We start from the raw sequence: 72,089 nt of genomic DNA, 5'->3' as shown, positions 1-72,089 counted from the left end.
AAGTCAAGAAGGTCAAGTGTGCCTCTTTCTGCCTATCAGGAAATGCTCGTATCTGGTGGGAGAGAGAGAGAGAGTTAAGATCAAGAGAGTAGTCAATCAGATGAACTGGACTGACTCTGAGACAGAGTTTCACGAAGAATTCTTCCGCCAACGGATCACCAAGAAGCATTATGAAGAGTTTATAGAATTCAGAAGGTGAACCATCCTTTGAGTTCACGGGAGTACCAAAGAGGAAGACCCCAGAAATTCCTCTCCTCCCTAACAGCTCACCACATGTTAGCTAAAGGATGTACTGGTTTTCTTGGGTACATTGTGAATACAGAAGAACAAGAAAGACCTAAGCAGGAGGATGTTCGGGTAGTCTGTGAGTATCTAGAGGTATTCCCAGAAGAGCTACTTGGACTACCTCCCAACCAGAAGACCTAAGCAGGAGGAGTTTGAGATTGAATTGGTTCCTGGTACCGGTCCAATTTCAAAAGCTCTGTATCGCATGTCTCCAGCAGAGCTGAAAGAGTTGCAAGAGCAACTTCAGGAGCTACTTGACAAAGGCTTCATCCACCCTAGTCACTCACCTTGGGGAGCTCCTGTGTTGTTTGTCAAGAAGAAGGACGGATCTATGCGGATGTGCATAGATTATAGAACTCTGAATCAAGTGACAATTAAGAACAAGTACCCCCTTCGCAGGATCGATGACTTATTTGATCAGTTGAGAGGGGCAACAGTGTTCTCAAAGATAGACTTGCGCTCTGGGTACCATCAGCTGAAAGTGAAAGAAAGGGATATACCCAGAATGACATTCAGGACCAGATACGGACACTATGAATTTATAGTCATGCCTTTTGGTGTGACTAATGCACTAGCAGTCTTCATGAACTTGATGAACAGAGTGTTCAGAGAATAACTTGACAAATTTGTCATCTTGTTCATCGACGACATTCTAGTCTATTCCAGAACCTCAGAGGAGCATGACACGCACTTGAGAATAGTATTGCAGACCCTTCAGCAAAAGTAGCTGTATGCTAAATTCTCAAAGTGCGAATTCTGGTTAAATCAGGTGGCGTTTCTAGGTCACATTATTTCTAGAGAAGGCATCCAAGTGGATCCAGCCAAAATAGAAGCAGTTAACAACTGGAGTAGACCCAAGAATGCTAGGGAAATCAGGAGCTTCCTTGGTTTAGCTGGGTACTACAGGAAATTTGTGGAGGACTTTTCCAGGATAGCCTCTCCACTAACAGCCCTCACCAGGAAGAACAAGAGGTTTGAATGGTCAAACAAATGTGAGCAGAGTTTCCAAGAGCTGAAGAAGAGATTGACCAGTGCTCCTATTCTGACAGTTCCAGAGAGTGACAAGAGTTTTGACATCTACAGTGATGCTTCCAAGATGGGCCTAGGAGCTGTACTCATGCAAGAAGGAAAAGTTATAGCTTATGCTTCCAGACAACTCAAAGATTATGAGAAGAACTATCCCACTCACGATCTTGAGCTGGCAGCTGTGGTCTTTGCACTGAAACTCAGGCGACACTACTTGTATGGAGTCCAGTGCAGAATCTTCACAGACCATCAGAGTTTAAAGTATTTCTTTACCCAGAAGGACTTAAACATGAGACAGCGTAGGTGGCTAGAGTTGGTCAAGGACTATGACTGTGAAATCCTCTACCACCCAGGCAAAGCTAACAAAGTGGCAGATGCACTAAGCAGAAAATCCAGTGCATCCCTAATGTCTTTGTCATCATTAGCCCTGCCACTGCAGAAGGAGTTGTCAGATTTCAGATTTGAAATTATTTATGGGCAAATCTCTGCATTGACCTTAGAGTCAACCCTGCTTGAGGATATACAGAGAAAGCAAAGTGAGGATCCATATATCCAAAAGATCAAGCAAGGGATACAAGAAGAAGGAAATTCAGAGTTTCGAGTGTCAGATAGTGGAATCCTCTACCAGGGGAACCGCCTTTGTGTCCCAAATGATGAAGAACTGAGAAAGAAAATCCGGGAGGAAGCTCATAGTACACCCTACTCTATGTATCCTGGTTCCACCAAGATGTAGCAAGACTTGAAATAGAGGTTCTGGTGGTCTGGACTCAAAAGAGACGTTGCTAAATATGTCAGTACCTGCCTGACATGCCAGAGAGTTAAAGCAGAACACCAGAGACCAGGAGGAATGCTACAACCTCTTCCAATACCAGAGTGGAAGTGGGAAGACATATCCATGGACTTCATAACAGGTCTTCCAAGGACTACAAATGGATATGACGCAATATGGGTAGTAGTGGACAGATTGACTAAGTCTGCTCATTTTCTAGCCATCAAGGTGTCCCACTCTATAGAGCAGCTGACACAAATGTACGTCAAGGAAGTGATCAGACTTCATGGAGTTCCTAAATCTATTATGTCTGATAGAGATGGGTGCTTCACCTCTTATTTTTGGGAGTGTGTTCAGAATGCACTAGGCACCAAACTCAAGTTCAGCACAGCCTTCCATCCTCAGACCGATGGACAGACAGAGCGAGCAAATCGGATTTTAGAAGATATGCTCAGAGCCTGTGCACTAGAATTCAAGGGAAGTTGGTGCAAGTATCTATGCTTAGTTGAATTTGCCTACAACAACAGCTATCAGGCCACCATCAAGATGGCACCATATGAGGCATTGTATGGTAGGAAGTGCAAATCACCTATTTGCTGGCAAGAAGCAGGTGAGAGAAAAGAAATGGAAGTAGAGCTAGGCATCCAGACAGAGATGATAAAAGAAATCACTTAGGCTATCCAGAAGATCAGACAGAGGATTGAGACTGCCCAGAGTAGACAGAAGAGTTATGCTGACACACACCGTAGGCCACTAGAATTCCAAGTAGGAGATTCAGTCTTTCTCAAGGTCGCTCCTATGAAGGGAGTGATGAGATTTGGCGAGAAGGGAAAATTAAGTCCTCGCTACGTAGGACCTTACCTGATCATAGAGAGGATTGGGAAAGTAGCTTACAAGCTGGACTTACCACAAGACATGTCAGCAATACATAATGTATTTCATGTCTCCATGCTAAAGAAGTGTCTCCACGACCCTAGCCAAGTGATTCAGCCTCAGACAGTGCAGATCCAAGAGGATCTTAGCTACGAGAGCATACCTACACAGATAGTGGACAAAGAAGTTAAGAGACTAAGAAATAAAGAAGTACCATTAGTGAAGGTCATCTGGCAGAACCAGAAGCACGAGGAAGTCACTTGGGAACGTGAGGACAGTATGAGACAGAAATACCCAGAACTATTCTAAGTTCGAGGATGATTTTTTTATAAGGTATGGGGGATTGTAACGACCTAATTTTCCCTATTTCAAGTTCTAAAAGTCCTTATTAATATTTAAGAATGCTATAGAAATATTCTAGAGATTTTTAGAAATTTTTAGAGTATTTCTATGCAATTTTTGGAGGTCGTTTGGTATTTTTACTAAATGAAAGAAGTTTCGACAAAAAAAAATGTCCAAGCCGAGGTTCGAACCAGCGACCTCCGGCAGAACCTAATCTTGATCGAATCCAGCTAGCCAACTATTTTGCAAACATTTTGTGAATGAATATGGAACGAAATGTAATTAAGCAGTAAGGAAATTGAGAATAAATTGGAATAAAAAGGCTCGGCTGAGGATTCAAACCCACGAGCCAAGCTTTAACCGAATGCAGCCAACCAAGTGTTCCACGGGAGCTTTGTTAATCAAGTAGGGAACAAAATATATATAAACTATAGTTGGAACCGAAAATAACCCTAAGTATAAAGATTTGATTTTATTCCCGAACCCTAACTTTCTTACCTCACCTTTCTCTCCCGACGACGCCTTCTCATCTCGGACGAAATCGCAGCAGCAAGCAAAGGTTTCTCCGGCGCCAGCGAAGGGCTTTTTCTGGCCGGTCTGCACCTGTGCGTGACCACCTCGACGAGGGGAGCTCGGAAACACAAAGAAACCACCGGGATCATCACCTTCTCCGAACCCTAGATCTCTTTCCGTCGGTTGTAAGTGCAAGAACAAGGGTAAGTACTACTCACCTGTGGTAGGAGTTGCTCCGAACTTAGGGTTTTCGTTTCTTGCTTTCAGATTTTGTTCTGCCGAGTGGAATTATATGCTAGAGCATTTCTTTCCATGCTCTGTTTATCTAGCCGAATTGCTAAGGTTAGGTTTGCTATGCCGAATTTATGGTGCTAGGGATATAGTTTCTCTTGTTTGGATCATGTTTGCAGAATTTAGGGATTAAGGGAAACTTCCGTGATTTTTTTTTCTTCCTGTTATTTCTGCCGTAGCATTATATAGCATGCTTAGAGAATTCTAGATGAGATTCGCTTACTTTTTTTTAATGTGGCGGTAGTATACTTTAGGAATTGATTGCTAGAAGTTTAAGAGCAATTTTCCAAGAATTTCTTCCTTTGCCTTATTTCTGTTGAAGCATGTTTAAGGAATCCAGATTTTTTTGTTTCAGTTTGTAGTTAGATTTCAGCAAGTTAGCTAATTTAGTTAGAGTTTAGCAAGTTAACAAATTTCAATTATAGTTTTCTTTACTATGAAATGGGCACGAACAACCCTCCTTGAGCTTACTGTTTAGACCTTCCTGTGCTAACTCAATAAGGTCGATCAGTCCTAATTTCCAGCATTTCAGTTCTGAGTTCCTTGTTTTCCTTTGTTAGCATGAACAGCCTTGTTATAAGGATTCGGAGTTAGCTTATTTTGCTACCTTATCTAGCATTCCAGGGTTTGGTTTCTTTGCATCTCAGTTGCTTAGTTTCCTTTGCATTTCAACATGCAATTCAGTTTCAGAATTTCACAGCTTTGCTTTAAGCAGGAAAGTTTCTTAAATAAGCATGAGTAGTTCTTTATCCAAGAACAGCCCCCTGGAGCCTGTTGCAGTCCGGATTTTAATGGCTTTGTTTCCATGCTTCATATTTTCTGTACAGCTAGTGTATCATTGTTTTCTTACAGCATTAGGATAGCTTGAAGTTTAAAGGGCAGCAAGTGTTTCATTGTTTCCTTGGTTCGGATTTTCATAGCATATTCCTTGCTACTCAAAGGGCAAGAACAGCCCTTTATTTAGTTAGAATGGGTTTAGCATTTTCCTTGCTACTCAAAAAGGCAAGAACAACCTTTATTTAAAGTATATAGTGTTAGTTTCTTGGTTTTCTTGATCATGAACAGCTATTAAGCTTATCTTGTAGTTTAATTAGCTTTGCTTTATTTTTATAGCATGTTCAGTTAGTTGCAATTCTCTACTTGTTAGATATATACTTACAGTGTTCTAGTAAGCTCTATTAGGGGATTATGAGAAGTTATGAGTAGAGAAAAGACCAAGGTCTAGTTAGAAAAGATAACAAGTAATTTAAAGTAAGAGGCTAGTACCCGACTTCCGAGGTTGTCGTTAAACAAATCCAGGTGACCAATTACAAGGTCTTGGCCCTGGTAAGACCGAGGTCTTTACCCTCATAGGACTGGAGGCTCGCTACCTCAGTCTCTATTAGAGAGCGCGCATTTGGTACTAAGCCTGGGCCCAAAGAAAGAGAAGAAGAAAGTTAAATATTAATTTCAAGTATAAGGCTATAAGTAAATGAAACAAGTATCACCTATGTTTAGAACTAGCAAAGTTTAGCTCTTATAATTCTAAGCATACAGTATTGGTTTTCATTTGCTTTCCTTATGAGTTTATTGAGCATGATTAGCTTTATTTCCAGCCTGCAGATTTATTCTTGTATATCATGAGTATGCAGATTATTTAGTGCTTTGCTATTAGATGAGCATGTGTAGCTTTTCTTTTTAGCATTTCAGTTTTAACATCCTTTGCATCTTATGCACTTTCAAGTTTTTGTGAGATAGTTTAGTACTTTCTAAGCGTTTCGCTTATAGATTTATTTTTCCTCCTATTGCAGATAAAGGAAAAGCTAAAGTATAATGAGGAAGGCGACAAGGAGGATGCGTGATGGATGGTGTGTGATGTTGAACTATGGAAGCCTCGGGACTTGGCTAAGAAGTTGTTTAGAGTTCTTTTTTAATGTTATTAGAGAAGTTGAGATGGTTAAAGAGTTGTTTCTTTTTCTATGTTGCTAATTGAGTCTATTCCGCATTGTTAGTTTGGTTGTTTCCCACTGTTGGAGCTTTATTCATTTGTTATTGCTAGAATAGTTATTTTTAAGTTGTTGTGTCTTATTACTGCGTGGTTGTGAAATATATATACCAGCCGCATGTGGCTAATGGTTTATTTTGTATGTATTGATGATTATTGTCACCGGTACAGGGGAGACTCTGCCGAAATTTTTTGGTAGGAACTTCGCTGTGGCCATGATAAATTTAAGTGTTGCTAATAATAGCATAAGTAACACTGGTAAGTAGAGTAATAGATAAGTAACGGTCGCTCTTAGAGAGTAGTAGTATAGATAAGAAGGGTGGTCGTTACAACAATAATAATAGTAATACAGAATATAATGATAAACCTAAACTTAGATTTACCGAGATCCGCTGGTTGGGTCGACCGTGCGCGGTCGATCGGAAACCATCCGATCAACCTTGCTTGGAGTTCACTCCTCCAAGACTTCTCCTTACCTAAGGTTACCACCCCCTAGAATTTTCTCCACTTGGCTTCACTCACCAAGACTCAGTATTCGGCTACCCAGGGATCAAGTCCTCCAGACCTATCCACCTGGCTTCCACGATATACTGAGATTTCTCTTACCTTGCCTACAATTAGGACTCAGTATTCGGCTACCCAGGGATCAAGTCCTCCAGACCTATCCACCTGGCTTTCACGATATACCAAGATTTCCCTCCTTGCCTAGCCTCCAACTAGGACTTCCCTTGCCTAGCCTACAACTAGGACTTCCCTAGATCAAACTCCATACTTAAACATACTTAAACATATTTGTTTGACATTAAAATCTTGGAGGTCGATTGCACCAACTATCTCCCCCTTGTTGATGTTTGACAAATATGTTTAAGTTAGGTCAATTCAAAAAGATTTAGATTTCTAACTTAAACCCTTCTTCTCCCCCTTTTATCATACAACAAAAAGAACTCTTCATGAATGGCTTTAATTGCTAAGGATCCCTAAATTTTGCACCAACAATGATGGAATACTTTTAATTATTTTCAAGATTTGTCTAAGGTATTCCCTCACCCGTTTTGAAAGATGTATAATAGAGTTTTCAAAAATGATTAACAGAGATTTTAAAAATACCTTAATCCATGAAAAAATTGAGTAGATTTGTAGTATCTTTTTCAAAATAATTTTAAAGAATGCATTAAGTAAATCTCTTCAAGAATATGTTTCAAAAAGTATTCCAAGACTTAAAGTATTTTTGCAAAACCATGATATAGAAGACTTTAATGCTTGCAAAATTTCTTAGAATTTGTTAAAAAATATTTCAAACAATATGTTTTATCAGCGTCCTTTTCAAAGAGTATTTCGAAAGTATGAAACATAAAACTTTAAAGGAATTTTCAAAGTATTTTTGAAACTATGATTTTTCAAAAAGTTTTCAAAAAGCTATGAGTTTGAAGAATATGATTTTGAGTTATATTTAAAGGATAAACTTTTTAAGAAATTTTTCAAAAATATTTTTAAATTAATGTCAAAACTAGAATTCTTTAAATAAGTTTGTAAAAGTAATTTTCAAAAAGTATTTAAGTAAGAGATTTTAAAGATAATTTCAAAAAGATTTGTAAAGAAGTATTAATAATTATTTTTCAAAAAGTGTTTTGAAACATTTTTCAAAATATATTTTCAAAAGCATGATTTTGAATAATATATTAAAAAGTGTGTCCTTCAATCAAGTCTCTCCCCCTTAACCAGACACTAATTTTAGATATCCTTGTTTCCCACAAGGAAGACTTTTCTATGTGTCTAAGGGTCATGATTGACTTAAGGTTATAAAGACTTAGTCAGTGAATAACAATAATTTATATAATACACCCAATCAATCATCAATCAAGATTTGAAAAATATTTCATTAGAAAATAGAATTATAAGTTTTCAAAAACATTTTTTTTTAAAAAAAATTTAATTTTCTTAGCATCTCACCCATTCCAAATTTTCAAATATGGTAATCCTATAATTGTGTGAGGTGACTTTATTGATTGTGAATTTCGTTATAATTAAGTTAAAATTTAGGTATAGTTGAACTTTGATTAATTTTAGGTTAAAATGGATTAGTAATTAAGTTGATGGTAACGTTTAGTTTAGGAATTGTAAAATTATTTATTAAAGATAATTAGCTAATTAATAAAGGATTACTTAAGTTGACTTGGTTAAGAATTTGGTTTTTATTATTATTATTTTTTTAATATTTTGGTTATAGGTTTATTTTTTCATTTAAAAGTTAGTTTAAATTTAGTTTAATTTAGTATGATTATTTATTTTTAATTAATTAAGGATTAAAAACTTGATTAAAGTTAATTATTTTTAATTTAATTTTTATAATTATTAATTAATTATAAAATTTTAATTTTGTTTAAGGTTAAAGTACTTTATTTGTTGATTAAAGTTAAGATTTATTAAGAATTAATTAAGTGTATTAAGTTAATTCAATTAAGTTAAACTAGTTAATGATTAGAGTTAATTAATTTAGTTTATTTAATTAAGTTATAAAATAATTTACGTTTTAAATAATATTAATTAAGTTTTTTTTAAAATAATTAAGTTTTAAAATAATTTTAATTAAGTTTTAAAATACTTTTAATTAAATTTTAAAATGATTTTAAGTAAATTTTAAAATAATTTTAATTAAGTTTTAAAATAATTTTAATTAAGTTTTAAAATAATTATAATTAAGTTTTAAAATAATTTTAATTAAATTTTAAAATAATTTTAATTAAGTTTTAAAATAATTTTAAAATAATTTTAATTAAGTTTTAAAATAATTTTAATTAAGTTTTAAAATAATTTTAAGTAAGTTTTTAGAATAATTTTAGTTAAGTTTTTAAAAGAATTTTAATTAAGTTTTTAAAAGAATTTTAATTAAGTTTTAAAATAATTTTAAGTTTAAAATAATTATTAATTAAGTGTAAAATAATTTTTAAAATAGGTTTTTTTAAAATAAGTTTTTAAAAGTTTTTAATTAAGTTTTTAAAAGAATTTTAATTAAGTTTTTAAAATAATTTTAATTAATTTTTAAAATAATTTTAATTAAAATAAGTTTTTTAAAAAAAAAAATTTAAATGATTTTAAGTAAATTTTAAAATAATTTTAATTAAGTTTTAAAATAATTTTAATTAAGTTTTAAAATAATTTTAATTAAGTTTTAAAATAATTTTAATTAAATTTTAAAATAATTTTAATTAAGTTTTAAAATAATTATAATTAAGTTTTAAAATAATTTTAATTAAATTTTAAAATAATTTTAATTAAGTTTTAAAATAATTTTAAAATAATTTTAATTAAGTTTTAAAATAATTTTAATTAAGTTTTTAGAATAATTTTAGTTAAGTTTTTAAAAGAATTTTAATTAAGTTTTTAAAAGAATTTTAATTAAGTTTTAAAATAATTTTAAGTTTAAAATAATTATTAATTAAGTGTAAAATAATATTTAAAATAGGTTTTTTTTTAAATAAGTTTTTAAAAGTTTTTAAAAGAATTTTAATTAAGTTTTTAAAAGAATTTTAATTAATTTTTAAAATAATTTTAATTAAAATAAGTTTTTTTTTAAAAAATATTTTTTTTTAAAATAAGTTTTTAAAAAGTTTGAATTTAATTAGGTTTGAATTAAGTTTGAATTTAATTAGGTTTGAATTAAATTAGGTTTGAAATAAGTTTGAATTAAAATTTTAATTGAATTATTCGAGAAAGGTTATTGAACTCATGTTAGATTCAAACTTAGCTTTGGGTTAATCAAGCAGGCGTCCTATGGATAAGCTTTCAGTTCAATGGTGAGGCATATGGCCTACTTTGTTGGTGCAACCTTAGGTCAAGGTTGACCTGGTTGACCTGACTCGAGTTGACCTGACTCGAGTTGTGTTTTGATGTTTGACGATGTTTGACGAGAAGAGATTTGTATTCATGATGTTTGACAAGAATAGGTGTTTGGGAGATTGTAGGTGCAACCTTAGGTCAAGGTTGACCTGGTTGACCTGATTCGGGAAAAGTCCAAGCAGGTAGCTTGGCACGCGGGAAAGTCCAAACAGGGAGTTTGGCACGGGGAAAAGTCCTGGTGAGTGAAGCCAGGCAGTCGGAGAAGTCCTGGTGAGTGAAGCCAGGCAGTCGGGAAATCCTGGTGAGTGAAGCCAGGTGAAAATCCTAGTGAGTGAAGCTAGGTGAAGGTGAAAGTCCTGGTGAGTGAAGCCAGACATTCGAGAAAGTCCTGGTGAGTGAAGCCAGGCAAGGGAAAGTCCTGGTAAGTGAAGCCAGGCAGATTGGAAATCCTGGTGAGTGAAGACAGGTGAAAACCCTAGTGAGTGAAGCTAGGTGAAAGTCCTGGTGAGTTAAGCCGGGCAAGGGAAAATGCAGATGGATCAAGGGTGATCGGACATCTGGTGTTGGGAAGTCCAAGTAGATCAAGGGAGTGATCGGATACTTGGCACGAAGAGGAAAGTCCAAATGGGTCAAAGGGATTGACCGGACACTTGGTGGGGAGTCTTAGCAGGTCAAGGGAGTGACCGGATGCTAAGCATGATGTACCAATAGGTCAAGGTTGACCGGATATTGGTTTGGAAGGTTTGGGACTTGGTTTGGGCAAAAACCAAGCTCTGGATCGGTCTGCAGACCGATCCAGTGATACGTTTGTGTATCTGATCGGTCTGGTGACCGATCAGATAACAAACAGAAGGCGATCATGGTTCTGTGGGCTTACTGATCGGTCTGGGGACCGATCAGCATGGAGCCTGATCGGTCCCCGGGACCGATCAGGGACGCTACCACCTGAGGTGGGATCGATCCGGGGACCGATCAGATTCCACACAGAGAGTTGGACAACTCTCTGTGAAGCTTTCTGATCGGTCCCCACGACCGATCAGGCAAGCCCCAGACCGATCAGGGTGAAGCCTGATCGGTCTGGATCTAGCCGTTGTGAGTGACAACGGCTAGGTTCTGCGTCTTCTGTCTTCGTTGCAGGTTCTTCGCAGGTATAAATCTAGGTGAAGGGCTGCTGCTGCGTGCTGCTTCTTTTCTTAGAACTTCTGTTCTGGTGCTCTAGAGCTTCTGCTCTTACCTGCTATCAGAGCTTTGCTGAGCTCCTCGCTGCTGAAGCTTCGCGTGAGCTTCTCGACTGGATTCTCGTCAGCTGCTGCTGGTGTGAGGTTGCTGCTTCTTCACTCCAGTCAACAAGAAAGGCAAGCAAGTGTTTCATATTGTCTTTTGCTTTCTTGTATCTGTTGTACTCCTTTCTTGTTGTTACAAGTATTGTGGCGAGGTTTCTCCACCCACAAGGAGTAGTTATTAGCCGGTTCTCCGGGGACTCATCCACCGACGGATTGGTAGGCTTCGTCCACCTTACGGACACGCCGAGGAGTAGGAGTATCATCTCCGAACCTCGTTACATCGACGCGTTGAGGTTTGATCTTCTTGTTTTCGTTTCTTATGTTTATTTCCGCTGCGCTAACACGTTTTGTAGAAAGAAACGACGATTTGGGGTCGGCTATTCACACCCCCCTCTCTAGCCTCCGTACGAAGGATCCTAACAAGTGGTATCAGAGCGAGGTTGCTCTTCGTCGGATTAACACCCGGGGGAGCACAAGCTAGAGAATGGATCGACTCAGAGAAGACATCACGTTTCCACCATTCTATGAGTGCTGCGACTTCGCGTATTAGAAGGTGAGAATGAGGTATTTTCTTATGACTAACCTTGAAAATTGGAGTTGTGTTCAATTAGGTTTCAAGTCTCCGATGGACAAGAAAGGAGAAACCCTAGAGAAGAAGGAGTGGACCAAGGAGCAAATCCACCAATCAACCATCAATGATGAGGTAACGAAAATCATTGAATTTTCTTTACCTAATGACATTTTGTGTAGAATAGGTGGTTACAACAACGCCAAGGAGTTGTGGAATAACTTGGCCAAGTTTCATGAGGAGAGCTCCACTTCAAGCCATGAAGAGGAGTCAAGTGAGCCAAGTAGCTCACATCATGAAGGGAGCGAATTAGAAGTTGAGAGTCACTCAACGTCTAAGGAAGAAGAGGAGGAGGCCTCTTCTTCAAGATCGGAGCAAGAAGAAGCATCTACCTCCGGAAGGGATGAGGAAGAGAGTCTTCATCCATCCTCAACCCTAGGTAACTCAAGCATCGTAATTTCAAATAAGTTACATATAATATGCTTTGAGTGTAGGGAATTTGGGCACTACAAGAGTAAGTGTCCAAGGAGGGTTAGGAAGACTCCACCGGCACCAAAGGTCAAGGGAGCCGGAGTCCCGACACGCAAAGGCAAGGGGCACGTGGTATGCTTCCAATGCAAGCGAAGGGGACATTATCGGAGTCAATGTCCAAGGGGGAGGCAACCTGACAAGGACAAGGGATGCACATCGATAGGGGGAGCTAAGACAAACCCTAAGGTACCTTTTAAGGCACACTATTGCAATTCAAATAAGAAACATGCTAGTAGTTTTATTGCTATTACAAATAATGATGAGCATGTTAACAATAGAAAACCATATGTGTGCTTAGGTGCTAAACATGTTAGCTTAGATAAGGATAATACTAGAAATGTCAACCCTAGGATTAACTCATCTAAGGCTAAGGAGAACCTAGATAGAAATCCCAAATCATCTAGACATATGCCTAGGAATACCTCAAAGAAAAATGAAAAATTAAAAATTGAGGTATTAGAGAAGGAGAATCAAGTCTTGAGGTCAAGACTTGATACTTTGGAAAAGGCTCTTAAGAACTTGTAGAAGTCATCTCTAGGGTTTAAGGGTCAAAAACCAATGTCCAAGGACAAGAAAGGTTTGGGTCACAAACCTAAGTCCCAAGTGGTCAAGCCCACTTATCACAATGTTCCATTCGATTATGGAACAAAATCTAGGGCTAGGAAGACCATCACCAAGGTCACAAGGGGAGTCACCCCTAGAGTTGATCTTGATGAGTCCCAAATGACCAAGGCTTTAAAGCCTAAGAGGGTCATTAGGAGGATTGCTAGGGAAGTCATCCCTAGTGAATATTTAGTGAACCCAATGAGCTCCAATAGGTATTGGGTTCCTAGGAGCGTGATTTCATCACACTAGATGAGTTAGGGTGTGCCAACCTTACTTGAATAGGTAGTTAACCTAATCATGGCAAAAGGTGGCACTTTAGGATTTTTCAAGGTATAATCAAGCCTTGAAAATGAAATTAAGAATTATTCCTAAGGTGATTAGGATGTGTCAATCTCATTTGAGGAGTTTTCTAGGATCAATCTAATTGGCACATGGTGATCTAAAAATCTTTAGTATATGATTTTAGGTCTATTACACTTAGGAATATAGAACCTATGGCAAAATGATCAAAATTATCAAAAATGGCAACTAAGGCTAGAATTAGGTATTTTCTATACCTTTATGTGCTATTTGCCATATATTGTTTGCCATATGCCATGTCATGACATCATATTTAGTTTATGATCATTTAAAATGTCATGATAATGCTTAGGTTATCTATATGTCATGCTTTATTTAAGTTTCATACTTTATGCCATGACATCATGATATTGGCACATGTTTTCATTTATGATATCTTTTTATGCCATGTCATCATTTCTTGCATTTATAATCAATGAAATTGATCTAAGGATAAACAACACAATTTGATATGGAGATCAAGTTGTTGTTTTAGAAAATGCATGAAAACTTAGCCTAAGATAACCTAAACCCATATCTCACATCAAAATTGACTTGGATGTGTTTTATACACCTTAGATGTGTGTGAGATATTAGGATCATGAGTTAGGATCAAGGTGCATAGTTCTTGTACCTAGATGAGCCTAATTCGAAATGGGGATCATAGGGAAGGCTTATGTACAAGTCATGTACATATAGCCCTAAGATTGTGGTCCTAAATTAAAAGGTTTAAAATAATTTTGAAATTGGTTTGAAAAACCTTGATGAAGCTTTTCTAGTGATAGCATTCATCATTGAGCAATTTGATACAAAGATGAGTTAACTTTGAACTATTTCAAAGACTTTTGAACTTTGTATCAAGATTTGAAAATGGAAGTTATTTTCATATAAAACTATTTTTCCTTGATAGTATATGGTATGAGGAATGTATCCTCAAAATTTCACAATTTTTTAAATTTTCTGGAATTTCTTGTGAGTTTCTGAATTTTGGGAGAGAAGAAATCAGAAACCGTCTGATCTGAACTTGGATCGGTCACTGGACCGATCCAGGGAAGGCTGGATCGGTCTGGGGACCGATCTAGAGGGGTCCTGATCGGTCCAGTGACCGATCAGGCGTGCTGAATTTGCTGAATTTCGACTGTGGTCTGAAATTTCAGCTATGGGAGTTGAGTTTCGGGTTTCTAAAGGTTTGAAACTCTCCAAGACATTGTTGGAGCAATGGTCAAGGGGGAGTTGACCTTTAGGGGGAGTCTTAACTAATTGTCAAGGGGGAGTTGACTTTTAGGGGGAGTTTTTACTCCTTAAGACTTTTGAGGATTAGTGATATGGGATTGTCACTAAGTTGAGTGTTGAGTTTAGTATCAAGGGGGAAATTAAGGGTTTCAATGAAAGGTATGGGACTTTCATTAGGAAGAAACTCTTGACCTTGATTCCCTCTTTTTGATGTGTGTCAAAAAGGGGGAGAGATGTCCCAAGGGGGAGATTGTAGGTTTTGGAAGAATGTTCAAGGAAGAACATTGGAAAACCTAAGTTAGGTTATCGGGTTAACCTAACTTGATTTTGGATTTGGTCAAACATCAAAAAGGGGGAGATTGTTGGTGCAACCTTAGGTCAAGGTTGACCTGGTTGACCTGACTCGAGTTGACCTGACTCGAGTTGTGTTTTGATGTTTGACGATGTTTGACGAGAAGAGAGTTGTATTCTTGATGTTTGACAAGAATAGGTGTTTGGGAGATTGTAGGTGCAACCTTAGGTCAAGGTTGACCTGATTCGGGAAAAGTCCAAGCAGGTAGCTTGGCACGCGGGAAAGTCTAAACAGGGAGTTTGGCACGGGGAAAAGTCCTGGTGAGTGAAGCCAGGCAGTCGGAGAAGTCCTGGTGAGTGAAGCCAGGCAGTCGGGAAATCCTGGTGAGTGAAGCCAGGTGAAAATCCTAGTGAGTGAAGCTAGGTGAAGGTGAAAGTCCTGGTGAGTGAAGCCAGGCATTCGAGAAAGTCCTGGTGAGTGAAGCCAGGCAAGGGAAAGTCCTGGTGAGTGAAGCCAGGCAGATTGGAAATCCTGGTGAGTGAAGCCAGGTGAAAACCCTAGTGAGTGAAGCTAGGTGAAAGTCCTGGTGAGTTAAGCCGGGCAAGGGAAAATCCAGATGGATCAAGGGTGATCGGACATCTAGTGTTGGGAAGTCCAAGTAGATCAAGGGAGTGATCGGATACTTGGCACGAAGAGGAAAGTCCAAATGGGTCAAAGGGATTGACCGGACACTTGGTGGGGAGTCTTAGCAGGTCAAGGGAGTGACCGGATGCTAAGCATGATGTACCAATAGGTCAAGGTTGACCGGATATTGGTTTGGAAGGTTTGGGACTTGGTTTGGGCAAAAACCAAGCTCTGGATCGGTCTGCAGACCGATCCAGTGATACGTTTGTGTATCTGATCGGTCTGGTGACCGATCAGATAACAAACAGAAGACGATCATGGTTCTGTGGGCTTACTGATCGGTCTGGGGACCGATCAGCATGGAGCCTGATCGGTCCCCGGGACCGATCAGGGACGCTACCACCTGAGGTGGGATCGGTCCGGGGACCGATCAGATTCCACACAGAGAGTTGGACAACTCTCTGTGAAGCCTTCTGATCGGTCTGGGGACCGATCAGCACAGGGCCTGATCGGTCCCCACGACCGATCAGGCAAGCCCCAGACCGATCAGGGTGAAGCCTGATCGGTCTGGATCTAGCCGTTGTGAGTGACAACGGCTAGGTTCTGCGTCTTCTGTCTTCGTTGCAGGTTCTTCGCAGGTATAAATCTAGGTGAAGGGCTGCTGCTGGGAGCTGCTTCTTTTCTTAGAACTTCTGTTCTGGTGCTCTAGAGCTTCTGCTCTTACCTGCGATCAGAGCTTTGCTGAGCTCCTCGCTGCTGAAGCTTCGCGTGAGCTTCTCGACTGGATTCTCGTCAGCTGCTGCTGGTGTGAGGTTGCTGCTTCTTCACTCCAGTCAACAAGAAAGGCAAGCAAGTGTTTCATATTGTCTTTTGCTTTCTTGTATCTGTTGTACTCCTTTCTTGTTATTACAAGTATTGTGGCGAGGTTTCTCCACCCACAAGGAGTAGTTATTAGCCGGTTCTCCGGGGACTCATCCACCGACGGATTGGTAGGCTTCGTCCACCTTACGGACACGCCGAGGAGTAGGAGTATCATCTCCGAACCTCGTTACATCGACGCGTTGAGGTTTGATCTTCTTGTTTTCGTTTCTGTGTTTATTTTCCGCTGCGCTAACACGTTTTGTAGAAAGAAACGACAATTTGGGGTCGGCTATTCACACCCCCCTCTCTAGCCTCCGTACGAAGGATCCTAACATACTTGTGTATCATTAGACCACTTGCTGAAGACTTTCCAAACTATTCCCGTCCAAAAAATTTAATACTAAATTTTGGTCTAACTAGCCCATGTTTGACTGGGGTAGCTTCGGTCAGATCCACTAAGTCTAGTGCACCAGGTAGAATTTCATATTCAGCCTAGACATGCCTTCGACAAAGTTTCCTTGACGTACTATCATCCTGATCCATTCCGATGCTATGTTGTAGGGTTTGGTAAACCTTTTTAACTAACCGTTCTAAATTAATAGAAGATGCATGATATGATATATAACAGATAAGTATGCATGATCATGACAATTCAAACAAGTCATGCATGATACAAATTGTTTTTTAATATTCTTGTTTTGTTATTGTTGTTTTATTATTATTTTTATTGTTGTTTTATTTAAATTGTTATTATTTAATATTACTATCGTTATTATTATTATTATTATTATTATTATTATTATTATTATTATTATTATTATTTAGTGTTGTTGTTTTATTATTTTTATTATTTAATATTTATTAGTTTCATAATTAAAAGGTACATGATTATAATTAAGTTTACGAAAGTTTTGTTTTAGATTTGATTTTGATTTATAACTTAAATCTAGATTCTGTGAGTTGATAAAATTATTAATAATATTTTCTAATTTATTGATTTTATTTTTCAAAATATTATTTTGTTTTTCTAGTTTTCTAAATTTTGATTTATAGTTTAATTTCTTATTTTTACTTTCTAAATTTTTAGTTAGATTCTGATTATTGTTAGTTAATCTTAGATTATTATTATTTTGATTAAAATTATCTTGAATACATTGATTAAATAAATATGAATCTTGATTAAGGTTTGGGTTAATTTGGTCAATTTTAGTTATATTTGAATTAATTAAGTTTTTATTATTTTTGTTAAGTAATGTAGGATTTTCATGTTTTTTCAAATTCAAACTATAATTCAGATAAGGATCTAAAGCATACAATTTTTCATGTAACAAAAATTTATTTACCATATTTTCTCCCCCTGAATCCTTAGGTCTTCTCTCCAGACATTGAGATTTGTAGTGTCCCATCTTATTGCACTTGAAACATTCGATGTGGTCCTTCCTTTTCCGGACTCTAGGCATCGGTTCCTCCTTTGCCTCTGATTGTGCGGATCGGTTCATAGGACATTTATTTTTGTAGTGTCCCTTTTCACTGCAACTAAAATATGTTATATGAACTTTAAATTTATAATTGGTAATTTTACCTTCTGAATCCTTATTAGGATTCTCCCCCTTGACCATTGTCATTTCATGTTCAGGCTCAAGCATTTGGTCGTACTCAGGTTCAATTTTGGACATTTGTTCTGACTCAAGTTCGGATCCATCAGCCTCCTCCTCAGCCACTAGTGCGATGAAATTGATTTGATCTTGTTCTTCTAGATCTGGCTCTGAGGATAGCTCTGCAGATTCAGACTCGGATTCAAACTCACTTTTGTCTTGATCTTCTAGCCTCGACAAAGTCTCGTGAAGCTTGATCAATTTGGTCCACATCTCGAATGTGTTCTTGTAACCTTCTAATTGACACAAGACTTCATTAGGCAAAATATTTATTAACATATTCATTACCTTTGTGTTAGATTCTGAGTTTCGAGAAGGTTGTCTTAGTGCAATCCAGTAGTCGAAATTGTTGCTTCCAACGAAGCATTCCATCATTTGCCTCCAGGAGTTGAAGTAAGTTTTATCGTACGGCGGAGGTTCATAGGTACTTCGCCCTTCTTGATATGTCATTGACATTCTTGCAAGGAAGAAAATTACAAACCAATTTCCAAGACTTTCGTCTTGGGATTAGTAGTGCTTGAATAATAATAAGAAAAGAATATTCTAAAAGAGAATAAATTAAAGAAAAGAAAAAGTTTTAAAAAAATACTTTTAAAAACGGTTAAGTTATTTCAAAGCTAACGAGGCTCTGATACCAATTGATAGATTGTTTGGAGCGATAGAGGGGGGGGTGAATATCGTGCGTTTAAAACTTTTTCTTTTAACCTTTTGAAACCAAAGTCGTGCAGCGGAAATAAGAAAGGAGACAAGGTCTTTTACTTCGTTCGGAGCCTAGCTCGACTCCTACTCGAAGGTCGGCGGTCCTTGACCGCACCGATGGGCAAAACACTATAATCCTTCTTTCCGAACTCCTCTGAAAGAAGTGAATCGTACAAGTACAGATATGTAAGATAGTAACACTTCTACTATCTTACAGAATTAAAGTGCAGTACAAAAAGTAAAGCTATACCGACAATAGTAGTAGTAATTCGTAGCTCGGTCAGCAATCGGATGAAGTTGCTTGCAAATTTGATGAGGACTTGTAGCGTCAGCAGCTTGTAGAAGAGCACAAGAGTCGATCAGAAAGTTACCTGCAGCCTCTGACTTCGAGCCTCAATTTATAGGCCTTGGGCGTTCAGTCGACCGATCCCACTATTCGGTCGACCGAACCCGCTCCCTCCTTCCTTCCTGGCCGAAGTCTGAAGCTGGCTCGGAAATCTGCATTAACTGATCTTTAATAGTTCGGTCGACCGAACCATCTTTTCGGTCGACCGAACAAGCCTTTTCCTTGTTTGTCGAAATCAGCCAGAGATCTTCTTTTAATGTTGTTTAATGTTGATTGGATTGGTCGATCGATCCCTAGTTCGGTCGATCGATCCCTGGTTCGGTCGACCAATCAGCCCTTTTTCCCTTTTCTGTTGATCGCTGCTGATGAGCTGTCCAGTGTTGAGTCTCCATGGTTCGGTCGACCGATCCTCTGGTTCGGTCGACCGATCCTCTGGTTCGGTTGACCGATCAAGCTTTGACCGGACTGAACTCTGTTTTGCCTAATATGAACTGATCTCTGGTCTGAGTCAAGCTAGTTCGGTCAATCGATCCTCCTATTCGGTCGACCGATCAGGCCAAACCTGCAAAACAGAGTTAAACAATATTCCTGCAAAACAAAGGTTAGAACAGTAATAATATATTATGCATGAGTAATATTAGACAGTATAACTTTCTTGATCTCAACTTGGAAACCTTCCCGGTTTCTTCAGTTGGATCAGCGACCTTAGGTTGTTCCCTTCGGGAACTCGACCTCACTGTCGCTCCTCCAGTTGCTTACCTCAACTTACCTGCCAAACATAGTCCTCCAGACCTGTTTGGACTTTTGCCTGCTCAATGTCTGATCGCCCGATCCACTAAGACTTTTCTTGCAATACTACATTAGCCAACAGTAATAATAGTAATACAGAATACAATGATAAACCTAAACTTAGATTTACCGAGATCCGCTGGTCCGGTCGACCGCGCGCGATCGACCGGAAACCATCTGATCAACCTTGCTTGGAGTTCACTCCTCCAAGACTTCTCATTACCTAAGGTTACCAACCCTAGGATTTTCTCCACTTGGCTTCACTCACCAAGACCCAGTATTCGGCTACCCAGGGATCAAGTCCTCCAGACCTATCCACCTGGCTTCCACGATATATTGAGATTTCCCTTACCTAGCCTACAACTAGGACTCAGTATTCGGCTACCCAGGGATCAAGTCCTCCAGACCTATCCACCTGGCTTCCACGATATACCGAGATTTCCCTCCTTGCCTAGCCTCCAACTAGGACTTCCCTTGCCTAGCCTACAATTAGGACTTCCCTAGATCAAGCTCCATACTTAAACATACTTAAACATATTTGTCTGACATTAAAACCTTAGAGGTCGATTGCACCAACAGATCGTACAGATACATAGATATAAGATAGTAACAATCCTACTATCTTATATGAATTTAAGTGCAATACAAATAAAGTATACTGACACTAGTAAGTGAAAGTTGAAGCTCGGTCGGTACTTTCGGACGAAGTAGCTTGAACAGTCTTAGAGGACTTGTAACACGATCCGTTTGCAAAGAAGAGCTTTGAGATTATCAGAAAAGTATTTTTTAGCCTCCAACCTCGAGCTTCAATTTATAAGATCTTTGAGGTTCGGTCGACCAATCCCTCTATTCGGTCGACTGAACCAGCTCCCTTCCTTCCTGGCTGGAGTTTGACGCTGACTCAATCTTTTGAATTAACTGGTCATTAAGGGTTCGGTTGACTAATCCCCTTGTTCGGTCAACCGAATAGGCTTCTTCCCTGTTCGTCGAGATTTGCCGAGATTCGCATTTACTGTGCATTAATGGTTGATTGGTTCGGTCGACTGATCCAAGGGTTTAGTTGATCGATCAGCTCTATTTTCTTTTGCTTCTGATCGATGCTGATGAACTGGCCTGTGCTGAGTCAACTTGGTTCGGTCGACCGATCCTATGTTCGGTCGACCGATCCGGTTGAAATTGCAATACAGATTTAAACAAAGTATTCTTGCAACACAAAGGTTAGCACAGTAATATATATAATGCATGAGTAATATTAGACAATAGAACTGTCTTGATCTCAACTTGGAAACCTTCCCGGTTTCTTCAGTTGGATCAGTGACCTTAGGTTGTTCCCTTCAGAAACCTGACCTCACTGTCGCTTCTCCAGTTGTTTACCTCAACTTACCTACCAAACATGGTCTTCCAGACATGTTTGGACTTTGCTTGCTCAGTGTCTGATCGCCTGATCCACTAAGACTTTTCCTGCAATACTATATTAGCCAACAACAATAATAGTAATACAAAATATAATCGTAAACCTAAACCTAGATTTACCTAGATTTGCTGGTCCAGTCGACCGCGCGCGGTCGACCGGAAACCATCCGATCAACCTTGCTTGGAATTCACTCTTCCAAGACTTCTCGTTACCTAAGGTTATCTCCCCCTAGGTTTTTCACCACTTGGCTTCACTCACCAAGACTCGGTATTCGACTGTCCAGGGATCAGGTCCTCCAGACCTATCCACCTGGCTTCCACGATATACCAAGATTTCCCTTACCTCAGTATTCGGCTACCCAGGGATCAGGTCCTCCAGACCTATCCACCTGGCTTCCATGATCTACCGAGATTTCTCTTACCTAGCCTCCAACTAGGACTTCCCTTTCCTAGCCTACAACTAGGACTTCCCTAGATCAAGCTCTATACTTAAACATACTTAAATATATTTGTCATACATTAAAACCTTGGAGGTCGATTGCACTAACAATCTCCCCCTTTTTGATATTTGACAAATATGTTTAAGTTAGATCTATTCATAAGATTTAGATTTCTAACTTAAAACCTTCTTCTCTGGCTTCTCGTCCCTCAGAACTTCCACACATTTCCTTCCAGACCGCTAGCATACTCTTTTGCAACAGCCAGTCAACTCTCTCCCGTGTCGTCCTTCTCGCTAGTTGCATATTTCGCTCGACTTCCTGTGCTCCTAAGTTCCTACATACTTAGACACACAACATCAAAAATATAATAGGACCTTACCTGACTTGGTTGATCACATCAAACTACCAAGGGTACTTATAATATGGGTCCTTATAAAGGTGAAAAAAAAAGCTATCATCTTGAAAACTTTTGTCAAGCTAGGACTTTACTCTAGGGATCTTTTGTAAAAAATAATATATAAACACAATGGAAAAATCAATCCCTCTAAAGATCGATGTGAATACAGTATACATGTTTGATTGAGTTGTTACCTTTATTGCATGAACATTACAATTCTGGTAGTAACTTTGATTTATCTACAGATCTCAGTGCAATTAGAATGTTTGCGCCTCTACGGTATCCACATGAGCAAGTCTCTCAATTCTTCTCCAAAAATTTCAGAATTGGAGCTCTCTCTCTCTCTCTCTCTCTCTCTCTTAACCCACATAAATGGAAGAGAAAGAATTGAATGGCATACCAACCTCTTCATCTTGCTAAAGATGACATATATATTGACAATCCAAGAGACACCCAAAACCTCTTCACCTTCTTAGCCTCTTTATTGCCATTTAAGGTGATATTAAAAAGGTAGATAAACACTAACTCTTCATCTTCTCCGATGAACTCTTCATCTTCTTTGATGACACTTCACCTTCTCCAATGACTATTATTGTTTATCTTAGTGGGATCTTAATTAGGTTGGGTCATAATAAGGTCTAAAATCAATTTCAGTATTAAGGCTCAAACCCATACAATTTTAGTCAAACCAAAATAAATAAATCTCCAAGTTAGCATGCTCTTTATGTGTAACCCAAGAGGTTCTTATAACGTTGGCAGTGTTTCTAAAATCATTTTAAATACACAAGCAATGAGCTACATCTAGTAATGTATCATTCATACCCAAGTGACAAGAATATTGAGATCCAACTTAACCTTTCTATGTCTATTATCTTGCATAACTTAATTTTTCTATCTTTGATATCTAAATTGATCCATGAGGTATAGATCATGTTATCCTCTTATCAACCTTTATGTTTCTTGATCTCCAAGCAGACATACTCAATCAAATTAGCTCAATATCTCATATTGACTTATTCAAGTATGGTCATATATTCTTGTGTCTTACTTACTCAAGGGGCCTATAGATATTACTTTCGTCATATGGATGGAATATATCTCATCTACATCATTCGCATCCCTTCGTATAACTTATTGCATACCAGTGATCAACTTTATAGTCCACCTTATTACAGGTGACATTTGTCGATACCAAAGTACACAACTCCTTATGTAGGAAACCATAGTGATTTCAAGTCTAAGGACTATTCATACCAATAGTTAGTATGAAAATATTTATGACACTCATATAATGATCCATGAAGCATTCTCATGGCGGGGTCAATTCAATACATATTCTCTAATATATATCAATGTGTCAACTTGATATTTTATATTCATGACTTATGAGATTAAGTTATCAATTAACCTACATGCTAGTCTCAACGCATTAATATTGCCTTTGCATATTAATACTTGATTATGAATAGTTAAGAGTAGTGTTATATATATATATATATATATATATATATACAGTCTCCCACTATCAATTAAACCAACTGATATGCTGTAAACTAGAACCTACTACCCTAGGATATTATTATACTTATTCATCTAGCACAGATCTGAAGTAATATAATAGCCATAAACTTTGTCTTTTATTAATAACATATGATACAAAAGTTTCCTTGTAAATCATCTCATAATTGACTCTAAGGGCTAATTAACATTTGCAACTATGTGCACTAAGAAATTTTTTAAAAAAATTCAACTTCTACCACTCTTCTTGTAAAAATTATGTTGAACGAACATTTGGAGTTTGAAAAGCAAGATGGAATATTTTGGCTAATATTTCTTAGAAATTGTGCTGGTAACAATGGTCATTCACAACTATATAAGAAAGAAAAATATTTCAGATGAGTCATTCTAAATAGCTAAGTATAAAAGTTATCAACCATCTAATGAATGCAATATATTTATTACAAACTCTATGATGGAGAATGAAGATAATCCTGGCAATATATATTGGATGTCAGTGCGTGATTCAATTACTATGGAAATTGTAAGAAGTGGATGATAATTTTAGTGATAGATTGTTTTTACATTTTTTAGTCATGGATTTGATATTCTGTCATATTTTAGTAGCTTAAATTTTTTAAGTGAATAATTTCACTTTTTTGTTTTCATTAATTCCAAAATATATTCAATTATTGGTTATTTTATCACTTTGCTTTCTATTGAAATAAGGTTTTGTTCTAACTTTCTCCTAGGATTTGCAAAAAATAAAAAAAATAAAAGTGTCAAATATATTATTGATCAATTTTTAACTACAATTTTTATTTGAAATATTTATGTATCATTAGACTTTAAATTTTTTCTAAATTAAAATATCAAATAGTTTTATTTTTTTCATATAAGTTTAATATTTATTATAAAATTACAAACTAGTTTCGTGTGTGTATATATATATATATATATATATATATATATAATTCTAAACACATTGATATCTTTAAGTTGTTTAAAATAAATTCATCTAAACATTTTAACAACTTATTTTTAAAATAAGACCTAACAACTTATAACCTAGATGAGCTTATAAGCTATTTTAAATAAATTTAACCAAAGATTTTTAATTTATCTTTTGAAAAATAATTTTACTAATTATAATTTATTATTTGTTTCACCGTATAAATTCACAAAGTAAAATCAATTAATTTTATCTTAAGTTTATTAAAACTAAATGCACATTTATTTTTCTTAAAAAACAAAGTATTTCAATCTAGATAACTTAGAATTTTAGTCTAATAATTGAAAAAAACTTGATTTAATTTTTTTTTACCACAGCACCCTACAGCTCGATGCGGTGGTAAGAGGCAGGGTGTTCTCCCATGTGATGAGGGATTGATTCCTACACGTTGTATTCTACACTCGTGGTGCTTAAACTATACATAGTGTTAGGGCACTATGTCAGGAGTCACATTTGCTTTCCCGATTTATCTTGATAGCCGATGGTAAGCTTCTATGGGTCGACCAGTCACCTCTAGGATTAGTGATGTGCTATAAATCCATAAGTGCATGGAGATGTCATCAAGTAATAAAAGATATTGAACCCACAAGGATTAGTAGTTAAGTACTAGTTTACTAAACACATTCAACTGTCTATACTAATCACGGGTGTTAAGTGTAAAGAACTATAAAATCCAATGAAGGATGTTAGGAAAGAAGTGAGTGAAGAGATTCAATCAAAGAGATAGAAAGAAGGCAGAGAGAAGACAGAGAGATATAGGTGAATTTGATCGGCGAAGGCAATTCTAGAATTTTGGTTTCACTATATTATTAGTAAACACCCAATCTATGTTAATTTCCTATCCTCAATGACGATTCAAGTAGGTATACCATCCTATGATATCGTATGTAAACCTTTGGAACTACATCAATGTATCAACTTAAATTCATTTTCTACTTTCAGAGTAGCTAAGCTTAGGGATCACTTTTCATAAGGAGACTCTATCACGAGATCCCACAACCTCTAGTAACCCTCTCCTACTATGTGATGATGAATTAGAATTAATCCATTAAGATCCATGATAACCTATGACTCCCCGTGATATACCAATCTACTTTTGTAGCCGACTCTCCATGTCTTATTTTTCAACAGATTAGAGGATTAGGTTCTCCTTTTGGTTCATCTCTAAATCCTTGTGGAATACTAGTCTCATGCTTTAGACATCAAGATCATGTTTACATAGTGATCCAGACCATAAATCATCATCTCATCAAATAAGAACATTCAAACATTCATAAATCAAAGTAAAGGTGCTTACATAACAAAGAGTTAATCCCAGGTCCTAGAATTTAGAATCTACTCCATAGAAATGGAGTTACAAATAAAGATCAAATTAGAATGATTATAATTCAGATTTGAGTTTAGAAATTTAGAAAACAAGAGAAGAAAGTTTAGGTTTGTTACAAGATTTCTCCTCCGGATGCTCTCGATCTCAATTTCCAATATAGATAAAAATGGATCTCCTCTATATCATCCTCTAAAGCCTTCTTGGGGCCCTTGAGTGACACCTAATTGAGATTTCCTTCCAAGGAGTTAAAATCATCCTTTTTTAGGCAAAGGGTGAGTGCTCTGACACGAGTCATGCCTCCAAGCATGAGTGCCTGTGTTAGGTTTGATGACTGTTGAGGAGCATTCATACTGGTGGGCAAGGGTGCCTGTGGCCGATTCAATGGATGGATCATGGCCTCTGCCGATTGGCACGAGCATTGGGAATGGTTTTTGCTTATTAGAGCATGGCTCGTGCCGACTGGCATGGGCACCCATGGTAGGTCTATGATCTTCAACCATTGATTTTCAATTTGCATTTGTAACGACCACCCTTCTTTACTAATCTCTAAAGATGGATGCTACTTAACTATAACTTTACTTAAGTAATGTTGCCTATGCTAATAAAAGCAAAGCTAAAATAAAAAAAAAAATCAGACTGCCATGCAAAACTTTTTCACTGTTCTTACTGTAAACGCCATTCATATCATGCATTTTAAACATTTCTATATGTGATTACATGCTGAGGAACGGAAAGAACTCCTTCTATAAAAACTAAACTCAAACAATAAACTAGCATACCTAGAAATTGTTATAGACAGAGTTATAGAGAAACTAGTCCTCAGTATGCTACATTCAAGCTTAAAGGTAAGTCCATGCATGTTACGGTTTCGCATAAAATTCTCAGTTTAGAGCAACTGGAAAAAAAAAGAATAATCAGCTGCATTATATACTATTAGGTTCGGTTGCTGCTTCTAACAGTGCTAGCAACCTAACTGATACGAAAGAACAAACTAAATAACAGCTAATCATTTATTCTCCCATTCCAGTTACACAAATAACCTTCTTAGCATACAATTTAAGACACCATAGCAACAATTCTGATAGGAGTATTTCCAACAACACGACATAAACAAGTCTACATGCACTTTACTCATTTCAAGGCTTGAAAACAATTACAGCACATTTATGTACAAATGCATATTTCGAATATATCATGCAATTCTATTTGGTATAGCAACTGAGCATGCAGATCTTTCTGAATTTAAACTGCAGTGTATCCCAACACAAATAATGCTACAACATTGATAAAACAAAATACGTACATGGCAGTTCAAATGCAAGAAATTTCAGAAATAACTAAACTCCATTAGTGCAAGGAATAACAATACTGCACCAAATTTTAACATGCAACCAAAGCAATCAAGTCCGGCCACACTTTCAACAACAGGACTAACGTACCTAGCATTGGTAATAAAAACAATGCGAAATAAACAAAGTCCAGTGACCCAAGGGAAATAATCCTTCTAGTTATCTTATCAATTAAATGAAAAAAAGAAACTGATTAAATCCTGTTACAAGGTCCCAAGCTTCCATATCAGCCACCACACACACACCACCAGCGTCTCCTTGTCGCCTTCCTCTATAACACTTTTGCTTTTCCTTTACTCTTATCTGTATCTGCAGTAGGAGGAAAGTAGTATCTATAAGCTAAAAGCTTAGTAAGTGCTTTCTACTCACAAAATCCGATAAGAAATGCATAAGCATAACTGAAAACAGGGAGTACATGCTCAACATGAAAATAGCAGATAGAACTACATCATGCATCTCTAAAGGAAACAACAATTTAACTTGCTAGAATTTGCAACTTAGATAAATGAACTTGTTCTGTTTGTTTCCAAATTAATACTTTTATACTTTAAAATAATATTCAACTTTACTTGGGCCCGGCATTGTACCACTTTGCGCGCCTTTCTTAATGAGAATTGAGGTAGCTAATCCCAAAACCATTAAGACACTTCTAGACCTTATGTCTAGGGGTAACTTGGAGCCCATCCCTTGGACTTTGTGTCCGGTACATGCCCTTTTTAAAAGTAAAATACTTTTCTTTATATCCTTCTTTAAATACTTCTTCTAATAATATGCCTTGGCATTTATTTGTGTGCTTTGATTCTAAATTCTGGAATTTAGGATCAGATTGTGACTTAGTCTTTCTTTACTTGCACTTCTCTCATTTATTCATTATACAAGAGATTCTAAAGCATATATCACTAATATAAGCCAGTACTTATTCAAACTAATCTCCACAGAGTTTTAAAAACAACTACACTACTGGTAAGTAACATGGTATATTGCAAACAGAATTTCAACAGTCAATAACAAAACTACATGGTCATAGATGGTAACCTTAGTTAGGCTCACAGCAGTAAAAGTTTCCACACATCAAGCTTGTAACAACTAACTTATTCATGAACCTAACAATCTTTCATCATGCTGTAGCTTGAAGAAATTTATATCCACTTAAACATGCTTGAATTGTGAGGTAAACACATCAAAAACATGCTGTGATAAAACAAGGGAAACATCAAGATTCTGTCCGTGCACTAAAAACATCAAAGGATTGAAACCCAATCTTAAACCGGATTGTTAGAGCAAGGGTTGAAATCAAAACCATATGCTAGAATGAAAAGCTGCTCTTGTTCATTACACAACAACGAAACGCAAACGAAAACCCCGAAAGCTACTCCTACCGCAGGTGAGAAGCACTTACTTCGGGTTCTTGGACTTACAACCGAAGAGAGATGCCCTAGGGTTTCGGTAGAGCTTCGTTTTCTCCCGTTTCCTTGTGTTCCCCGAGCTCCCCTTGCCGGAATGGTCACCCACGGGTGGAGACCGGCCGGAAAAGCACGTCGCCGACGCCGGAGGGAGGAACCCTAGCCTTGGTTGGGGTTTTCTCCCGCGAGAAGAATCGCGCCGTCGGGAGAGAAAAAAGAGAGGAAAAACTTAGGTTTAGGTCACGGTAAAAACACTTAACCCCTTTATAACTTAGTTTTAATTCGATTCCAACTATGCTTAAATCTATTTCTCTCCATACTAGGTTAATAAAACCGTGTAGCTCAGCTGGTTGGCTGGGTTCGGCTGAGATTCGGCTCGGGTCAAGGTCTCGGGTTCGAGTCTCCCCTTCAACGTTTTTATCAAAACTTCTTTCTTTTTGTAACCCTACTAAACGACCTCCAAAAATTACATAAAAATACTCTAAAAATTCCTAAAAATCTCTAGAATATTTTAAAAGTATTTCCAAATATTTTTATGGACTTTTAGAACTTAAAATAAGGAAAATTGGGTTGTTACAGCATTTCACTCCTTTTCACGGACTATCAAATGAAATGCATGAGAACAGTTCTCTAAAATAGGAAAGTATCAAAATGAAGTATAAAGAGATGATAATATGAAATATATGTATATAAAATGGGATGGGACATTGTTAAAGTATGATAAAAATCCTATATGAAATATATACATCAATTAGTCTAATCGTAAGAGCTAGATATCTAAATTATTAAAAAAAACTTAATTTAAGTACTTTGAATAAGGTCCAAATTGGACTTTTTTTTTCTTTCACTTTAACATTCTGGTTATTTGTTGTGCTAGTACTTTATATTTGGTCTTAGTTGTGATTGATTTTAGGTAGTGTTAGTTGCTTTTAAGTGTTTGAAAATTTTCATAAGTATATTCAAATCATTGAGGATTCACAACAAACAACAAGATATTTTTTGTTTTCATCACTACACATGAAAAAAAAATTAACAAAATATAGTCAAAGATAGATTTTAGTTCTCAAAATATTGTCAAAAGATAGATTATAGCTCTCAATTGAAATAATTTTATAATTATTTAGATAAATTCTAGGAGTTTGTGGATAATTTTTATCATATGAACCATAAAGTCCATATGTTATGTAGCCGAAATAAATAACACAATAGCAAATGATTCTCTTAAGATATGTATTGATCGTCCCTATCAAATACTTAGTTGGCTAGAGGATGACAGTTTTACTATAATGGAATAAGGGGTCAATTCCTTATGGGAGCATGCTCTTGGAAAAAGAACTTCTCCCACCCCCTAACCACTTGGTGATAAGTTATAAGTTGACCCCGTAATTTATCTTCCTTCACGTAACATATGGACAAACTGTTACCATTTGACTATAATATGTATTGATCACCCCACATTAAATATCAAATAATTCTTATGATTTGTTATACTATCATAATGGTAGTTTTGTTTATATTTGTTCACCAACATTTGTTGTTAAATATGTAATGTCATCAAGCAATGTTTTAAAATATTTAGTGTCAAATTTTAAATTCTTAAGTTGATGCCTAAATATTGATTGTTATATTAAAACTAATGCTTATATGAAACATCAATTTCAATTTTAGTACAAGTCAAAATAATGCTAAAGTCCACTAAAATCAAAACAAAATATGGCCTTTAAGAGATGGTTGTTTGTTGAATTGAGAAAGTGCTAGAGAGGCATATGTATTTCGAAAATGTTCTGAAAATCAAAGTTATGCAGCAGAATATAAGAACATAGTAGAGAAGAGACACTTTGATTTTTACTTAGTTCTCAACCCAGTGGCTATTACTCCAAGGCCCGGAGTCAGTTTGATTGCTTCAGTGGGCAATCACTATCAACATTATTTTTAAAAGAGAAGAAGTCTCACTTCCTTTTCTAGTGTGGGGTTCGATAACAAGACTACCAATCCTTAGCCTATGATTTGATGGGATGAAGGAAGATTCATTAATGGAGGGAGAATGGAAGGGAAGTAAAGTATTTAGTTTCCTCTTATTTAGGAGGGAGGGAAGGTTAATTAACATAACATGTATTACCCTATTTGGGAGGAAAGGAAAGGAAATGAATGTTTAATATATAATATAACAAAATTACCCTCACAAACAAATCATCATAAATTTATATTAGAATAAATTAAATCAAATTAATAAGAATAATAATGATATTAATAATAATAAGTTAAAAATATATATAATAAATAAATATTTTTTTTATAATTGTATAATTTTAAAATAATTTTTTATATATTTTAATAAGATAATTCGATTAGGCTATGAAAATGTCTCCTTTAAATTAAGAATAAATTGAAATAATTAACTAATTTTTTAATTTAAAACCTAACTTCCCCCTACTCTCCTCTCAACTTGCCCATGCGACGCACTCCCCTCGCCCGTGCAACACACTCGCCACCTGCTTCTCTCTTCCCCATTGAGTAGAGAACAGTCGTCGAGGCATCTCTTCACTACTAGCGATGCCTCCTCAAGCACGTTTGCACCGCCACATGTCTACTCCGTTGTTATTGCCCCCTCTTCTCTATTGAGCAGTCAAAGCACATCCGGCGACAACGTCACCTCACTGTCAACATCGCTTCCTCGATCATGGTCGCGCCATCGATCTTCACCTCCACTATTGCTGCCCGTCAAGAGAGCCTCAGCCATCTCCTCCTCCTCAAGCTATGGCAGAGGATAATATTGGAAGAAATTTTATTTGTGTTCCCTTTCTCTTTCCTTACACTCCTATTTAGGGTATAAAGAATTCGGCCTCTTTGCCCCCTCGCAAGGTTAAGACTTATCCTTCCTTCCCCTTCACCTCTCTAACTCACTCCTTCCCAAACGAGGTTAAAAGTTTCCCTTCCCTTCCCTTCCCTCTCCTCCTTCCAAACAGAGGATTAGAGTATTTTAGCGCAAAAAGGAAGCAAGCATAATAAGGTAGAAAGCAACAACTAAATGTTACCCAAGGCTAGGCTCATTTGAGCTCTTAATGACATTGTGTCATTGTTGCGTTGTTGAGGCTTCCGCATAGCAAAGTATCGAAGTCTCAAAAGCATAACAATTCACTTGAAGAGCTAGAGAGTTGATTATGAAGGTGTTATTCGAAGGGTCATTTTATAGGATGATCATGGCGCTAGACCTATCTCAGGCGCCCCCAACAAGAGCTATCCAATCCACCTCTATCGATGAGTTATCCAACTTTAGGTGCATAGATCCCTTTCGGGCACCTGTTTTGCTGATGTGACAGAAATTGGATAAAGCTATGCCCACATCAACTTTATCCCTTCCTAGGCACCTGGAAGCTGACATGCACCACCCAATCACAGTGTGTCACCTCTGAAGGATAGAAAATGAGATAGAAGGGAAGGGGGGGGGGTTGAATATCGCTCATTAAAAATCTTTTCATCTATCAAAGTAAGCAGCGGAATAAAATAGTAATACCAATACAAGTGACTCGATTGGTTAGTTAGTTCGGAGCCTATGTTGGTTTGTACTCTAAGATCTATGATCCTTGATTACACTGTTGGATAATCCTCTACAAATCTCCTTTCCAAATGTGGAGCAATCAATTGGTAAAGTCACTAGTCGACTATATCAAGTCGTTAGGGTGTAACAATCGTATTTCCACCGAGGGCAGTACTAATTATCAGTCGACTGGTAGGCAAGATTTTCTAACCTGTAGCTTATATAACCAAGGGTTTGGAGCTTGGTTATAGTTGATAAAATTAGTGGTGGTTAACCTTAATTTGTAGTAACTGAGTTCTCAAGTGCTCTTTGTAATCCAAGAGGTCTTAGTTTGTGTTGTGGTGAGGTTTCTCCACCCACAAGGAGAATTGAGGTAGCCAGAGTTTGCCGGGGGATAATCCACTAATGGATAGGGATCATCCACCTTATGGGCAGCCATGGAGTAGGAGCAAGTTATTTCCTAACCACATAAATCGATGTGTATTGGTTTGCATTTCCTCTCTTATCTTTAGCTTTTGTTTTCGTATTTGTATTGTTTATATTCCGCTATGCTAATAAATACATAGGAAAGCAATTTGGAGTAACGAGCTATTCAACCCCCCCCCCCTCTAGCCGTTCCAAAGATCCCCAACAAGTGGTATTAGAGTGAGGGCAGTCTCCGTCGAGCTAACCCCCAAGGAAGCTAAGGATGACTGGCTTGATGGTTTCACCGAAGTATGAAAGTGGAAGTCTAGGGGACATCATCTTTTGGATGGTGAAAATGAAAAACTTCTTCGAGATGAATTAGGACACCATGATGGTTGTCGAGGAGTCGTTTAAAGTCCCAAGAGACAAGAAAGTGAAGAGACTCTAACAACGTTATTGGGCGGAAGAGCAAGCCTCATGATCAAAGTCAAATTCAAAGGTAATATTAATATTGAGTGATATTTTTCCAAATGATGTGATGAGTCATGTAGATGAATTTGAGAATACCCATGTAAAATACGGTGTCCAGATAATAATTAAATAATAAGGTTATTGGAAAAATAATATTATTGGATTTTTCAGGAATTTTTAGGATTTTTCTGGGATTTAATCAGAGCTCGTTTGACATATTTTAAGGGGATCAAGTATTGGGTTTAGAGAAAGTCTCTTTGGAATACCCAAATATGGGAGTTGATTGAGAAATGTACTTAGGATTTAATTAAGCAAACCTAAGTATATAAAACTTATGGTTACTGTGCCCTAGCCTTCATCCGCCCGAACCTTTCCTTCTCTCTCGCTCGATCCGCCGCACACCCTCATCTTTCTCTCTCGCGCTGTCGCCCAACCAAGCCATGCCACGCCACCATCCGAAGCCTGCAACGGCGTCGGCCGATCGCCGGCCTCGCTCACCCCGCACCGGCAGAGCCTCCCTCTCCCATCAACTCTTCGTCGCTGACCACCAGCGCCACCCGACGTTGTGCCCTAGCCATCTCCACTGTCGCTCTCCCTCTAGCCACTGCCTAATGCTGCCGTTGCCACCCGAGGCCGCGGCACCCTTCGTCGATCGCCGGGCATCACTGCCGACCCTCTCCACTTTAGACGGCAGATCGATCAGGGGTTGGCCGATGTGCTAGCTGCGCACAAGTCTCACAGAGCCGAGCCCTAACCTCTTTGTATGCTCCCGAATCCTTCTCAGCTGCCACCCCTCCGTTTGATCCAGCACCTCTTCTTCGTCGAATCTTGGACTAGGGAGGTATACTGTCTTCTACTCTTCACTGGATGTCGGTGCCTCTTCCTCACCAGCATAGATTGATTTTCGAAGATTGGATCTCGCTACCCCTTCAGAGCTTATCACCAGCATAGCTCTATATTTCTCCATCGCCAATGTGGATCTGCTGCAGCCGTCGCTGAGGTTCTTCTCAGACCTGTGATAGCATTGGTTGGAGAATTGGTCGAGCCCTGTTTCCAATTTCACCGCCGGCCCTTCTTCCTTCAACCGGCTGAGTTTGTGCCCTAGCTTCCTCCCTGAGCTGATGCCGAGTGTCCTTCCTGATCTAGCCACAGTCGAGCTTACCTTTGGCCATGCTCTAGCTTTAGGTTCATCACCTTTCATTTGGTTGGCTCGCTATCACAGCATACAGATTATGTCCGAGGGAGATCTGTGGATCATCAACTGATACATTGTACTCGGGTGAGTTTTTATTTTGGAATCTGTTGTATGCTTAACTAATGGTTAATTAGTAGGGTTATGGGTGGATTGTTGAAAGGGCGTAATTTAGTTCGATTGATTCTGAATAACTTGGAAGATCTATTTTCTATGATAGATAGTAGTATTGGTTTGATGATGTTGTTGGAATCGAATGGTTGAAATATGTTGATTAACATTCAGTAAGTGGAATGGTTGGTGGGTTGTTAAAAATAGATTAATCGAATTCCATTGATTTCGAATAACTTAGAAACTCTAGTTTCTATGATGGATAGTTGCGTTGGATTTATGATACTTAGCTTGATAGTTGAGTTAATGAATTAATGATTAGAAGTTGGAATTCAGTTGGGATGTGTTGATTTACTAGCATTGGATTTGTTAGATGAAATGAAATTGTGATTAGTTGAATCATTGAATTGAGGATGAGATTAATCAGGTGGATGCATGATCATTATTAGTATATTATGGATTGGTTGTTTATTGATGATTGATGATAGGATTGGAATTTTAAATGAATTAATGGATTCATGATAATTAAGAAGTGGAGAAGCTCAAGGATTATGTTCGATTAGCGTTTCCCTAATTAGATTAGGGATTCTGTTTAGTTATTTAGTTTCTACTTAATTTGTTACATTATACATATTGTAATCACAGGACTTGGGTTCGAGGCGAGCGTCTCAACGTGGGGGTTGTATTTGGCACGATCTACATTTAAGGCGGGTACTTCTTGCTTTACCTCTTTAGTATTTTGATCCTAGTGCATGAGCTTTATGTTCAGATAGTTGCTGTATCTATCTTGACTCCACTCTTATTTTTCCTGCATTTGATACTTCCACTCAATCTTTGAGCTACTCGTTTCTGTATCTATACAGTCTCTTGTTGCTATCGATGATATTTAGCAGATAGTATATTACTAGATACCAGATACCAGTTATCAGATGCCAGACATTAGATATTAGGTATTGGATATATAGACACCTGATACCATGTTTATATGCTTTGGTTGCTGTTTATTTACACACCTTACTGAGCATGCTGGCTTCATGTAGCATACCTGTTTCTGTTTATATATATATGATGACTGTTGCATTGTTTGCATCATGTCATTGCATGCATTGCCGACGATCCTGTCTCCCTTGTGGTTGAGGCGGTTGTTGGCCTGGGCCGCACGCTCGGCCACTCATGGGTAGTGGTAGCTGGAGCATGCCGCTTGTCCTGTCATGCCACACTCGGCCACTCATGGGTAGTGGCGGCTGGAGTCGCGGCAGCAAGGACCCCCGTCGCAGACGTAGATATTCAGCTACTATGCACCTGTCCATCCGGTCACTCGAGAGTAGTGGCAGCCTTTGGGTGGTACAGTTTGTCATCGATCCAGCCTCTCGACCATACAGGGGTCGTGGTGCAGAGAGGTGGGTGGGGTGACCATCCGTACATACGCTGTTGTTATTATATCTACTGGTTGTTTATTTATGCTGTTGTTGCTTATCGATGCTGCTGTTACCAGCTTATGCTGTTGTTGTTTATTTATGTTGTTATGCTTAAATAGGTTGAGATTTATACCTGTGATATGTGTTTAGACACTGACTTACTTACTGTTGACATGTATATACCTCACACGATACCATGTAGTTATGAGCAGTATTGTAGCAGGACTTTGCTACACTTTACCTTTTACTACTAGCCTAGGATATGGTTTCAGGTATGAACACTTATTATGATATCACTGTAGTATCTGCTATTTCCATACGAGAATGTATACCTTTGCATCTCTAGTTCTTTATTATACTCATGCACTATCTGTCTATTACCCGCTGAGTCTTTATACTCACCACCCCGTGTATTGGTAATTTCGCCAGGTAGAAGGTAAAGGATTTATGGAGTCGCCTGGAGAGCCTGTCCGCCAGTCCCACGTCACATTCGAGGACGACCTTACGATTTTGGTATTTCTTACGCTATTTGTATTTTGGGTTTTGTACTTATTTGTGTATTTGAGTTCTCTTGTATTTGGTTTGATATTATTGTGTCAAGCCGAGCCGGCTCGCAGTTAGTTGCTTTATGTGTTGTGATCGTTATTTGTGATTTCCACTGTGTTGATTTTAGTACAGCCGAGTGGGCTGATTATATAACTGCGTGGTTGTGTTTATTTCTGTTCCAGCCGAGTGGGCTGATTATATAACTGCGTGGTTGTGTATATATATTCCAGCCGTATGTGGCTGATGTATTTTGTATGTATGTATGCCTCAGATTGTCACCCGTACAGGGGAGATGCTGCCGAAATTTTTCGGTAAGGACTCCTCTGGGGGCGTGACAACCCACGATTTGTAGAGCAAGGTAAAGATGATTTTTGGCGAAGAACCTAAGCCTACACAAGAAGAAGAAAAATTAGAAGAAAGGGATGAAGTAGCTCAAGTAGAGGAGGAGCAATGGGAAGGTGACGTGCGTTCAACTTTCAAGGAGAAGGAAGATGAGAAAGTGTCATCTGTTGGTGCAGAAACCACTAGACGATTGAACCTAAGTTTTGATTATGGAAAAAGGTTCAAAGTTAAGACTTCTTGTTATTTACAAGGTTGACTAAGTGTGCAGGAAATTCCTAATTGATATTAGGCAAAAGAAAGTCCTAGTTGATACTAGGCAGGTGGAAAGTTCTAGCTACAATTAGGCAAGTAGAAATCCTAACTATGGTTAGGCAATGCAGTCTTGGTCAGGGGACTAGGAGAAGTATTGACGGGTCGAGGACTTTGGAAAAAATTCTAGAGCCGTGGACTCTAGGTAAAAATCCTATGGGTCGCGGACACCAGGTGAAAGACTGGATGGGTCATGGATCAGACGTTGAATATCAAGTCTTGAAGTCTCAGACACTGAGTAAAAGTCCAAAAAGTTTGGAGGATCGGTCTAACAAACGGTAATTTCTCCTGAGAGGAGTAATTGAGGGCGCGTTCCCCATTAAGGGAACAATAGGCGTCGGTCCGACGAAGCCATAACGCAACTCTGACAACTAGAAACCCAGAATTTCTCAATCTTAGTTGTTAGTATAATTTCAATTATTATGATTAATTATTGCATTTGTAACCCTCAAGATTAATAGTGAATTACCCAGAGTAAACATCAACGAGTGTGAGCCTTGGAGTAGGAGTCCTCAAAGACTTCGAACCAAGTAAAAACAAATTATGATAGCGATTGTTTTTACTTAACTTATATTTCGTTGCGTTTTACTCGATTGTTTTTAAACGAATGTGAAAGTCAGAGCTCTATTCAACCCCTCTAGCACGTCTCAATCCTACATCATCCACATCTTCAAGAATTGAAGAAGAAGCCAAGACAAATGAAGAAGAGGTCTTGGAAGTAGTCAACCTAGCTAGCACCTCCACCGAAGTGAAGTCAAAGAACCACCTCATATGCTTCGGTTGCAATGAGAAGGGGCACTACAAAAGTAGGTGTCCAATGGGCTAGAAGAAGGTAACTCCTAAACCTAATCAAGTTATTTTAAATACTAACATGGGTTGTAGGAATGAAAAAACTCTAAGGAGTAGAATGTGCATTGTATGCTTCACGTGTAGGGAGAAGAGCCACTACCACACCAAATGCCCTAAGAAGAGGTAAATCAAGAAGCTTATGCATTTGAAGAAATGGGGAAAAAAAGAAAATCTCAAGTCAAGGGGGAGCTTTAAGGGTAAGGAAGATATACCCTAATTTGAAATGTAATTCAAATTGTTGTTTTCCCATGCATGCTAGGAGAAATGATTTTGTTAATCATAGTATGGCCATGCATAATTTTGGCTTTAAGTATCATGATAGAAGTAGGGTAAATTTTATAATTAACCCTAAGGTACCTATGCATGATAGACCTAAACAAGTTAGATTTTCATTACCTAAGGAGAAAAAGGTAATAGAGAACCTAGACAAAAATCCCAAGATAAGGAGATATATGCCTAGAAAAATGTATAGGTCTAAAAATGTCCAAGGTGGATAAGTCAATTCTAGAATTAGGAATCTAGGAAAAGGAAATCAAGCTTTGAAGGTAAAGTTTGATAATTTAGAGAATCCCCTAGAGAGATTCAATGTTGGATCTAAAGGGTTAAGTATGGTTTTGGATAGCCAAATATCCAACAATGATAGATCGAGTTTGGGATATCAATCTAGTCCCTCCAAGGCCAAAAGGAGATCATTTGCTTGGGTGGTACATGATAATGGCAAGGGAGGAGTAACCAACAGCAAGAGAGATTCATCCAAGGCCAATGAGAAGAAATATGTTAGGGCTCCTTATGATTATGACAAGGATGATGTGTCCAAGATTAAAAAGATAAGGAAATCTTGTAATGGGTATCATTGTGGTTTAGCTACAATAGATGAGTCATCTAGAGAGGTGGCTAAGGATAAGAGTGTTGGGACTGATTATATAGCTAGAGGGGGGGTGAATAGCTCGGTGCGCTCGTCGTGCTCTTCGTTGCTTGTTTCTTCAAAGATGTGCAGCGGAAAATACAAAGAAAACAAATACAACGCTAACACTCAGGGTTTACTTGGTATCCACCTCAAGAAGAGATGACTAATCCAATGATCCACACACTCACGCACCCTCCACTATGAAAACACTCCTTTATGGTAACTACCAAAGGCGGAGAAGCCCTACAAGTTCACACTACAAGAAGAAAGGGAAAGAGAACAAAATACAAGCAGAAGCTTACAAGTTTGCACAAGGAAACCCTAACCCTAACTTTCTTATTCAGCTGTAGATCCGCCTCTTGACTTGGAAAAACCTCCAAGAACCTTCAAGAACTGGCAATCTGAACTTTGTGGAGAAGCTGTGGAGTTGCTGTGAAGATCTAAAATGAAATCTCGAAGTGCTGCCGAAGGAATCAAACTCCTGCAGCTAAATATGATGCCAACGGTCGGATCCCGATCGATTGGATTGCTCCCAATCGATTGGGGAGGCTTTGGTTCGATCGGCTGATCGATCCAGAGCGCCTCTGTGCTCTCGGGAATTGCCTGGATCGATCGGCTGATCGATCCAGGGCTTATCGTGCAGAATTGAACCTCCCAATCGATCCACTGATCGATTGGGGGCTCTGGATCGATCGACCGATCGATCCAGAGATGTTCTGTGCGATCGCGCACTCATCCTAATCGATCCACTGATCGATTGGGAGGAGGCTTGTCATGAAGACTCGCCCAATTGATCGGCCGATCGATTGGGCATAGCCAATCGATCGGCTGATCGATCCAGTTCATGATTTCTCCCAAAATCAAGTCTAAAGCTTCCTAAACCAACATCTGGTCAACCATGACCTGTTGGTTCATCATGCCTAGCATCCGGTCAACCTTGACCTACTAGAACTCGCTCACCAAGTGTCTGGTCAATCTCTTTGACCCACTTGAACTTCCACCAGATGTCTGATCAACCTTGACCCATCTGGATTTCCTCGTACCAAGTATCCGATCAATTCCTTTGACCTACTTGGACTTCCCAACACCAGATGTCCGATCATCCTTGATCCATCTGGATTTTCTCGCCTAGCTTCATTCACCAGGACTTCCCTTCTGCCTAGTTTCACTCACTAGGACTTCATGTCTGCCTGGCTTCACTCACCAAGACTTCCCTTCTGCCTAGCTTCACTCACTAGGTCTTTCACCTGGCTTCACTTACCAGGATTTTCTTCTGCCTAGCTTCACTCACTAGGTCTTTCCATCTGCCTGGCTTTACTCACCAGGACTTTCACCTAACTTCACTCACTAAGTCTTTCCATCTGCCTGACTTCACTCACCAGGACTTTCACCTAGCTTCACTCACTAGGATTTCCTTCTGTCTAACTTCCCAGTTAGGACTTTCACCTGGCTTCACTCACCAGGACTTTCCAGTCAAGTATCCAGTCAATCTTGACCTACTTGACTCTTCTTCACACATGAACAATTGCACCTGCAATCTTCATGTATTAACTACATATATTGTCAAACATCGAAACCACAACATCAAGACTCGAGCTTGACTCAATTCAAGCTCAGTCAACACGATCAACCTTGACCTCGGGAATATTGCACCAACAATCTCCCCCTTTTTGATGTTTGACAATACCTTCTTTAAGTTAGGCTAATCCTATAGCCTCAACCTTCTTCATGCCACTAGGTAATGAAGACGTAAGTTAAACTCTACATTCTCCCCCTAAGAGGGAAAACTCCCTCTTAGATAATGAAGGCCTAACTTAAACCCTACATTTCTCCCCCTATTGGCACACATCACAAACAATCCCCATCTTTAGGCACACATCAAAAAAAAAAAAAAAACAAACTCCCCCCCTGAAGAGTTACCTAACATTGTTCACAACTTCACTTGTTGCTCACAATCCGATAACGAAGGTCTCATACCCTTCACTATCATTAAATGCTCATCCTTGAGCAGACACCCCTTGAATAACGAAGATATCCACTCTCCATTATTTTCAAATGCTCAACCTTGAGCATTTCCGTGAAAGAAGGTTAACCACCTTCCAAGGTGTATGAAAAGTATTTTTCATGTCCTTAATGAGTAACTCCCCCTAAAGACATGCACGAAACTTCTGTCATTGCACCAACAATGATTTGGAATCCCTAAACCATTAGGAAACCCAAATTTAGAAGTTTTGAGGTTCATAAATTCAATAATGAAATTAAACCTCAACCTAAACTTCTACTTAGTCTTCCTTAACCAATCCATCCTAGTTTTCATCATGAAAACTCCCCCTAGATGTATAAAAATATGTTTTTGAGGGGTAAGGAATGGTTACCTAGACTAAAGATGGTCTAAAATGCTGAAATCAGGCTTTACTAGCCAAAATCAGCATTCCCAAACGATTGGAGTTGGGTCCCAATCGATTGAACCTGCTTAAATCGATCCACTGATCGATTCAGGAGGGCTAGATCGATCGGTGGATCGATCCAGGAAGCTTCTGTTCGTGAGAAGCTTGCTCTCAATCAATCGCCCAATCGATTGAGACCCTTCAATCGATCGGATGATCGATTGAAGCTCTGAAAAAGTTGAAATTCCATTTCAATCAATTTCAGAAACCCCTAGAAAAATCTACAAAATTCTAAAAATCGTGAAACTTGTTGTAGACATTATTTAGGGTATATATTATCAAGGAAAAATAGTTTTCTATGAAAATACATTCTATTTTCAAAGATTGACACAAAATTGAAAACTTACAAAAACTGTAGTGTTTTCTTCAAGTTTGTGTTCAACTATTCAATGATGATTTCTATCAAAAGATAGCCTTCATCAAGGTTTTCCAAAATATATTTAAAATCATTTTCAAAACCAATATCCAACCATGTTCCTTGGGCTCAATGCACATGACTTGTACATTAGCTTTCCCAATGATTGGAAAACACATAACTATGTGTTTTGATGAATCTAAAACTCAAAATAATGCACTAAATCAACATCTTGAGTTTTGTTCATCATTCTAATATCTCACTTGTATCTAATGTGTACTAAAACACATACAATTCACCTTATAGTTCTTTAGTGAGATGTAAACTTTGGTTTTGCCCTAATCTATGGATCATGCATATCTATCTAGGCATTTTGAGTTGTAAACATCCACCAAGGATGTTACTTGTTAATAAATGTCATTAGTCCTTAATTTGCAAGGAATAAAATAATGCATGATGATGTTATGGCATACATCAAAAAGAAATAATTTTCAAAAGAAAATTTTTATAACTACATGATGTATGTATGACATGACATGATATTTTTGTGTTTTTCATACTAAAATATGAATGCAAAATAAGCATGATGTCATGACATATGATGGGCAAGCAAAGCATGGCAAGTTTTAGCATTAATGAAACACCTAGGTTGTCTACCTAAGTATCCATAAGCCTTAGCTAAATTAAGATTTAAAACCTAGATTGCCCACTATTTCTCAAGAAAATGACAATAATCCAATTTTGACATTCTTTTGTTTTTCCTAATTTGTGCCAATTTAAATTAAACATATTCCTCAAATTTTTGGCACAATTTACTGTTTTAAAGAGTAACCGCTTTAAGTTAAGGCATAACTTGCCTTTAATTTCCCAAGAACATACCAAAATCCCAACTTGGTAGTTCTTATGATTTTCCCAATTTGTGTCACTTAAAATATCATCCAATTTATCAAATTGTGACACATTTTACTCTTATAAGAGTAAATAAAAATTCTTTTCATTTTCAAAGGTTAACAATAACCTTGAAAATGCACTCCGAGTGTCAACTTCATCATGATTGGGTTAACTACCCTTTCAATTAGAGTTGACACTCTCTAACCCATCTATGGGGTAGAGAAAAGGCTCCTAGGAACCCAAAATCTATTGGTGCTCCTTGGATGCTCTAGGTACTCGCTAGGGATAACCTCTCTAGATACCTTCCTAGTGACCTTGTTAGGCTTCTTAGAAACCTTGGTCACATTTTCTAGGTCAACCCTAGGGATTACCTCCCTTGTGACCTTGTTAGTGACTTTCTTAGACTTCTTAGAAGTCTTAGTCACGTTTGTTGCAAAAATACTTCTAGGGATAACTTCCCTTGTATTTTTAACTTGATCACTTGACCTAGGGTTGGTTCCATAACTATATGGAACCCTATGGTAAGAGATTACATCCTTCTTAGCCTTAGGTTTGTATCCCAAACCTCTATGGCCCTTGGATGACCCTTGTTGTACTCCTAGACCTAGGTTTTGCTCATTTTGCCCTTTTAGGATATTTTTCATCCTTTTAGGGTCTTTTCCATTTTATCAAGCCTTGATCTCAAGACTTGATTTTCTATCATTAAATCCTTAGTTTTTGGTTTTTCATTAAATCCATGAGCAATTTTATTTTTAGGCTTGTAACTAAAACTCTTAGTTTTCTTGCCTAGATTTTTATCTACCTTCCTAACCCTAGGTGTGATAGTTTTAGCATGTAGAGCCACATGTGTTGGGGTTGCAAGTTTGCAAACATAGTCTCATATTGGAAACACATGGGAAAGATCATGGGTTTATAAGAGAAAAGATATCTCCATTGACATGAGGCCTTTTGGGGAGAGCCTAAGAGCAAAACCATGAGGGCCCAGGCCCAAAGTGAACAATATCATGCAATTGTGGAGATATCTAAATTCTTTTCGATCCTACAAGTGGTATCAAAGCCCGGACTGCCAGAAGGTTTAACCGCCGATTGTGCACAAGAGCTATGATCTGATTGAGCCATGTGGGTACAATATTGACCTCGAATAAAGAAAGTGGGGACTCCTATGTTCGGATCAAGAGGACCAGACACCAGGCAGGAAGTCCTAGTAGGTCGGGTGGACCGAGGGGCAGGAAGACCTGGTGGGTCGAGGATCGGACGTGGGAAGCCTATGGTCCTTTGTTTGAGGGGGGGATTGTTGGGGTTGCAAGTTTGTAAACATAGTCCCATATTGGAAATACATGGGAAAGATCATGGGTTTATAAGAGAAAAGATATCTCCATTGACATTAGGCCTTTTGGGGAGAGCCCAAGAGCAAAACCATGAGGGCCCAGGCCCAAAGTGGACAATATCATGCAATTGTGGAGATATCTAAATTCTTTTCGATCCTACAACATATTTTTCTTTAAAGCTCTCATGCTTTCTATTATTATGGTAAATAGCATTAAAATGATAAAAATTAGAACTAGCATGTTTTTACCATTATTCAAGGGAGTAGGCTCAATAAATGATACCTTTCTTTTTACCTTGGAGGCTCCCCCTTGAGTTGTGCTTCCTCCATGAGCCTTGACCGCTTTCTTCCCCTTAGGACATTGGCTCCGGTAATGTCCTTTTTGATTGCAAGAGAAGCACACAATGTGCTCATTGCTCTTTTTTGTTGTGGGGACGGTCTCCTTGAGCTTCTCCTTGCCCTTTAATGCCACTTGGCCCTTCTTCTTGGCCAATTTAGGGCACTTGCTCTTGTAGTGCCCATGTTCCCTACACTCAAAACATATAATATGATTTTTATTTTTAATTGAAATATTTATACCTTCATGTGTAGGGATGGCATCTTCTCCTTTTGATCCAGAGGTAGAGGCTTCCTCTTGATCCGACAATGGTGCTCCTCCAATAGAGTTGACTTGACTTGTGGAGGTGGAAGCTTCTTCATCCTCTTCTTCTCTTCACCCGGATATGGAGACTTCTCCTTCTTGATCCGGTGTCAATGAAAGTTGCTCCCCCTCAATCCTAGAGGTGGAGACTTCTTCATCTTCGTCTTGTATATTAAACAAAGAGTATGCTCCCTCTTTGTTCTTTTCATTGTACTCCTTTGAAGATGAAGCTTCTTGGACTTCTTTTTCGGAAGTTGAGCATCTCTCAACCTCGGAGTCCTCTTCCTCTTGGTCTTGATCCAATGAGTCACCCTCTTTGGATTCTTCTTGAATTTGTGTAGTGGAGGGGATCTCATGAATCTTTGCCAACTTGCTCCAAAGCTCCTTGGCATCCTTGAAATCTCCAACTTTAGCCAAAATATTGTTTGGCAATAAATTGACCAAAAGCTTGGTCACTTTATCATTTGCCTTGCTCCTTTGAGCTTGTTCTTGGCTCCATTTGCTCTTCTTTAGAACTTTGCCCTTGAAATTTGTTGGAGCCTCAAAACCTTCCATGAGGGCAAACCATTGCTCTATCTCCATCATCAAGAAATTCTCGATCTTTGATTTCCAAAGATCGAAGCTTGTTGAAGTAAATGGTGGAGGTACCCTTGTATCGAATCCAAGCCCATCTTGGAATTCCATCTTGAAGTTGAGCTTCTTGAATTCTTTGACTTCGATAAATTTGCTCCAACTTCTTCACCCTCTAGCTCTTTGCCCCTTCCAGCGATGATTCTGGTGAAGAGCGGCCTCGCTCTGATACCACTTGTTGGAACCGATTATATAGCTAGAGGGGGGGTGAATAGCTCGGTGTGCTCGTCGTGCTCTTCGTTACTTGTTTCTTCAAAGATGTGCAGCAGAAAATACAAAGAAAACAAATACAACGCTAACACTCAGAATTTACTTGGTATCCACCTCAAGAAGAGGTGACTAATCCAAGAATCCACACACTCACGCACCCTCCACTATGAAAATACTCCTTTATGGTAATTACCAAAGGCGGAGAAGCCCTACAAGTTCACACTACAAGAAGAAAGGGAAAGGGAACAAAATACAAGCAGAAGCTTACAAGTTTGCACAAGGAAACCCTAACCCTAACTTTCTTCTTCAGTTGTAGATCCGCCTCTTGACTTGGAAAAACCTCCAAGAACCTTCAAGAACTGGCGATCTGAACTTTGTGGAGAAGCTGTGGAGTTGCTGTGAAGATTTGAAATGAAATCTCGAAGTGCTGCCGAAGGAATCGAACGCCTGCAGCTAAATATGATGCCAACGGTCGGATCTCGATCGATTAGATTGCTCCCAATCGATCGGGGAGGCTTTGGATCAATCGGCTGATCGATCCAGAGCGCCTCTGAGCTCTCGGGAATTGCCTGGATCGATCGGCTGATCGATCCAGGGCTTATCGTGCAGAATCGAACCTCCCAATCGATCCACTGATCGATTGGGGGCTCTGGATTAATCGATCGATCGATCCAGAATTGTTCTGTGCGATCTCTCACTCATCCCAATCGATCCACTGATCGATTGGGAGGAGGCTTGTCGCAAAGACTCGCCCAATCGATCGGCAGATTGATCCAGCTCATGATTTCTCCCAAAATCGAGTCTAAAGCCTCCTAAACCAACATCTGGTCAACCATGACATGTTGGTTCATCGTGCCTAGCATCCGGTCAACCTTAACCAGCTAGAACTCGCTCACCAAGTGTCTGGTCAATCCCTTTGACCCACTTGAACTTCCACCAGATGTCTGGTCAACCTTGACGCATCTGGATTTCCTTGTGCCAAGTATCCGGTCAATCCCTTTGACCTACTTGGACTTCTCAACACCAGATGTCCGATAATCCTTGATCCATCTAGATTTCCTCGCCTGGCTTCACTCACCAGGAATTCCCTTCTAGTTGTTGGTTGCTACTCGGAAAACCTATAGGTTCCACTGTACAAAAATTTTGTACAAAGGTCTGAACCTTTTCCTAGCTACCATGTGTTCTTTTAAATTAAATTTTGGATCGCCTGCGGAACTTAACACGTTTGATCCAAAACTTAATCTATTTGTTCTTTTAGGTTTTGACTTGGATCTCCTGCAAAACTTAACACGTTCGACCCAAGTCTCCTTAAGTTATTAATTCCATTAAATATTAATTTCCATAATTGGTTCCCAGTACTGACGTGGCGAGGCACATGACCTTCTTGGATATGGGAGCAACCACCACCGACTAGACAAAACCTTTTATAGAAATCTAATATTTAATTTCCTAAAATAACTTTAGGTTAACCGAAGAGAACAATCAAATCACAAGGAAAAGAAAAAAAACAAAAGAACACAACATCGAAAAACATATTTGAAATTCTAGAACGTAAGCCTCTTGTATTTGGTATTATTTCCATAAATAACTAGCATGATGTAAGATATCAAAAAATTTAAATAGATAGGGTTATTTGGGAAATAGCCTTATAGAATTTTTTCGGAATTTTTAGAAATTTTCTGGGAATTTTTCAGAGCTCGTAAGATGGGTTTTGAGGGGATCAATTTCGAGTACAGATAAGGCCTGTTTGGGATACCTGTTTAGGTGAGGAAATGTTTATAATTATAAGTTATTTTCTTTTCCTTTAATTCCCTTCCCAAGTGTCGTTTTCCCCAAACCCGACGCCGATCTCCTCCTCCCCGATTCCCTCTGCCCGAGCCCCTCTCCGGCGATTTCTCCTCTCCGCCTCTCGGTGTCGCCGGCGCAAGCAACCACCGGAGCTTTGCAGGGCGGGTTCTCCGTCCTCTCCCTCTTGAGGTGTGGATCCCTCCTCCCTTCCTCTCCCTCCTCTTCCTGCCCTAGATCGCCGACGGAGAGGTCTCGTCCACTGCGATTGAGTTCTTGCTGAGTTACCGGAGATAGGACGTTGGAGCTCGAAGGGTACCAATCATCTCCGGCAGAGTAGGCATCTTGGTGGTTGTTTCTTGCGAGCGATCGAGGTGATCCGGCGGAGCTAGGGCACGGCAGCGGGGGAATTGGTTCGCATCTCTCTCGGTAGATTGAGCTCTCTCAGTTCTTCTCCTCTATCTGTTCACTGGAGTTTGACTTGCAACTCCAAAATTGCTGGATCGAAGTGGGCGACATCACCAGGGAGAGTTTAATTGAGGTATGCTTCACCTTGAATCATACGGCTTCAAGATCTTGTTTGATTGATCTTCTTGGTGATGTTCTTTCTGTTCTGGAATAGAGGAAGCATTGGACCAGTATGTGGTGGATCTTCCCAGTTGCCGGTCACTGCCAAGTCCATTTCTTGGAGTTGTGGAGGTCTCGGCTGAAGAGTTAGGGATCTGTTTGAGGTGAGTTTAGTGCTGTGAATTAGGGTTTCAGCAAATCTTTTGCTATATGATTGGTTTTATGGATTGATCATTGGAAGAATTGATTATGGGTATCCTTTGTAGCTTCTGGCAGTGGGTTGTAGGGTTGTTAGCTACTGGTTTGCTGCCATCCCTCAAGGTAAGTGTCTACCACTAGTTTTCTTCTTAGTGTGAAATTGATTCATGGTTAAGGAATTGGAATTTAGCTTTGATATATTGATTTGGATTGAATCTTGGGCTGGTTAGCGGATTTAGAAGGCTTTGTGATGAGTTTGGATTAGTGTTTGATTGATGATGAATTATGTGGAAGAATTTTGTGTGTTGGATTTATGATGTTTGGTGGTCGATCAAATGGATTAAATGTTTAGGATTTGGAATTTGATTGTGATAAGTCGATTCGTGATGGTTATTTAGTAAATGATTTATGTAAATAGACACATGATCGTTATTGGTATGTGTTGGAGTGATTAGGGTTTGTATTGGGTTGGTATTTGTGGATATAGTGATTGGTTAATATAGATTGTTATGTGATCATTCTTTGGATTATTGGATTGATTGTTGGTTGGGTTTTAAATATGATGAGATTGATTATCAGATTTGATGGTTAGAGGGGGGTCATGAGGATGATTATGCATGTTCGATGTATGATGTGTGGTGGATAATAATGGGATGTAATGGATGGATAATTTTCTGAATTAGAGTAGTGCCCATCTTGGAGTTTGTATTATGTGATGGTTTGATTAATTAGGGGTTGGTTGCATTTGATGAGTTCATGATTGTTATTAAGGATCATTGGATTATGTTTGGATTTAGGAAGAGTTGAATTTAAGGATGTGCCTATGATTTACTTTGGGTTGGATCATTAGGTGGAAACTAAACAGGGTTACCTAATCGACGTAGGATTAGGTATTGGGTTTAGGTTGTTGTTGATTATGTGATTAGCTAAACATTATATATATACCGTGTGATCGCAGGACTTGGATTCGGGACGAGCGTCTCGACATGGGATTTTCGGATGACGATCGACAGATAAGGCGGGTATTTCTTCCTTTACCTCTATGTAGAATTTCTTGTACTTAGTGCATGGTTGTTATCCGATGGATCAGACTGCTTTACCTTATATCATATCTGTTTGTTGACCTCCTGTTAGAGACTTATGCTTGATCTTTGAGGTGTTCCATTTAATTCATATACAGTCTCAACTCTTGATATCTACTCTATTGTGATTACACGTGTAGAGTATGTCTTGTAGGGATTGTCGGGTGGCTGGTATTATCATGCTGATTGGGTATATGATGTGGACTGTACATAGGTGGGTATGTGTATAGGAGTCATCTGGTTGACCGTGCATTTACATGTGGTGTGTATATCCGTATTTGTTATGTACTTTTGGAGGAGTTGTGTTGATTGCACGTCTGTGGTTTATACACGTGTCCGATGTGTTTTTATTGGAGGATATAGGTTGATTGTATATGTGGGGTTGTCCATGTGTGTCTGGTATGTTCATTGGGGATTATTGGTTGATTATACATGTGTAGTTGTATACATATGTTTGGTGGGATATGTGGAGGTATCATGACGATTATACTCATGTTGGAGTTATGAGGTTTGGGGTTGTTGCATGGATGATGATTATATATATATATATCATGTTCATCATTCATTGCATCTGATGACCATTGTCTCCCTTGTGGTGAGAGAGTCATCAGTTGGTTTGGTTTAGCACCGCACACTCGGCCACTCATGGGTAGTGGTAGTTGGAGCAGTTGCTGCTAGTCCTGTCGTGCCACCCGGTCACGAGGTTTAGTGAGATCCGGCGTTGTGAGCAGTCAGGGACCCTGATGCTAGTTACTAGCGGACTGTCCGCCTCGACCACTATATAGTGGGCTGGAGGGTAGTACAGTCGTCACAGACCCAAGCCTCTCGGCCATACAGGGGTCGTGGTGTTCGGAGAGGTGGCGGGGGTGACCATGGAGCATGCATGCACTTTTGCATATGATGCACGGTGCATCTGGGGGTTATATTTTTGCATACATGCCTACTAGATACTAGTTGCATGTGTTTGTGGTATGTTGCATTTGTTTACGATATGATTGTTGCATATGGTTGCCATACTGCATACATGTCATTTATTTTACATGTATATGCAGTCGTATCTATATTGCACAGGTGTCACGGGTATATCTGTTGCAGATCCGGTGAGTTTACTGATCATTGTACCATGTGTCGATTCCAGATTGGGTATGTATCCGTCATTATGTTAGTTGTGGTTTGTACAGTTTATGTCAGGTTATTATGTCAGGTATGTTCAGATGCATTGATTATGATGGTATGATCATGTTCTTATTCCCTACTGAGACTGTATACTTGTGATCTCCATGTTGTTTATGGACCATGCACTATCTTTTCTATTACCCGCTGAGTTACCTATACTCACCACATCATGTATACATTTATGTTTTCAGGTAGCCTGTAGATGGTTGGTGTCGCTCGGAGTATCCTGTCTGCCGGGTCCTACGTCACATCCGAAGATCGTGATTGTTTTCTTTTGTATATTCTTTTCTTATTTTTGGCATTGTATTTGTGTATAGCCGTGTGGCTATCTTATGGTTTTGGTGTTGTATTTGTTGTATAAGCCTAGCCGGCTAGCAGTGTGTTGATTGTGTTGTATTGGGCTTTCCGTTTTCGTTTTTCCGCTGTGTTGGTTTTTAGTACAGCCGTGTGGGCTGTTTTATATATAACTGCGTGGTTGTGATTGTTTCATTCCAGCCGTGTGGGCTGTTATTATAACTGCGTGGTTGTGTATATAAATATTCCAGCCGCATGTGGCTGATGTATTTTGCTTGTAGTGATGCTTCAGATTGTCACCGGTACGGGGGAGGTTCTGCCGGATTTTTGTCTGACAGGAACTCCTCTGGGGGCGTGACAAATTAGTGGTATCAGCGCAGGTTTACGATACTTGCTATGCGTTTTGGATTTTCAAGATTTATCTGATACCAATTTTTGGTATCAGAGCAGGTACGATACCTGTTATTCGTGTTTTGGATTTCGTGATTCGGTTTTCTTGATGTGACTTTTCGGGTTTTTGGACCAGGCAGCAGCAGGACATCTCCAGGCCATAGGAGGTATGTTTGCATATTGTTATCATGCATTTCTGTTGGTGTATGTATTGTTGCTCATATAGTTATGACATGTGTTGGTACTCTCTGGTTAGTACTTGCCTAGTTGATTATATTATGCATTTCATGTGTTGGGTCAATCACTGATCACGGTTGACCTAATGGAGATCAAGGATTACAGTCTCAGGGGATTCATCATATCATACTACCAGTAGTTTAGTGTCTATTACTACTAGTTGGTTGAGAGGTAGAGTCGTATACCAGTCTCGGTTATCATTAGTTGTGTAGTGAATGATATCTGTATACCCATGTTGACTCAGCTAGTAGAGTACCGGTTTACTCCTGTTGAGGATTGATTTACTTGGTTGACTTGTGTAGTTATGGTTTGACTTATTACCCTTGTTGACTTGGACAGTTAGGGTTTGATTTATCTTAGTTGGTTTTGTACGCCTGTTGTTTTGATTAGTAGAGTATTGATTTACTCTTGTTGGTTAGGTTAGTAGATTACCCTCCTTGACTTGGGTAGTGGTGGATCGATTTTACCTTAGTTAGTTTCATCAGTGGATGATTGATTTACTCTTGTTGGATCAGATAGTGTTGATCGATTTATTCTGTTGGTCCGACCAGTAGGGGACTGACTTACTCTATTTTTAGAGATTCCTATCTTTGGGATGTTTCATACTTGGTTAGATATTTGGCAGACACATTTGAGTGCATGACTTGTACCACTGTAGAGAAGACTGAATTAGTCGTATACCATTTTCGGCTTGGTCAGTCTGTAGAGGATTGTCGTATCCGATTTCATGGGGACTTTGACCATGGACTGTCTGTACCTGGTAGGATGACTTAGAAGGTACATTCAGATAGGATACCGTACGGTGTGGAAGAGTGTAAAGCTACCTGCTTAACACTTATGAGATATATCCATTACTAGGGTGTATGAGTTGGAGAGTACATTTGAATATATGATTTGTACTGGCGTAGGAGAGTTGAAGTTAGCTGCTTAACCTTTATGTGACCCGGTACCACGTGAAGGAAGAAGCAGAGAATGTTTTTGGAGATCAGAGCATTACTTAGTGATTTCCTTGAGGTGTTTGGAGAGAGAATAGTTCTCTACTTCTTCGTTAGCATGATGGATTATAAGGCGATGATCAGTCAACTCGCCTAACGTTGTTCCATGGGAGATCCTGACTCATGGAACTATTGGATATGATTAGATATCCTTGATATACCTAGTGATCTACGACCTGTAATGATACGGAGGTAGTGGTATTAGTTGAGTAATACCTAGAAGTTCCGATCATAACTAGGTATAATTTCAGCTGAAGATCTTCGAAGGGTAGAGCGTCGATTGACAGATATTTTGATCAGCTATTCAGTTGTAGCATTCCTCTATCTTTGTGTTCATTGCTCGATACTGGAGGTTTCTGAGCCTCAGGGTGGAGCAATCACAGTATGATGGGGTACAAGACAATGGTTAGACGACTCAGCTAACATTGTCTCTATCAGGTGGCTTAAGACCTTGACCACGTGATCATTTTACCAGATCTTATAGTCTATATCTTATATAAGAGGGTTCGACCTTTTATCGATATTTGTCGAGGGACATTTATAGGATGATTATGAGGGTTGTGGAGATACCTTCTTGATGGGTAGACTTTTAGTCAGCAGGTTGTATGACCCTTTGACTTTGGATTGACATTCCTTTACTGTGGATAGTTGATTATTAGAAAAGATGAGATGATGAGATTTGACAGAATTTATGGATACATTTAGTTTGTTGGCGGTAGGTGTTGAGGGTTGGATGCTTTCATTTTTCTCCATCATTGTTTAGGAGACTATCTAGTATGATTGATTGATATTGAGGATGATTGAGATTGGTGGATATTGGGAGATCAGGTGTGGTGATATGTTATCTTTTGATGATCTATTAGTGGATATTTGATTTGATGATTTATTGTTTAGTATTTGATGCTGATAGAGACATGAGGAGTAGCACTTGTGTGATATTTATGGATTTGGTGATTTGTAGTTAGTGATCAGATCACAGATTTGTTGGGGATCTTATGGTTGAGAGTGTTTGTTATACGGATATTATGAGTCCTTGGTTTTACCATTTAGGCTTACAGTGCCCTAGATGTTTTTATGGACTCGATGTACTTGGTATCATTAGGGTGTTTGGATCAGTTTGCATCGTCTTTATTGGTGATGTTGTGATCTATTCTCGATCCGAGGTGGATCACGTACACTAGCTTCGCATAGTTCTAGGGATGTTTTAACGGGGACATCTATATGCGAAGCTTAGTAGTACGTATTGTGATTGTCTTCTGCGAGATTTCTGGACGCGTTGTCTTTAGTAGAGAGATATTAGTGGATCCATGGGAGTTAGAAGTTGTTATCAGTTGGAAGTAGTCATAGTCTATACCGGAGATTCGTTGTTCGTCTGGGTGGATATTATCGGAGATTAGTTGAGGGTTTATCCAGCATTATGCCGTTGACTGGACTGTCTAGGAATGGTATGAAACTTTCTTGGCTAGATGCTTGCGAGATCAGTTTAGATAGCTGCACCTATCTTAGCCGTACTTTCTAGTGTAGACGGATTTGCACTCTACACAGATGTATCGTAATTGGGGTTTGGTGTAGTTCTGATGTAGCATGAGCGGAGTAGTCTCGTACCAGTAGTTAGAATTCTCGTGTAATGAGAATGAGATTCTTTATTGCCATGGGAGATTATGTGTGTGTTTCCGAGTCACTTCTTATCCGGGAGGAGTTACTGCAGGAAACACATTGATCAAGATTTGTGATACATTCGATTGATACCTGATGTATGGAGACTTGGAGCATTCTCTTTGGTGGAACGACATGAAGAGAGACATATCGCGGATTTTGCAGTTGGATGTCTAGTGTGTCAGCACGTGGAGGCTGAATATCAGAGATTAGCAGGATTATCTCCGTTGATTTGAATACTAGAGTGGAGTTGGGAGCATGTTTTGATGAACTTTGTTGTGGGATTACCCAAGACATGGAGAGGATATAATGGTTTGGGTAATCATTGTTGGGCAACGTCTTACTCCCTAGCTATTGATTTGTAGGATAGATTCTTTTGGATTGAGTAGCTGGATTATACTCTAGAGGGATTTCCAGACTGGATGATGTATCTCTGAGTATTGTTTTGGATGGAGATCAGTGATTCATGTCATGGTTGTAATTACGGTTACAGCAGACTTTGAGTTAGGAGCTTCACTTTAGTATAGATTTTTACCCTTAGACTGATGGATAGCTGGACCGCCTTATACAGATGTTGGAGGATCTGAGGATAGTAAATTTTAGATTTTAGAGGTAGTTGATTTATCCACTGTTGGCTAGATGGCAGTGTGAGAGAAGCGGAAGTAGGGTGGACTCATAACCCACAGAGTCATTCTTTATGGTTGGAGATTTGTTCATCATACTTGGATAGAGTGGTATGCGAGTATGTTGCTTGGAGGTTATCATTGGATGAAGATCCCTGAGTTGACCAGTAAATTTGGGGACCAAATTTTTATTAGTGGGGGAGAATGTAAGATATCAAAAAATTTAAATAGATAGGGTTATTTGGGAAATAGCCTTATAGAATTTTTTCGGAATTTTTAGAAATTTTCTGGGAATTTTTCAGAGCTCGTAAGATGGGTTTTGAGGGGATCAATTTCGAGTACAGATAAGGCCTGTTTGGGATACCTGTTTAGGTGAGGAAATGTTTATAATTATAAGTTATTTTCTTTTCCTTTAATTCCCTTCCCAAGTGCCGTTTTCCCCAAACCCGACGCCGATCTCCTCCTCCCCGATTCCCTCTGCCCGAGCCCCTCTCCGGCGATTTCTCCTCTCCGCCTCTCGGTGTCGCCGGCGCAAGCAACCACCGGAGCTTTGCAGGGCGGGTTCTCCGTCCTCTCCCTCTTGAGGTGTGGATCCCTCCTCCCTTCCTCTCCCTCCTCTTCCTGCCCTAGATCGCCGACGGAGAGGTCTCGTCCACTGCGATTGAGTTCTTGCTGAGTTACCGGAGATAGGACGTTGGAGCTCGAAGGGTACCAATCATCTCCGGCAGAGTAGGCATCCTGGTGGTTGTTTCTTGCGAGCGATCGAGGTGATCCGGCGGAGCTAGGGCACGGCAGCGGGGGAATTGGTTCGCATCTCTCTCGGTAGATTGAGCTCTCTCAGTTCTTCTCCTCTATCTGTTCACTGGAGTTTGACTTGCAACTCCAAAATTGCTGGATCGAAGTGGGCGACATCACCAGGGAGAGTTTAATTGAGGTATGCTTCACCTTGAATCATACGGCTTCAAGATCTTGTTTGATTGATCTTCTTGGTGATGTTCTTTCTGTTCTGGAATAGAGGAAGCATTGGACCAGTATGTGGTGGATCTTCCCAGTTGCCGGTCACTGCCAAGTCCATTTCTTGGAGTTGTGGAGGTCTCGGCTGAAGAGTTAGGGATCTGTTTGAGGTGAGTTTAGTGCTGTGAATTAGGGTTTCAGCAAATCTTTTGCTATATGATTGGTTTTATGGATTGATCATTGGAAGAATTGATTATGGGTATCCTTTGTAGCTTCTGGCAGTGGGTTGTAGGGTTGTTAGCTACTGGTTTGCTGCCATCCCTCAAGGTAAGTGTCTACCACTAGTTTTCTTCTTAGTGTGAAATTGATTCATGGTTAAGGAATTGGAATTTAGCTTTGATATATTGATTTGGATTGAATCTTGGGCTGGTTAGCGGATTTAGAAGGCTTTGTGATGAGTTTGGATTAGTGTTTGATTGATGATGAATTATGTGGAAGAATTTTGTGTGTTGGATTTATGATGTTTGGTGGTCGATCAAATGGATTAAATGTTTAGGATTTGGAATTTGATTGTGATAAGTCGATTCGTGATGGTTATTTAGTAAATGATTTATGTAAATAGACACATGATCGTTATTGGTATGTGTTGGAGTGATTAGGGTTTGTATTGGGTTGGTATTTGTGGATATAGTGATTGGTTAATATAGATTGTTATGTGATCATTCTTTGGATTATTGGATTGATTGTTGGTTGGGTTTTAAATATGATGAGATTGATTATCAGATTTGATGGTTAGAGGGGGGTCATGAGGATGATTATGCATGTTCGATGTATGATGTGTGGTGGATAATAATGGGATGTAATGGATGGATAATTTTCTGAATTAGAGTAGTGCCCATCTTGGAGTTTGTATTATGTGATGGTTTGATTAATTAGGGGTTGGTTGCATTTGATGAGTTCATGATTGTTATTAAGGATCATTGGATTATGTTTGGATTTAGGAAGAGTTGAATTTAAGGATGTGCCTATGATTTACTTTGGGTTGGATCATTAGGTGGAAACTAAACAGGGTAACCTAATCGACGTAGGATTAGGTATTGGGTTTAGGTTGTTGTTGATTATGTGATTAGCTAAACATTATATATATACCGTGTGATCGCAGGACTTGGATTCGGGACGAGCGTCTCGACATGGGATTTTCGGATGACGATCGACAGATAAGGCGGGTATTTCTTCCTTTACCTCTATGTAGAATTTCTTGTACTTAGTGCATGGTTGTTATCCGATGGATCAGACTGCTTTACCTTATATCATATCTGTTTTTTGACCTCCTGCTAGAGACTTATGTTTGATCTTTGAGGTGTTCCATTTAATTCATATACAGTCTCAACTCTTGATATCTACTCTATTGTGATTACACGTGTAGAGTATGTCTTGTAGGGATTGTCGGGTGGCTGGTATTATCATGCTGATTGGGTATATGATGTGGACTGTACATAGGTGGGTATGTGTATAGGAGTCATCTGGTTGACCGTGCATTTACATGTGGTGTGTATATCCGTATTTGTTATGTACTTTTGGAGGAGTTGTGTTGATTGCACGTCTGTGGTTTATACACGTGTCCGATGTGTTTTTATTGGAGGATATAGGTTGATTGTATATGTGGGGTTGTCCATGTGTGTCTGGTATGTTCATTGGGGATTATTGGTTGATTATACATGTGTAGTTGTATACATATGTTTGGTGGGATATGTGGAGGTATCATGACGATTATACTCATGTTGGAGTTATGAGGTTTGGGGTTGTTGCATGGATGATGATTATATATATATATCATGTTCATCATTCATTGCATCTGATGACCATTGTCTCCCTTGTGGTGAGAGAGTCATCAGTTGGTTTGGTTTAGCACCGCACACTCGGTCACTCATGGGTAGTGGTAGTTGGAGCAGTTGCTGCTAGTCCTGTCGTGCCACCCGGTCACGAGGTTTAGTGAGATCCGGCGTTGTGAGCAGTCAGGGACCCTGATGCTATGTAGTTAGATAGCTACTAGCGGACTGTCCGCCTCGACCACTATATAGTGGGCTGGAGGGTAGTACAGTCGTCATAGACCCAAGCCTCTCGGCCATACAGGGGTCGTGGTGTTCGGAGAGGTGGCGGGGGTGACCATGGAGCATGCATGCACCTTTGCATATGATGCACGGTGCATCTGGGGGTTATATTTTTGCATACATGCCTACTAGATACTAGTTGCATGTGTTTTTGGTATGTTGCATTTGTTTGCGATATGATTGTTGCATATGGTTGTCATACTGCATACATGTCATTTATTTTACATGTATATGCAGTCGTATCTATATTGCACAGGTGTCACGGGTATATCTGTTGCAGATCCGGTGAGTTTACTGATCATTGTACCATGTGTCGATTCCAGATTGGGTATGTATCCGTCATTATGTTAGTTGTGGTTTGTACAGTTTATGTCAGGTTATTATGTCAGGTATGTTCAGATGCATTGATTATGATGGTATGATCATGTTCTTATTCCCTACTGAGACTGTATACTTGTGATCTCCATGTTGTTTATGGACCATGCACTATCTTTTCTATTACCCGCTGAGTTACCTATACTCACCACCGCATGTATACATTTATGTTTTCAGGTAGCCTGTAGATGGTTGGTGTCGCTCGGAGTATCCTGTCTGCCGGGTCCTACGTCACATCCGAAGATCGTGATTGTTTTCTTTTGTATATTCTTTTCTTATTTTTGGCATTGTATTTGTGTATAGCCGTGTGGCTATCTTATGGTTTTGGTGTTGTATTTGTTGTATAAGCCTAGCCGGCTAGCAGTGTGTTGATTGTGTTGTATTGGGCTTTCCGTTTTCGTTTTTCCGCTGTGTTGGTTGGGCTGTTTTATATATAACTGCGTGGTTGTGATTGTTTCATTCCAGCCGTGTGGGCTGTTATTATAACTGCGTGGTTGTGTATATAAATATTCCAGCCGCATGTGGCTGATGTATTTTGCTTGTAGTGATGCTTCAGATTGTCACCGGTACGGGGGAGGTTCTGCCGGATTTTTGTCTGACAGGAACTCCTCTGGGGGCGTGACACATGATGCGGAAAGAAAAATTACTAGTTATACCTTGTAGAAAAACCTCTTGATCTTCTACCGTATTTCTCTTCTAACCTCGGACGTTGTGTGGGCAACGATCTTCCGAGATGAGAAACCACCAACCACCTTCTTCTCCTCCTAGCTAGGTTCGGCCACAAAGAAAGAAGCTTCACCAAGGAAGAAAATCAAAACACCAACCAAGCTCCAAGAGATGCTAGCTTCTTCTCCTTCTTCTTCTTCTTCTCCAAGTAGTATCCGGCCACCACAAGAGCTCCAAGGGAAGAGAGGGGATCGGCCACCACAAGAGGAAGAGAAGGAAAGGATGGCCGGCCACACCAAGGAACAAAAGAGGGAGAGAAAATAATAGAGGTTGTGTCTCATGAAGGCACCCTCACCCCTTCTTTTATATTCCTTGGCCTAGGAAAATTAGGAAATTTAATTACAATAAAATTTCCTTAATTTCCTTGACAAGATTTAATTGAGAAAAATAAAATAAAATTTCCCAATTAAATTCAAGTGGTCGGCCATATCATGAAGAACAAATTGGACAAGTTTCAATCAACAATTAAAACTTCCTATTTTGTTTACGAAAATTTTAAAAAATAAAATTTCTCTTCAAAAATCTCTTCATGGTTGATAAAAGGAAATTTCTATAATTTTAATTTTATCAACATGTGAATAATTTTAAAGAGAAAATAAAATATCTCACCAATCTACAAATAAGGAAAGAGATCTAATCTCTTTCTTTAATCTTTTGTAGATCTTTTACAAGAGAGATATTTTAATTTTAATTCTCTTTAATAAATTATTTCTTCCACATAATAAAAATAAAAATTAAAATTCCTTTATAATTTAATTTGGCTGGCCCCCACTAGCTTGGGTTCAAGCTAGGGACGGCCACCCAATCTTATACCTAGGCCGGCCCTAGCTTGGTTCCCAAGCTAGCTTGGCCGGCCCCCTATTGGTGGGTATAGAAGGTGGGTATAGGTGGGTATAGTACTCTATAAATAAGAGGCTACGATAGGGACCGAGAGGAGAAATTGGTTTTGGTCTCCCGATAAAATTAAGCATCCCGTGTTTGCCCCGAACACACAACTTAATTTTATCAATAATAATTCATTCCACTAGAGAACTATTATTGAACCGCCGCACCAATCCCAAATTACATTTTTGGGCTCCTTCTTATTATGAGTGTGTTAGTCTCCCTGTGTTTAAGATATCGAATGTCCACTAGTTAAGTGAGTTACTGACAACTCATTTAATTAATATCTTAGTCCAAGAGTAGTACCACTCAACTTTATTATCATGTCGGACTAAGTACACCTGCAGGGTTTAACATGACAATCCTTATGAGCTCCTCTTGAGGACATTATCAACCTAGTATCTCTAGGACACAGTTTCCTTCTATAATCAACAACACACACTATAAGTGATACCATTTCCCAACTTATCGGGTTTATTGATTCATCGAACTAAATCTCACCCATTGATAAATTAAAGAAATAAATATCAAATATATGTGCTTGTTATTATATTAAGATTAAGAGCACACACTTCCATAATAACTGAGGTCTTTGTTTCTTTATAAAGTCAGTATAAAAGAAATGACCTCTAATGGTCCTACTCAATACACTCTAAGTGTACTAGTGTAATTATATAGTTAAGATAAACTAATATCTAATTACACTACGACCTTCCAATGATTTGTTCCTTTCCATTATGGTCGTGAGCTACTGTTTATAATTTATAAGGTACTGATAACATGATCCTCTGTGTGTGACACCACACACCATGTTATCTACAATATAAATTAATTGAACAACTTCATTTATCATAAATGTAGACATTTGACCAATGTGATTCTTATTTCTAGATAAATGTTTATACCAAAAGCTAGGCTTTTAGTATACACTCTAACAATCTTCCAATTATACTAAAAGACTAAGCTGCCATATCTGCTGTCATACATCTGATTCCCAACCCATCAACATGTCCATCAAAAGCTCTCACCTTAAGGACCTTAGTGAAAATATCTATAGGTCATCATCTGATGCATTCTAGGCAGCAACAACTTCTCCTCGTTTATACGATTTCTCGTATTGGGTGGTACTTGCGCTCTATTGTGTTTACTTGCCTTTATAGACTTATGGTTTCTTCGAGTTTACTACTGCACCAATATTATTACAATAAATTGTAATAATCTTTGGACAAACCAGAAATCATATCTAAGTCTATCTTGAGGTTATCGAATCATTCAGCTTTTATGGCTACCTCAGAGGCTTGCCATATACTAAACTTCTATGGTGGAGTCCAGAAAAACATCTATGCTTATCACTCTTCCATAGTTATGACTTTTCCTCCTAAAGTAAACACAAAACCCCGAGGTCGACTTATTATTGTCCCTATCCGATTGGAAGTCAAAATCCGTGTAACCCGCAGGGACCAAATTAATTGCCTTGTAAGCTAGCATATAATCTCTAGCGCCTCTAAGGTACTTTAATATATGCTTTATTGCAGTCCAATATCCTTGTCTAGGGTTACTTTTGATATCTGCTAACTATGCCCTTGGCAAAACAGATTTCTGATCTCGTGCATAGCATACATTAGGTTGTCTAACTGCCGAAGCATAAAGAACTGCCTACATGTCCTCAATCTCCTTTGATGTCATCGGAGACATCTCTTTAGATAAAGACACTCCATGCTTAAAAGGTAAGAAACCTTTCGAGGAGTTTTGCATGCTTAAAACGAGCAAGGATTTTCCGATGTATCAAGCTTGGGATAAGTAAAATATATTTTTTCTTTCGATCCCTTATCACTTTGATCTCAAAAATATATACATTCTCCCAAGTCCTTTATATCGAATTATTTGGACAACCATACCCTTACTTCTGACAACATTTTGATATTATTTCCAACTACCAAAAATGTTATCTACGTATAGTACAAGAAATACCACCACGTTTCCATCACACCTTTTGTATACACAAGACTTATCCGTTTACTCAATAAATCCATAGGTCTGGATTACTTTGATAAACCGGATGTTCCAAGACATTGAAGCTTTGGCTCAGTCCATAGACTGATTGAGCTTGCACACAAGATGCTCTTAGCCCTTTGCAATGAACCCTTCTGGTTGCTTTATATGGATGCTTTCATCAAGACTTCCATTAAGGAATGTTGTCTTGACATCCACTTGCCAAATAGATAAAAGAATCCGGATAGACTTAAGCATGGCTACCAGTGAAAAAGTTTCCTTTTTCACAAGCCTTGCTTTGAAAGTTACTACCTTCCTTTCTATCCCTCTTTTCCTATTATAGACCTTTTTACACCCAAAGGCTTTTACACCATTTGGTGGTTCTACAAGCTTCCAGATTTTATTAGAATACATATATTCTAATTCTGTTATTCATTACTCTTTGCCAAGATGTTGCATTTTATCTTGGAGTGTTTCGTCATATATCCAGAGATCAGGTTCATGTCCTCCAGGGTTCGAGTCCAAAAAACTCTCCCAAAACTTGAATCTTTTTAGGTTGCCTAACAACCCTCCCACTACGATAAGGCACTTTCTGCAATTGTGTATCATTTGTGATACGTGTTGCAGTTTCCTTGTGGTATCTCATCTTGTACAGTTGGTACTAGATTAGACAAGCCTTTTATTATTTCCTTAAGAACAAATTTTCTTATGGGCACATGGTTTATTACATAGTCTTTTTCTAAAAAACGGTCATTGATGCTAACAATGACCTTATGATTTTTAAGACTATAAACCTACTTTCATTTTACTAGGATAACCCACAAACAAGTGAATTCCTGTCCAACTTATCATTGTCTCTCTTCTGCATATGTGATGGATTACCCGAATCCGAATATGCTTCGAAATAGGCTTACGCCTATTCAGCAATTCTATATGAGTAGAGAGTTCTGACTTTAGAAGGTACTATATTCACTCCCGTTTCCAGAGTATATCCTTAAAATGATTTTGATAATATTCTCATCAATCTACTTATTTCCATAAGAGTCCTATACCTTCCTTTTTCTACACCATTCTGTTGGAGTGTACCAGGTGCAGTTAGTTTGGATTGAATCCCTACTTCTGATAAATGACTCCTAAATTCTCCCAAGAGGTACTTGCCACTACGATCTTACCGTAGTGTCTTGATACTTTTACTTTGTCGTTTCTCCACATCAGCCTCGTACTCTTTGAACTAATCAAAGCACTTAGACTTGCGGCACATCAAGTAAATATATCTGTATCTCAAATAGTTGTCTATAAAATAGATGAAATATTTGAAACAACCTCTTGCCTGGATGCTCATAGGATCACACAAATCAGAATGAACCAATTCCAATATATCTTTGAATCCATACCCCTTAGACTTAAAAGCTTCTTGGTTATTTTTCCTTCCAAGTAAGACTCGTAGGTTGGAAAGATTTCCACTACTAATGAACCCAAAAGTTCATCAGCTACCAATGAATCCTACTCAAGTTAATATAACCTAGCCTTAGAAGCCAAAGATATAATTGGTTCATTTTCGAAGGTTACTTTCTCTTAAAGTTAGAAGATGTGTTACTAATTTCCATTTGTTGCATCGTGAGAGTTATTGAATTTTTTAAATTGGCAACCAACGTGCCAGAACAGATAACTTCCCTCTTTTTCTTAATAACAACTTTGTTATTAAAAGAGGCAGAATATCAAGTTCTTTGAATAGTTTAAAACTGAAAACTAGTTCTTTCTAAACTTGGTACGTAAAGACAATTACTCAAAAATCCATGTTTTATTCTTATCAAAAGATAAACATCTCCCACTGCAACAGCTACAGTAGTGCCCATGTAGACAGTGTTTTAATTTTCATTTAGTTGTCGGGTTTCCTGGAACCCTGCAATGAATTGCGGACATGATTAATGGCATCTGTATCTACACTCCAGGTTCTGGTAGATAACGCCACTAAACATGTTTCAACTAATGAATTAAATTCACCTATATTGTTCTTAGTTCTAAGAAGACAGTTTTCCTTAATGTCCAAGTCCTATTTCCAATCATTACACTTGGAATTACTAAGTCTTTCTTATAGTATGACTACTAGGGGATTGACAAACATTTTAAATCCTAAGAATCACAAAAATACTTGGTCAAGATCAACTCCTTATAAATCCCCATGAATTTTGTATGCCACGATAGTGTGGACGTATACAAAATCGAAGAGTAGATTTTATTCATTAATTTTATTATCTCATCAACTTTACTTTATGACGAATAAAATTAATAGTTGATCTGTCTTTGATCAAATATTTGGTCAAAAACTTTTGAATTTTAAAAAATATTGATTCCTCAAAACAATATTATTTAAATTCACCAACACCTCAAACACCGTGAATTTTGCATGCCACGTTAGTGTGGACGTATACAAATTCAACATTTGTAAAAGGAGGGTTTTACCCACTAACTATCTTGTCAACGTATCTTTATGACAAATAAAATTTTCTCAAACACCGTTAATTTTGTATGCCACGTTAGTGTGGACGTATACAAAATCAATCATTTGTAAGAGGGGTTTTAACCCTTTAATTTTATTATCTTGTCAACCTAGTTTTATGACAAATTAATAGTTGGTTTCATTTGGTCACACAAATAATAGCAGTGACTCCGATGGGGAGGATACTATTAGATGTGTCTAAGTGTATACCATTACTTGACACTAAGTCCATTAATAAGATTATGCCCCTTCCGTTGGGGAAGATCACACGCTCTTAATTAACTTCCTATAGTCATCCAAAAATGGAAGTCTGTTCTAGTGATCCAAAAACAAGCTCATCCGTTATGAAGGAAGGCACTCAGAGGCAACGCGCAAGCTTGTTTGCATCACTTACAAACCAGTAATGGAGACCATGGGATTTATTTAAAAATCCCTCTCCCACTTAGTTATTTATAAACGAGGAATTTTAACTATGCTAGACTACTAGTCATGTATACTAACATGCACACACAGCACAATATAAAAACAATAAATAGAAAATCTAATTTTCAACTATTATGGCTTTTATCTCTAGTTGTCCTCCGTGTGTTGTCATCCCAAGCTGCTGCCATATTTGGCCACCGCCACCGGGTAGTCGCATCCATCTTGCTCCTAGTTCCGCTGCGCCTCTGGTCCTTAGAAGGTTCCACGCTTTGCAAGATTCGATCCGCGACATAAATAGAATTTTACATTTTGATCCTATATTCCATAAAAGGAATGTACATGTATCTAGATCAAAAATAAAATCCTAATAAAACTAAATACAGCTCCTGCTGTATTTTAATACAATCATGCACACACATATAAATGCCTTTGACATGTCCAAGGGTCCAATCACACACATAATAATTAAAAGCCATAATAGTTTGATCCTGCATCCACAAAGTTAGCACATCCTACTATTAACCTGCCTAAATTATGTATGACATGTGCATAATTAACCTAATACCAAATACACAGAGGCAAAACCCTAGCTCTGATACCAATTGTTGGTTGCTACTCGGAAAACCTATAGGTTCCACTGTACAAAAATTTTGCACAAAGGTCTGAACCTTTTCCTAGCTACCATGTGTTCTTTTAAATTAAATTTTGGATCGCCTGCGGAACCTAACACGTTTAATCCAAAACTTAATCTATTTGTTCTTTTAGGTTTTGACTTGGATCTCCTGCGGAACTTAACACGTTCGACCCAAGTCTCCTTAAGTTATTAATTCCATTAAATATTAATTTCCATAATTGGTTCCCAGTACTGACGTGGTGAGGCACATGGCCTTCTTGGATATGGGAGCAACCACCACCGACTAGACAAAACCTTTTATAGAAATCTAATATTTAATTTCCTAAAATAACTTTAGGTTAACCGAAGAGAACAATCAAATCACAAGGAAAAGAAAAAAACAAAAGAACACAACATCGAAAAACATATTCGAAATTCTAGAACGTAAGCCTCTTGTATTTGGTATTATTTCCATAAATAACTAGCATGATGCGGAAAGAAAAATTACTAGTTATACCTTGTAGAAAAACCTCTTGATCTTCTACCGCATTCCTCTTCTAACCTCGGACGTTGTGTGGGCAACGATCTTCCGAGATGAGAAACCACCAACCACCTTCTTCTCCTCCTAGCTAGCTTCGGCCACAAAGAAAGAAGCTTCACCAAGGAAGAAAATCAAAACACCAACCAAGCTCCAAGAGATGCTAGCTTCTTCTCCTTCTTCTTCTTCTTCTCCAAGTAGTATCCGGCCACCACAAGAGCTCCAAGGGAAGAGAGGGGTTCGGCCACCACAAGAGGAAGAGAAGGAAAGGATGGCAAGCCACACCAAGGAACAAAAGAGGGAGAGAAAATAATAGAGGTTGTGTCTCATGAAGGCACCCTCACCCATTCTTTTATATTCCTTGGCCTAGGCAAATTAGGAAATTTAATTACAATAAAATTTTATTAATTTCCTTGACATGATTTAATTAAGAAAAATAAAATAAAATTTCCCAATTAAATTCAAGTGGCCGGCCATATCATGAAGAACAAATTGGACAAATTTCAATCAACAATTAAAACTTCCTAATTTGTTTCCGGAAATTTTAAAAAATAAAATTTCTCTTCAAAAATCTCTTCATGGTTGATAAAAGGAAATTTCTATAATTTTAATTTTATCAACATGTGAATAATTTTAAAGAGAAAATAAAATATCTCACCAATCTACAAATAAGGAAAGAGATCTAATCTCTTTCTTTAATCTTTTGTAGATCTTTTACAAGAGAGATATTTTAATTTTAATTCTCTTTAATAAATTATTTCTTCCACATAATAAAAATTAAAATTAAAATTCCTTTATAATTTAATTTGGCCGGCCCCACTAGCTTGGGTTCAAGCTAGGGCCGGCCACCCAATTTTATACCTAGGCCGGCCCTAGCTTGGTTCCCAAGCTAGCTTGGCCGGCCCCTCATTGGTGGGTACAGAAGGTGGGTATAGGTGGGTATAGTACTCTATAAATAAGAGGCTACGATAGGGACCGAGAGGAGGAATTGGTTTTGATCTCCCGATAAAATTAAGCATCCCGTGTTCGCCCCGAACACACAACTTAATTTTATCAATAATAATTCATTCCACTAGAGAACTATTATTGAACTACCGCACCAATCCCAAATTACATTTTTGGGCTCCTTCTTATTATGAGTGTGTTAGTCTCCCTGTGTTTAAGATATCGAATGTCCACTAATTAAGTGAGTTACTGACAACTCATTTAATTAATATCTTAGTCCAAGAGTAGTACCACTCAACTTTATTATCATGTCGGACTAAGTCCACCTGCAGGGTTTAACATGACAATCCTTATGAGCTCCTCTTGAGGACATTATCAACCTAGTATCTCTAGGACACAGTTTCCTTCTATAATCAACAACACACACTATAAGTGATACCATTTCCCAACTTATCGGGTTTATTGATTCATCGAACTAAATCTCACCCATTGATAAATTAAAGAAATAAATATCAAATATATGTGCTTGTTATTATATTAAGATTAAGAGCACACACTTCCATAATAACTGAGGTCTTTGTTTCTTTATAAAGTCAGTATAAAAGAAACGACCTCTAATGGTCCTACTCAATACACTCTAAGTGTACTACTGTAATTATATAGTTAAGATAAACTAATACCTAATTACACTACGACCTTCCAATGGTTTGTTCCTTTCCATTATGGTCGTGAGCTACTGTTTATAATTTATAAGGTACTGATAACATGATCCTCTGTATGTGACACCACACACCATGTTATCTACAATATAAATTAATTGAACAACTTCATTTATCATAAATGTAGACATTTGACCAATGTGATTCTTATTTCTAGATAAATGTTTATACCAAAAGCTAGGCTTTTAGTATACACTCTAACAATCTTCCACTTATACAAAAAGACTAAGCTGTCATATCTACTGTCATACATCTGATTCCCAACCCTTCAACATGTCCATCAATAGCTCTCGCCTTAAGGACCTTAGTGAAAAGATCTATAGGTCATCATCTGATGCATTCTAGGCAGCAACAACTTCTCCTCGTTTATATGATTTCTCGTATTGGGTGGTACTTGCGCTCTATTGTGTTTACTTGCCTTTATAGACTTATGGTTTCTTCGAGTTTGCTACTGCACCAATATTATTACAATAAATTGTAATAATCTTTGGACAAACCAGAAATCATATCTAAGTCTATCTTGAGGTTATTGAGTCATTCAGCTTTTATGGCTACCTCAGAGGCTTGCCATATACTAAACTTCTATGGTGGAGTCCAGAAAAACATCTATGCTTATCACTCTTCCATAGTTGTGACTTTTCCTCCTAAAGTAAACACAAAACCCCGAGGTCGACTTATTATTGTCCCTATCCGATTGGAAGTCAAAATCCTTGTAACCCACAGGGACCAAATTAATTGCCTTGTAAGCTAGCATATAATCTCTAGCGCCTCTAAGGTACTTTAATATATGGTTTACTGCAGTCTAATGTCCTTGTCTAGGGTTACTTTTGATATCTGCTAACTATGCCCTTGGCAAAACAGATTTCTGATCTCGTGCATAGCATACATTAGGTTGTCTAACTGCCGAAGCATAAAGAACTGCCTACATGTCCTCAATCTCCTTTGATGTCATCGGAGACATCTCTTTAGATAAAGACACTCCATGCTTAAAAGGTAAGAAACCTTTCGAGGAGTTTTGCATGCTTAAAACGAGCAAGGATTTTCCGATGTATCAAGCTTGGGATAAGTAAAATATATTTTTTCTTTCGATCCCTTATCACTTTGATCTCAAAAATATATACATTCTCCCAAGTCCTTTATATCGAATTATTTGGACAACCATACCCTTACTTCTGACAACATTTTGATATTATTTCCAACTACCAAAAATGTTATCTACGTATAGTACAAGAAATACCACCACGTTTCCATCACACCTTTTGTATACACAAGACTTATCCGTTTACTCAATAAATCCATAGGTCTGGATTACTTTGATAAACCGGATGTTCCAAGACCTTGAAGCTTTGCCTCAGTCCATAGACTGATTGAGCTTGCACACAAGATGCTCTTAGCCCTTTGCAATGAACCCTTCTGGTTGCTTTATATGGATGCTTTCATCAAGACTTCCATTAAGGAATGCTGTCTTGACATCCACTTGCCAAATAGATAAAAGAATCCGGATAGACTTAAGCATGGCTACCAGTGAAAAAGTTTCCTTTTTCATAAGCCTTGCTTTGAAAGTTACTACCTTCCTTTCTATCCCTCTTTTCCTATTATAGACCTTTTTACACCCAAAGGCTTTTACACCATTTGGTGGTTCTACAAGCTTCCAGATTTTATTAGAATACATATATTCTAATTCTGTTATTCATTACTCTTTGCCAAGATGTTGCATTTTATCTTGGAGTGTTTCGTCATATATCCAGAGATCAGGTTCATGTCCTCCAGGGTTCGAGTCCAAAAAACTCTCCCAAAACTTGAATCTTTTTAGGTTGCCTAACAACCCTCCCACTACGATAAGGCACTTTCTGCAATTGTGTATCATTTGTGATACGTGTTGCAGTTTCCTTGTGGTATCTCATCTTGTACAGTTGGTACTAGATTAGACAAGCCTTTTATTATTTCCTTAAGAACAAATTTTCTTATGGGCACATGGTTTATTACATAGTCTTTTTCTAAAAAACGGTCATTGATGCTAACAATGACCTTATGATTTTTAAGACTATAAACCTACTTTCATTTTACTAGGATAACCCACAAACAAGTGAATTCCTGTCCAACTTATCATTGTCTCTCTTCTGCATATGTGATGGATTACCCGAATCCGAATATGCTTCGAAATAGGCTTACGCCTATTCAGCAATTCTATATGAGTAGAGAGTTCTGACTTTAGAAGGTACTATATTCACTCCCGTTTCCAGAGTATATCCTTAAAATGATTTTGATAATATTCTCATCAATCTACTTATTTCCATAAGAGTCCTATACCTTCCTTTTTCTACACCATTCTGTTGGAGTGTACCAGGTGCAGTTAGTTTGGATTGAATCCCTACTTCTGATAAATGACTCCTAAATTCTCCCAAGAGGTACTTGCCACTACGATCTTACCGTAGTGTCTTGATACTTTTACTTTGTCATTTCTCCACATCAGCCTCGTACTCTTTGAACTAATCAAAGCACTTAGACTTGCGGCACATCAAGTAAATATATCCGTATCTCAAATAGTTGTCTATAAAATAGATGAAATATTTGAAACAACCTCTTGCCTGGATGCTCATAGGATCACACAAATCAGAATGAACCAATTCCAATATATCTTTGAATCCATACCCCTTAGACTTAAAAGCTTCTTGGTTATTTTTCCTTCCAAGTAAGACTCGTAGGTTGGAAAGATTTCCACTACTAATGAACCCAAAAGTTCATCAGCTACCAATGAATCCTACTCAAGTTAATATAACCTAGCCTTAGAAGCCAAAGATATAATTGGTTCATTTTCGAAGGTTACTTTCTCTTAAAGTTAGAAGATGTGTTACTAATTTCCATTTGTTGCATCGTGAGAGTTATTGAATTTTTTAAATTGTCAACCAACGTGCCAGAACAGATAACTTCCCTCTTTTTCTTAATAACAACTTTGTTATTAAAAGAGGCAGAATATCAAGTTCTTTGAATAGTTTAGAAACTGAAAACTAGTTCTTTCTAAACTTGGTACGTATAGACAATTACTCAAAAATCCATGTTTTATTCTTATCAAAAGATAAACATCTCCCACTGCAACAGCTACCATTTTTACAGTAGTGCCCATGTAGACAGTGTTTTAATTTTCATTTAGTTGTCGGGTTTCCTGGAACCCTGCAATGAATTGCGGACATGATTAATGGCATCTGTATCTACACTCCAGGTTCTGGTAGATAACACCACTAAACATGTTTCAACTAATGAATTAAATTCACCTATATTGTTCTTAGTTCTAAGAAGACAGTTTTCCTTAATGTCCAAGTCCTATTTCCAATCATTACACTTGGGATTACTAAGTCTTTCTTATAGTATGACTACTAGGGGATTGACAAACATTTTAAATCCTAAGAATCACAAAAATACTTGGTCAATATCAACTCCTTATAAATCCCCATGAATTTTGTATGTCACGATAGTGTAGACGTATACAAAATCGAAGAGTAGATTTTATTCATTAATTTTATTATCTCATCAACTTTACTTTATGACGAATAAAATTAATAGTTGATCTGTCTTTGATCAAATATTTGGTCAAAAACTTTTGAATTTTAAAAAATATTGATTCCTCAAAACAATATTATTTAAATTCACCAACACCTTAAACACCGTGAATTTTGCATGCCACGTTAGTGTGGACGTATACAAATTCAACATTTGTAAAAGGAGGGTTTTACCCATTAACTATCTTGTCAACGTGTAACGACCACCCTTCTTACTACTACTACTACTCTCTAAGAGTGACCGTTACTTAACTACTAACTCTACTTAACCGGTTTATTAAAGATCTCTAGGAAAACCCTATCGAAAAATTTCGGCAGAATCTCCCCTGTACCGATGACTAAATCATCAATACAAACAAACTATACTCAGCCACAGGCGGCTGGAACATATATCTTCACAACCACGCAATATAATATCACAAATAAAAGGGAGGAAACTACCCTAATAATAACAAACAACAATATCACTCCATCAATAGAACCCAACTACAAATGCGGAATAAACTTAATTACAATCTTGACTCATAATAGCATTTAAAGAAAACTAAAGAACTCTAAATAGAAAAGTCTTAACAATTCCTTAGCAAACTCTTGATCTCCCCATAGTCCAGCCATCACACACCTTCATCACCACCACCTTGTCGCCTATCTTGCTAAATCTTTTCCTTTCCTTTATCTGCAGTAGGAGGAAGTGCAGTCTATAAGCATAAAGCTTAGTGAGCGCTATCTACTCACAAAAACTCGATATGCATGTATATAAATAAAAACATGCTAAAACTGAATGCTAACATGTAAAACTACTCATGCTCATAAATAGCAAAGGAATCATACTATCTGAAATACTAAACATGTATAGCTAATCATGCTCATAATCCAATGAAGGAATCATACTAACTGAAATACTAACATGTATAGCTAATCATGCTCATAATCCAATAAAGGAATCATACTAACCGAAATACTAAACATGTATAGCTATTCATGCTCAAAATCCAATAAAGGAATCATACTAACTGAAATACTAAACATGTATAGCTGATTATGCTCATAAACCAATAAAACTATAACTGCATGCTGAGAGCAAATAAAGCTAAACATGCTGAATAATCTAATAGCAAGAAACAAATAAAACTACTACTGCATGCTTCAAATAACAAGAAACTAAACTTTCTAATTCTAAACATATTTGAAGCTTGTTTCATTTGTTTCAAAACTTATACTTTAATACTTTAAAATAATAATCAACTTCTCTTGGGCCCGGCATTGTACCACTTTGCGCGCATTCTTAATAAGAATCGAGGTAGCTAATCCCGAAACTACTAAGATACTTCTAGGCCTTGTGCCTAGGGGCAACTTGGAGCCCATCCCTTGGACCTTGTGTCCGGTACATGCCCTTTAAAAGTAAAATACTTATTATCTTATTTACTTCTTTAAATGCCTTGGCATATTAATAAGCACCTTGTGTGCTAAAATCCCTAAAATCTTGACTTTGGGATTTACTTAAAGCCTTGGCCTTTTCTTTCTTTTCTTTTTCTTTCTTTTTACTTGTTAATGCTTCTAAAAGAATTTGATAAAACTC

General features: G+C 38.2%; 2 long non-coding RNA genes across 4 annotated transcripts; both read left to right on the top strand.

Moving 5' to 3' along the window:
* Positions 1-47,310: 47,310 nt before the first annotated feature.
* On the top strand, positions 47,311-48,963 carry LOC122003735. 2 transcript variants are annotated; one of them, XR_006118063.1, is made up of 4 exons: positions 47,311-47,498; positions 47,580-47,688; positions 47,791-47,845; positions 48,681-48,963. It is a non-coding gene; the product is annotated as an uncharacterized LOC122003735 (long non-coding RNA). The 2 variants fall into 2 exon arrangements; XR_006118064.1 differs by lacking the exon at positions 47,791-47,845.
* Positions 48,964-54,474: 5,511 nt separating this feature from the next.
* Positions 54,475-56,604, top strand: LOC122003734. Of its 2 annotated transcripts, XR_006118061.1 has the most exons (4): positions 54,475-55,109; positions 55,191-55,299; positions 55,402-55,456; positions 56,292-56,604. It is a non-coding gene; the product is annotated as an uncharacterized LOC122003734 (long non-coding RNA). The 2 variants fall into 2 exon arrangements; XR_006118062.1 differs by lacking the exon at positions 55,402-55,456 and having other exon boundaries at positions 54,476-55,109.
* The last annotated feature ends 15,485 nt before the right edge of the window (positions 56,605-72,089 follow it).

This window comes from Zingiber officinale, chromosome 7B (genome assembly GCF_018446385.1).
Source record: "Zingiber officinale cultivar Zhangliang chromosome 7B, Zo_v1.1, whole genome shotgun sequence".
In the NCBI taxonomy this organism is placed as follows: domain Eukaryota; kingdom Viridiplantae; phylum Streptophyta; class Magnoliopsida; order Zingiberales; family Zingiberaceae; genus Zingiber; species Zingiber officinale.
This window is presented reverse-complemented; position numbering and strand designations above follow the sequence as displayed.